Source organism: Labrus mixtus, chromosome 20 (genome assembly GCF_963584025.1).
Source record: "Labrus mixtus chromosome 20, fLabMix1.1, whole genome shotgun sequence".
NCBI classification, from domain to species: Eukaryota; Metazoa; Chordata; class Actinopteri; order Labriformes; family Labridae; genus Labrus; species Labrus mixtus.
The window spans coordinates 3,889,525-3,946,833 of record NC_083631.1 but is presented as its reverse complement, the minus strand read 5'-3'; the positions used below and the strand labels follow the sequence as shown (position 1 = coordinate 3,946,833).

Here is a 57,309-nt window from a genome sequence, read left to right as displayed (position 1 = left end):
ATGGGCTCGAAAGTGTAGCTTTGCTTAAGAATTTAAATTATGAACAAAGTCACAAACTTTTGGCAGGGATTGCATATATTTATTAGTCCAAGAGTCTAAGAGCCTAAATAAAAATTGAGAACAGAATATAATATGCTGGCCCTGAAGGTCAACTGCAAAAAACATTTCATTAAATGCTAAAACATCTTTTGAAACGTAAAAATATTTAATAAACGTAAATGTGGCTAAAACATAAACTGTCATGACTGTTGCTAAGGACTTTGTCCAATCAGAGACAACAAGTGTTGTACCCTTTTCGTTCTCTGAAATTGTTTTTGCACTCAGTGAAAAACATTTTCTTCAACAAAATGTATTTGTATTCTAGACAAAAGAATTCTCAAAATATTTCTGGGTTTCATGAAATATTTTTGTCTCTCAAAAATGAGTTTTCATTTTGCATAAAAGGTTTGCTCTCATGAAATGTTTTATGAAATGTTTTTGTGTTTCATGAAATGTTCTATGTTTCCTGTATTGTTTGAACGTTTTGTAAAATGTGCATAGCATTTAATCAAACATTTTTGTGTTTAATATTTTTGCATTTAGTGAAATGTTTTATTTTGCATTTAGTGATGTCTTTTGCAGTACTTTATACTTAGCGTACTTTAATCATAAACAACGTGATAGTTTACCTCACAGTTGTTTTGTGTGGGCAGTGTTCAGCAAAGTTGTTAGTGAAAGTTAGATCGTGACGTCACACCTAGGGTGGGCGGGGCCAACATGTGCACCGGTTTCTCTGGAGTCATATTATCAGCAGGCAGCCAACATCCTCTCACGCACACACATTTCAAACGGCAACTTGGTACAAACAAATTAACAACAAGCTGAAAAGTATTAACGCGACTGTCTGCCATAGACCCGAAACCTGGGAGTCGAGGAGCTACAGCAGAGCTAGCGAGGAAGAGACCGGGAAGGACAGACGACGGTATCCGGAGTTCTGCGGGCGCTGGGCGAACAGACATCCTCGAGCAGAGACGCCTGCAGCAGCATCAGGACCACCGGGATGGAGGGGGAGAATTACGGTTAGTCTCCATCCTTGTCTCTCACGTAGATATTTAGCTTAGCCCCTATGGCGGCACCGTGAGGTTTATATACGGTATTTATAAAACCATGGGTGTCTGCAGTGTTCAAGTTGCTGCTGTGCAGTGTGCCAGGAGAACAGAAATGACAGGCAGTCTTGTGGGCATTCATGTTCACACTGCTGCCAGTCTGAGTGATAGGTGGGACTTTTCAAAACACAGCATAACAGACTATAGGCCTACCATATATCAGACAGCCAGGGACCCCTCACTTATGTTTATTCATTGAAAATGGATTCAATTAAGTTCTTTTGGTTTGTACCAAGCAGCTTTAGAACAGGTGGCCTCTGAGGTATCCACAGCCAAAGGGATACAAAGATCTGTATGATGAATTATTAAGTGTCACACTGCAGCTATGACAGCGTACTGGATGCAATCCACATATTTACACTGAAGAATTAAACCAGTGAGCGGGAGGGGGGGCACAGAAAAGTTCCTCCCCTTGTGGGAAGATATAACTGATTTATTTATACCATATAGCTGTCATCTGGTCTGAGACGCACTTTTTTGATGACACACTTTCACCCCAAAGAATTCCCACTCATAAATCCGTACCCGCTGCCAAGAAAACCTATTCACCGTCCTGTCACCATGTACATGATGACCCAGTCTCTGATGATGTCAGGGCCGTGATGAGCTAAGAGATGGCTCAGCTTAGGCGATGATAGAAGCTTCGTCTCAATTATTTAGCAGTTTAGATTCTTCTGCGAGCTTAATGCATCTCAAAATAGAAAGCAGCAGCCATGGCCTCATTGCAAGATTTCAACTGATGCTCTGCTGAGAGAAGGGAGGGGATGGAAGACGCCCAACATTCCTTTTATGAGTCACACTTAAGTTTTTGAGTGGATCCAAGTAAAAAGAGTGGACATATCTGCACTCATTGTCCCTCTTTATTCTAGAGTTTTTTTTAAACTTCTGATGGGTTTTTAACACAAAATTAAACAGGATTTCCGGCAGTCGTGACATCTCATACACTTTGTTTGCAATTTGCATCCCAAGGATCATATTCATTATCTTGTCAGTACTCTCCCTTTTTGAATATCAGCTGAAGAATCGCCCAACGATTATGTAATTATCAGCCTTAGTGTGAGCACATCACACTTAAGCACACTGAAATCACACTCTCGCTGTCCCTGACACCTGCTTAGGCAAATTAGCTGCCTGTGATCTGAATAAGTAATTACAAGACATATTTCCTCTGTCCCTGAGCAGCGAGACATTTCAGCGTAACCAAATTCAAAGAAAAAAGAAAGAGATAGCTGCAGCTTTTCTCCTTATGTCATTATTTATGTAGGAAAGGAATCTGCAACAAAGAGTTGTATTTGTGTGGACTTGAAGTGTGTCTGAGGATCATTTTCACTTTTTTTTTTGGACACGTTGGGCCCCGTTTTGAGAAAATGCATGACAGGATTACCATACTGCCTTTTTACTCCCTCTTTTATTTGATGTTGCTCTGTGCTGCTGCCCTAAACCAGCTATCTTTGGATCCATTGGGCGCTGCTCTGTTTCAACACTCAACTTCAAAGGATTTGAGCTGCAGGTCGTCAAAATGTCTGTGTTGTATCTTCTGCTCTTTTGCCATCTACCTGCACCTGTCATTGCAGCTCAGTTTCCCTTTGCATAATGAAATATGTGCACACAAAGGAAGCACTGTGCAGCTTTATAGGTGTGGTGCACTACAGCAGCAGGTACGTGTGGTTGCTGTGGTTATGGGTGTGATCTGTCCCCTTATTTCAAAGCCCTTCTCTTCATCTGAGTGATAGACAGAGACATAGTCGGTTATACTGGCTTGTAGCATGTGTTCCTACTCTATTCTGTCACTTTTCACCCATGCAATAAGACAGTTTTACTCCAACACTAAGCTCCTCTCTCGTTCAAAGCACATCCAGAGAAGAACTGTCAAAGCAGCTGCAGAGAAATCTCAGTGGACTTGTGCCGACATATCGTATTCAGAAGATTGAAAGGGGAGGAAGTTAAACTCCATCACCTTAAGTTGTCGCTTTGTTCTTCTTACTCAATCATGTGGGATATAAGTCTAAAAATAAATTGTATTATTGCCAATCTGATAAACACATTATTTGTCTGTTTTACAGCATTAAAATGACACCAATCACAATCGAAATCCACATAAAGAGAAGCAGAAAAAAGGCAGGATATCAAAGCTTTTGAGGCAGCTGAAACAAAAAGTAGGCCAGGGTGATGCAACTTACGATTAGGAAAACTTGCTACTTAGTGCATCAAATCTATATTTAGCCATTTTTCAGCTTTATTCTGGGAGTTGTCTCCATTTATTAAGCACTCAGTTGAGTTTACTCAAGCAGAGTTGATGTTGTGCTCCCGCCCATGTCTGTTGTTAGTCACTGCAGGTGATGCTAACATTAGGCTGCTCTGTAGGAGTTCCACCAACACAGATCAGGAGGCTCGCTGGAAACTCTTATTACACAGAAGATTTGTCTGCCTCCACATGTTTCTGAAAGCAAACAATTTGACTATATTCATCAGGATCTCCTCGCACAGGGTACCGAGGCAGCTGCAGGTTTTCAGATTGTAATATTTGTAAATGATTGTTCCACAAAGTTCTTGAACCTGTGTTTATTTTACACAAATTATAGCTAAATCACGTGGTGTAATGTGTGCTTTCTTTTGAACCAAGAGTAAAGGTGTAGTTCCCTGCTATGTCCACTTGGTGGCATGTATGCACAAATGCTTCAGTAAAGTGTATACCATGGTCCCATTGTGGGCCATCATCACTACATATAGTTTGCATGAGAATAACACATGATCTTAGCTTCTTTCTCTGCTAAATTAAGAAGCTCTTTCTCATTATGCACATGCACAAGTTGTCACATACACATGCATGTTTTTTTTTGTAATATTAAAGTGTTTTTTGGGAAGTAGAGAATTTCTGAAGAAACTTTGAAAATATTAGCTCATTCAGGAGTAGTTTTCTCAAAGGATTGTGTTCATCTGTGGTTTTGAGTGGGGTTTTAGAGCAATTGTACTTGTACTGTGTGCAGACTTTGAGCTGTAAATAACTGTCCATGTCACTGTTTTTGAAAGGGTTTGAAAAGAGCAACAAAACCTCAAGCACTCGGTGTGATCCCATAGAACACCTAAAGGTCTGACGGCAAACCTACTGAATAATAGACCATTGCGTATTGGCTCTTGGGCACTTGTGGGACCCATCTTTGGTGATGTGTAGTCTATTCTTGTAAACAAAAACAAAATGATTTTGTTTATTTTTACTCACCAAAATGACATATCCTTGAATATGCTGACTGTATTTCCTTCCTCATGTATATTTGTAATGTATTGTTATTCCTGCATTGTCTACAGCCATATTAACCTGCAAGCAGACTTCTTCTCCCCTATCATAGCCGGTGCATTGCTGAACATCTTGGTGCATTACCTCCACCAGTAGATCGGAGGAATAGTTCAGAATTACCCATGTGCACATGCTCATGATTTAAAAGTCATATTCCCAACCTACCAACCTACCAACCAACCTACACACCAACCAACCTACCAAACTGCCAACCAACCAACCTACCAACCAACCTACACACCAACCCAATCATCCTACACACCAACCCAATCATCCTACCCACCAACCCAATCATCCTACCCACCAACCCAACCAACCAACCTACCAAACTGCCAACCAACCAACCTACCAACCAACCTACACACCAACCTACACACCAACCTACACACCAACCAACCAACCTACACACCAACCAATCATCCTACACACCAACCCAACCAACCTACACACCAACCCAACCAACCTACACACCAACCCAACCATCCTACACACCAACCTACACACCAACCAACCAACCTACACACCAACCAACCAACCTACACACCAACCAACCAACCTACACACCAACCCAACCAACCTACCCACCAACCCAACCAACCTACACACCAACCAACCAACTTACACACCAACCAACCAACTTACACACCAACCAACCAACCTACACACCAACCAACCAACTTACACACCAACCAACCAACCTACACACCAACCAACCAACCTACACACCAACCTACACACCAACCAACCAACCTACACACCAACCTACACACCAACCAACCAACCAACCTACACACCAAACAACCAACCTACACACCAACCAACCAACCTACACACCAACCTACACACCAACCAACCAACCTACACACCAACCTACACACCAACCAACCAACCTACACACCAACCAACCAACTTACACACCAACCAACCAACCTACACACCAACCAACCAACCTACACACCAACCTACACACCAACCAACCAACCTACACACCAACCTACACACCAACCAACCAACCTACACACCAACCTACACACCAACCAACCAACCAACCTACACACCAACCCAATCATCCTACACACCAACCCAACCAACCTACACACCAACCCAACCAACCTACACACCAACCCTATCCTATCCTACCTACCTTCCCTCTTACCTACGTACCTACCTAAACCACCCACCCACCCACCTAACTACCTACCTACCTACCCACCTACCTACCTACCTACCTAACCACCCACCCACCTACCTACCTACCTACCTTCCCACCCACCCACCCACCCACCTACCTACCTACCTACCTACCTACCTACCCACCTACCCACCTACCTACCCACCTACCTACCCACCTACCTACCTACCTACCTAACCACCCACCCACCTACCTACCTACCTACCTTCCCACCCACCCACCCACCCACCTACCTACCTACCTACCTACCCACCCACCCACCTACCCACCTACCTACCTACCTACCCACCTACCCACCTACCTACCCACCTACCTACCTACCTACCTACCTCCATCCATCTATCTATCATGAACCCACACATTGGCTTGTTTACTCTCCCTGCAGGTACTCAGGGAGTTACTGACATCACACTCTTGTTCAAAGAGGTAACTTGGAGTCGAGCAGAGCGGAGAAAATATGGCAATTTAAAAAAGACGAACATTAGTGCTGAGTTCACTGTGTGCCGTGCTTCTGTTCCTCCTGTGACAGGGCTGCTATGCATGATGTGCAGCTGCAGCATTTTGAAGTAGTCACACTGACTTTGCAGTTCATGCGAGGGTCACTCTGAAGGAGTCAACCCTCGGGCCAAAAAGTGGGCAGTGATGAATGGATTGGAGCCGATGTCATAGTCTTGCAAACTGCAATACACGACAGTTTGTATTAGATATGCATTTGGTCTGGGACCTAGCTGTTCTCCCGCACAGACAGAGTTATAAAGTGAAGGCGTGACTGACAGAATGAGAGAGGCGGTTGTTAAGGACACTTTGGGATGATTGACAGGCGGTTAATTCAGCGCGGCAGGAGGTGTAGAATCGGTTCAGGAGTGGAGATAAACATTTCTGCTCTGCTCTTTAAGAGGAAGTGAGAAATAAATCGATTGTCGTTCATTATCAGCACATCTGTGGCAGAATCAAAACAGTATTTTTTGTTTTTATTTTGGTGCGTGTGTGTGTGTGTGTGTGTGTGTGTGTGTGTGTGTGTGTGTGTGTGTGTGTGTGTGTGTGTGTGTGTGTGTGTGTGTGTGTGTGTGTGTGTGTGTGTGTGTGTGTGTGTGTGTGTTAGATCCATATCCCTATTTGTGCTTTATGGCTCCAGACCCCCAAATATGATTAAGTCGTGGTGAATAATCTCAACGGGTGTGAAAATAATCTCATCAAAACAAATGGCTCACAGTGTTTCGCCCAGGAGCAAATCATTTCTTCTACCCTGTTGCCAAGCAACAATGAAATCTTGATTTTTGATGCCAAAACTGACGAGTGACTGGAGGCAAAAACAAAACAGAGTGTGGCAAGAATGACAACTCTGATTTGAACACGCTGATTGACTTGTATCTTAATTGTTTCTTTGACTGACTTCTTCCTGTGTCATAGTTTTGATCTAACATTTTATGAGGGAAACTTTTGACCACTCCTGAAGCAACATTATCATATGCTTTAAACAAATACAACCTGACTTTTCCATTTGTGAATGTAGCGTTTAGGCTCTTAGAATATCTGTATGGAAAGTAGCAAGTGGGAGAGAAAGTAAGAGAGAGAGAGAGAGAGAGAGAGAGAGAGAGAGAACGAGCAGAGGAGGATGGAGGGAGGCTGAGCTCAAAAAGGGGAAGTGGGAGAAAAAAGCAGAAGTGATTTCAGCATCCAAGATGCACATTTAAAAAAAAATCGACTGGGGGAAGAGAAAGTAGGTGAGTGTGAGAGATTGGCTGGGAAAGCAGTGGAGAGATTTTATCCAACTCGGGGGATTAGGTGGAGCAGATTGACACAGAGCAGGACTTTACAGTTGGAGTCTCTGCTCGTCCAGGAGAGACGGAGTGACTCCCTGCAGCCACAGCAGTGGAGCTGGGCCCGCTGCTACTTCCCTTTTTTTCCTTCTCAGTTGCAATCACAAGGAAGGAGAAGCTCAAACAGCCACCAACGGAGACGTATTCCTTCACACACAGATAGAAATATTACACTGTGGAGATATGGGGACGGTGAGTGAGCTGTGCGTGTCCAGCCTGCAGACGTTTTTGTGTCCGGCTGTGAAGACACTCCAACAAGATCCAGGTAAAGACACAACTGTTGGTCTTACACTGTTTTTTTTAGCATTGCTGTCATGTTGTAACATTGATCTTTAAAGCTTAATATATCTCCTTCATCTGAAGTTTTGAATCAGTTTTTGAAGTTTTTAAGAAACCTGTTGATTTGCTGTGTCTGTGTGTGTGTGACCAGTTGCACAAACACATGGCTCCACCAGCGACGACAACAGTCTGACAGAAAAAGAGGGAGCTTCTTGTAGCTAAGGAAGGTCTCTTATTATGAAATCTCTTTGCGTTTTTGTGTCCGGCTGAAATGGTGCCCCAACAAAAAAAAAAAAACAGTTAAAGACGCAAATGTAGGCCTCACACTGTAGTTGGTTGTTTGCATGTGTTTTACCATTGCTTTGTTTGCTCTAACATTGAACTTTACGGCTAACACAGGTCAGCATAAGCCATGAGTATCAGTAGGTTTTAATCAGTTTTAGAACTGTGCAAGAAAACCTGTTTATTTGCTGTACAAACACACGGCTCCAGCAGCAATGACAGAAATAGAGGGAGCTTCTTGTGGCTAAGGAGGCTCTCTCTCTCTCTCTCTTTCATTAAGCACAACTTAAACCCCCACTGAGCGAGAGCTTATTACTTACTAATCTGTTGCTGCACAAACTAATTTGAGCTGACTCCATGTTCACAAGACTCTCACATCGTCACTCACAGACATCCATGACGCGGCTGAAGCTTTCAGGTGTAAACACAACCACTCACACCAACAAACTCTGTTCCCGCTCCTGCTCGGCTGTGCATGACAAATTTGCTTCCTTGTCCCTGTTACTGCTGCGTGTCCTTTGATAAACAGGGACAGCAGTGTTTGTGTTTACCTGAGATCACCTCGTAAACCTGGATAAACCACTCTCACTGCTTTCCCAGCCCTGATTAAAGATGGAGAAGTGGAGCTGGCTGTAAGACTTTCCCACCGCCTGTCCCCATGTTCCTACATTTGTCCTTTCACACTGTCGTAATGAGATCGGGATTGGGATGTTTGTGTATAGCGTGTTGTCTTGTTGGTTGTTTTTTTTTTTTTTTTTAGTGTTGCTACAGAATTACGTGACACTCGCAGGGCCGACGTTTTCAATGCTCCGTTGTCAGATTGCTTTGACATGACTGAAGCAGCTTCTCGGGGTTGTGGTGAATCAGCTGACGGAGTGGCTAACAAGAGGGAAGCGGTGCTGTCTCAGTGATTTCAAAACACCTGAATCAGCACCAGAGAAGTGCCTATGAGGTGGGGACTTTTTAAAGTTTGGGAAATGGGAAGTGATCTTGATTGCTCGGTTAAGAACATGGTGACAAAAGAGTTTGGCATGCAAAATAACTTATTTTGTTAGTTTCTATGAGCCAAAATGTCATTAGAATTGCCAGCCTCCGGTCCGATTCATGGACTGAAAACATCCCCAAAGGCTTAATTACAGCTGTCACCCACTTGTGCAAAACTGTCAGTTTTTTTTGCCTCAACTGCAAAAAAATAAAAAAGTTCATTTTCTGATGGCAGCAGTTGCAATCGTGAAGAGATTGGGCGGTGTTCTGTATGTGTTGGCGTTTCTGTTTTTAATCCTGAATCAAGCAAGTGATTCATATGTGACTCATCAAACGGCTGTCCAGCAAGTTTTATCAGTAGTGAGATCACCCGTAATGTATCGCCAAATGTCTTTTTTTTTACACTATCTGCTTAAGTGCAAACACAAGTGAGAGTTTTTCTCAGTTATTTTGGCTCCTTTTACTATCTGACATCATGTGGTGACGTCTTCATCCATCAATCTTCTCAGTCACTCTCAAACACTTCAATAAAGCACATTCCCGCTGTAAATGTTGCTGTGAGTGTGACTCAACATGCCCAATTAGTCCCGCAGGCTGGGGCTGATAGCAGGCAGTGTAATGCTTAGAGCAGACATGATAGTCATTTAGCTGATTAATAGAAGCTGAGAGGGGCCGTCTGCTCTGTGAGGCAGGTGTACCCTTTCCTCGCCGTTGTTTTCAGGCATGGAAATGACTCTGTGTAGGCTCCAGGGGCAGCTGAGGACAAACTGATCTCTTTGGGAGCACAAACATTCCTGCCAGGAGCAGAGAGTGTTCGAGGAAAATGTGCCACATCAGCAGAATGTAAAGGAGGGCACTGTGCAGATGTGACAGTGGATGATGAGGCTAACAGCAGTACAGAAGTGGCTCCCGGCCTTTTTTGCTTATGTCCCTTTAACCCTGATAGTCCCTTTAGTGTACTTGAAATCCTATGAATTTTTTGGGCTTTTCATGCCTTTATTGCAGATATAGGACAGTGGATAGAGTCAAAATCAGGGAGAGAGATTGGGGAATGACGTGCGGGAGAGGGGCCACAGGTCCGATCCGAGCCTGGGCTGCCCTCTTGGGGAACTGTGACCTCCATACATTTGCCTCTTTGACAGCACAAACAAAGACTTTGTCTATATTTATCAGCTGGATATTTAAGCTTGTTTTGTTAACGGATGGAGGAAATGTGAACTAAAGAAAATAGAAGTTTGAATCCAGCGCACAAATAAGCAAGAATTAATTGACAAACACAAGCCTCAGACCTTATTAGCAAAGTTTAGTTAGCAGTAAGATGATAAAAAATAAATAAATCACAAAAGAAAACTGTTGGATGATACTCCAAGGATTTGTCATTTAATGCTATAAGATCCAAATCTGTCACAATGGTAGACAATGAGTTGTGTCATTAAGGGTTTCAAGAGAAACAGGATCAAACAAAAGCTTGAATCTGTTTATCTGGTGTTATAAAACTGTTTCATAACCCATGTGCTGCACCAAATAATGAAAACACAAATCTCATTTCATGGGAAAATAAGGGATGATGTCACCTCTTATTAGAGGTTGCATGTGTAAAAACTTTGAGCTGTTAAACATGAGAGTAATTCCCCCTCCTTTAGATTATTCTCCTGAGTTTCTGTGCTTGAAGAGGTAAAATTATGCAATATTTGAATACTTTTTTCCAAAGTATTTTTATCTTTGGTAAAAGAGATATGTTCCTCTTCGAATCATTTGATCCCTCTGAATTTTAAATAAAACCCTTTGAAGGGTTCCAACCTCTAAGTTACTAGCTTCTTGGATGCAAACTTCTTACATTGTACACAGAACCCTCTGCACACTGATTACAAAGTCTCATTGATCAATAGTCTCTTTTGCATGCCAACATAAAAGAAGAAAGTAATGTTGACATCTTAGGTGAGATAGATCTGTTTTCCACTGAAAACACAGTTGGGCGTGTTCTGGATGCTGAGTGAGACTAACTGCCAGGGAGCTGCTTCAGAGGAGTGTGTGGGAAACCAAACAGAGAGAGGTGATACCACACAGCTCTGTTAGCCAAATGAGATATTTCTGTCGGCATGTTTTTTTTTTTCTTTCTCAAATGTCTTGGTTTTCATCTAGATAAAAAAAAAAAAAGCTTGAGAAGAACAGGCATGCTGGTGAACTGGAAAATCATGCTTTTGATTGTGTTCTAGGCTATGGCGTACATTTCTAACACACTGATGGACCCATTGTTGCTCTGTAAATGTGTCGACATGTGGCCTCATCAAGCTTTCATGCCTGCAGACACGATCCATCTCTGAACAGCAGGAGGGTTATTTAACCATTCCCAAAGACTGTTTATTATTAGTCAGAGTTATGCATAATTAATTACAGATGAACAAATGCTTTGTCAGCCTGTAGTCATGGCGCTTGTTTGGTTGAACACGGTAACAGCATTTATGTATGTAGGGCACAGAGCTGCAAGTTGAGCCTCTGCATTTCACATCCTCTCCCTAAAATGTGAGAGGACAGCAGTACTTCTGCAGGTGTATTTGTGAAAGCTGCAATAGATTCATTTTAGAAGCAAATAAATTGACCTCAAAATACGTGGGGGAATTGATTTAATGTTTAAAATACAGCTTTATGTTTGTAGTTGCAAAGCAAAGGCTGCCCACGGAGTACCATTTTTTTTTACCCATCTTACATCCACTTATGAAAAGTGGCACAGGAGCTAGATAAATTCCTGTATTTCTTATGACACCTCTGTAATTAATCACTCAGGTCTGTCCTCCCTTCTACACTCAAAATGATACCATGGCTCGATCCAAAGGTGCCATTAAATGTGACTTTACCTGTAGAAGGACAGCATCAAGTCTAACAGAACCAGATAGAAACATGGACCCAAAATGTAGACTCACACAAGGCAGAGGTCAGTAAAAGCAGAGTTTAGTACACATCCCACCCCCAGCCAGTACACAGGTAAGCTATCAGAGGATCAAACAATCTATTAAAGTCAGGCAAAACAGTAAAAACAAGAAGGCAGGCAAGCTATAAAAAAAAAACTCACTGGCAGAAAAAGTCTGGAACTAGGCAACACAAGGACCACACTATGAACTGGCAACAAGGGGGAGGACACACAGGGATTAAATATGCAGACAATCAGGGGGTAACGAGACACAGGTGAGCACAATCGGGGGGGGGGGGGGGGGGGCACAAGGCGGGAAAAACACAGGGTGCAGGATCTCGAGTTACTTTACGGGTTGTGTCAAACACAGCTTGTGCAATCAGTCAAGAAGAGATGGAGCAACAAGACCTCAGCGACGCATTATGCAAAAGAATGTGTGGAATGCATTAAGTAGTAATCTTTTCTAATATGCAATGCGAAGTGTTTACTCCTTTTAACCTGCTATTACTTAATCAGCAGTAAGTCGAGGAAGCAGACGTAACAAACAGGCATGTCGTCATGTGCAGTGACACAACGCGGAGCAGCAACCTTACCATTAAATGTTAAGACGTATACGCTTATAGTATAAGGGTCATTATGTCACAATGTCTGTCCCCTACGGATCCTCCATGTGTGAATATGTGTCAAGGTATTTTTGCAGTTTGAACTGCAGTTACTGCAGATGAGCAGCAGGGGTCACTATTGGCATCCCTGAAAGGATACTTTTCTGACTGAGTTCAAAGTCTATCTACAGTTGGTCTTTTTCAACCAGTGATTTAATCAAGTACACCTTTTGCTGCATTATCAGGAACTTTGGGTGCATTGTGACTGTTTCATGAAAATAGCTTTGTCTAATGCTATCAGGAAAATGCAGCTACATTTACAGTATTGGTGGATTTGGTTACTACAGGCTGACACAGTAGGAACAGATCATTCAAATCTCCAGACTAGACTCCCATTAAAGGAGAATTGCACTGATTTTACACATCAATATCACTAACCTTATACTTATTTTTTTTTCTGCCTTTAGGGTTGGGATTATTTCAAATTATGAGGGATAGACTTGATGAGGAAAATCAGCATTATGAACTTTGGGGTGGAGTTTGAAAAAACGTGGGCTACACATGTTGAAAGCATATCTTTGTTTAGCTTAGATAATGAAATCAATTAATTTCATTTAAATCTCTACTGCATCAATTTTTTATTGTTTTTTATGTACGTTCCTAAAGTTTTTTTCAGGAATATTTCAAGCTGTTTGAACTTTTTGTAAATAAAGAAACATGGTTTTATCATTGACCTGCATGGGGATGATGAATATAGCACTGTATTTCATGCTAATTTGCTGTTTTATCATTTACCTGCATGGGGAGGATAAATATAAAACTCTCTTCCGTGCTGATTTTCTGTTCAAAGTCAATTTAGTTCTGATTATTTGATCAGCCGGTTGACAGAAGAAAAGGACTATTGTTTGACTTATTTCACAGGGAGGCTCTTTTCACACGAGAACCAGGATCTTTCCTGTAATCCTTAGGGCTTAACCTAGTATGATAGGACCGAACAACAGCTTTTTGATAATATGATTTAGGCTTGCATGCAGCAACTGTCTCTGGGTGTGAGCTTGTGCAGATTTAGCTGCTTCAAATAAGTTCCTGTACTGCTGGACATATATCAGATAAAGTATAACCTGCCAATATTATTAAATCCAGTCAATAATGCATTTATGGAACTTCTTATTTAAATGGTGTCAGAGAGTTGTTTATGCTTTTTTTGTGATCTTAAGTTGTTGTGTTTTCTGGTTATTTTTATATGAAGCAATGTGAAAATAGAACAAACATTAACCTCTTGTTCTTTTGTGGAATTATCTGATCTCATTGAAACCAATAAATGAGCTGCAGCCTTTAACATGCATGCAAGAACAAAACCCTCTTGGCATTTCAAAATCTCATCCGACGTTTACAAAACACTCCATGAACGTCACACATTCACTTGAGGAACAGTTTTGCATGTCATTGTGAGATCAGGAAGTTGCAGACAACAGTGTGTTGGATTGATGTTTTTTTTTTTCTTCATGTAAAGGTCAAAGAGTTTCTCTGGTTACACTTGTTCTGGGTTTTTAGTAACGTTTTAGTGCAGCTCTCAGGGAAATGGATGAATGAAGACGTAACAATTGTAACTTTGTGTGATCAGGGTTCACTTCACACTCAGTACATTGTCGAGTTGTTGAGTTTGGGCAGTTCAACAGACGCATTCTCAGTGCACAGCTTGAGGACGAAACCCTTGAATGAAGTGGCCATGCACACTAGGGCCTTTCAAGGAGGGGGGACGGTCGAGGTGATTTTACTCTTTTGACTTTAACAAAGGAGTAAGACCCATTTTTCCCAAGTGGTGGTTGTGGGAAAAGGGGTAAAAATGCCACCACATCCAACATTTTGCACATATTTTCTCCTGTAGTGCATTCAATTTGAGCAGAGAGGTTTTCTCCATGGCTTCTTTCATTGGTTGTGATGCAGCATTCCTCTTTAGCTCCTGCAATCATCAACAGGCAGTGACAGGCTCAGCGCTTTCATATCTCACAGCAAAGCAGCACAGGTGTTATATAAACAACAGCCTGACTATTGACTTCAACAAAGGGGATGGAAAGCTGGGTGATCTGTAATCAAAGTTTTTCACTGAATTAGTTTTCAACTAATATCACCCTGTTAGTAAAAACAAACCTTCATCATCTGACCTTTAATGGACCATAAAATGTAACCCAAATATACTGAGAGTTTATGGTCCTGGATGAAACATGGGTGATATCTTTGTGCAGATAATGGTTATTTTATTCAAGATTACCAAGTTTGGCATCGAACTAGTCAACTTGAATGAAACATTCGGGCATGGTTGCAGTCTTGGGTGATTTTCCTGTTTGTTGTGTTAGGTGTGAAGACATGCAACTATTAAACAGAAGCACTATTTGATGTAAAACATATCAAACGTAAAGCTATAGGCCTACTAGATTTAAGGGGGACATATTTTACTGTAAATGTAGTTAGGATGAGTAGGCCTAACCTATAAAAAAAGTATTATTTCAGTCTGAAAATCAGACTGAAAGCTAAAGTGATTTTCTCTGTGAGAATATTCAACAGGTGTTTGACCATGTTCCTGAGTATTGGCCTCTTTTTGGGGTTATGTCTTTGCCACAAACAGGTGTTGTTGCTATTTTCTGAAGATCAGTTTATTTCACAGCGACTGCAAAGGCATTCACACACGTGTGCTTTCGGCGGATGTGGTGAATTAAAGCGCAGCAACAAGCGCAAGATCAGCAGAGGTGAACTATCTGTGTGTGTCAATCACCACACGGTCTCCCTCCCCCACTCAACCATGTCCCAACAACAGTTAACTGTGTGTGTGTGTGTGTGTGTGTGTGTGTGTGTGTGTGTGTGTGAGAGAGAGAGAGAGAGAGAGAGAGAGAGAGAGAGAGAGAGAGAGAGCTCAGTGCCCAAGGCAACAGGGTGGGAACGTACGCAGGCTGTAGACGCGTCATCAGACCCGTTTGCTGCACCTTCAGACTTCAGACTCTGAGATGTCAAGTCAGCAGAGTTAATAGACTCTTGGCGGATATGGTGCAGGCAGACTTTCTTGAACATAAGAGAGGAGTTCAAAATAAAACCTTACTGGCTAATAAAAATGAACCAGTTCTCTGTATCTTTCATTTTGATCACTCATTTCCACTTTTGTGAGGGAGTTAATTGCTACAATATGTTTTCTATAGGCTAGTGTTATGCAAATTCTTCGTAATTTTCAATGCATCCATTGCTACAGCTTTTTAAATCCATATTTTAATGGATCACACTATAGGATTAGGAATAGGCCTACATAAAAGTAAAGTTGCTGAACTCATGCCTGCGCAGAGACTCGTCCATATAACAATGTTCAATTTTCCACTCACTTTGCACGAGTTATTCTTGCAAGTGTCTGCTTTAAGACAATTCACCTCAGTGCAAGTCTATTGTTCACTATCTGCAAGGGGTAAGCTATATTTAGGTTCATTGTACTCAGTTAGTCCTTTTTTCTTCTTCAATGAAAATAATCTTAAAATACCTCAGACGATCTACTTTCTGAAAGGTGCAAAAAAGTGTGCTTCCCAAATTACGTTGCAAATGAATCAACGGTATTGTGATCAAACTTGTCAAAAATGTGCACAAACAATAAAATTAAGGCATTGGACACAATTATAAATGATAAATTGTTCAGAGCTGGCCTATTTTCAGGGATTATATGGGGTTACACGTTTTGAAGCGTCGTATTTTGATGTTTTATTTTGAAAGTCAAAACCGGAAAGTCAGGTTTTACTCAGTTTATTTTGACAGAAGCTGGCGCGCAGGAATCACTGGTTGGTTAAAGTCCTCCGTCTCTTCAAACCACTCCCTCGGGCTGTCGATACGAGACACTCTTCACTTACCGAGGAAACTATTCCCAAGTGGGTTTGTTAACTCGACAACGAAAAGCTGAAAAAGAAAAAGTCTGTATTTTAGAAGTATTTGGAGGAAGTTACGACTCTTGGAAACAACTTTAAATATTTAGAACTAACTCGGACTTACCAGGCAGCATGGTGTTGAAATCGGAAGACGGTGTAGGTGAGTGTAACTATCAAGGAAATACTTATAAAGTTTTATAAATGTCTATACGAGACTGTGTTTCGTTGAAAGAATGTTTACGAAAAGTTTACCCGGTAAGTGTGAAGCTATTTGACTGTTTTGCGAGGCTGAATTTATTCCAAGTAAATCTCAGGAACCAAACGTGTAGTGAACCGTGGACCGTGTGGCCTTGTTTACAGTGTTTACTCTGCCATTTGTGTCCTCACGCTGTAATAACTCAGTCAACTATGTGCATTATTTACTCAAACCGCTCCCTAGAAAGACTGAAATCCACACACTAACCTAAAACACACCCAAGAAAACTTACATTTAAAAATGCAAAAAGTTATTAAAGGTGTCAGTTTGCAAAAGGAGATTCTGAAATTACGAATAAATAAATCACACGTAGCGTATAAAATACTATTAAATGTTGACTGTACTATGTACTGCTATTTTGTTGTTATAAACATGTTCCCTCTGTAAAATGAAATATAAGTCCGCACTGTGAAACACAAGGTCTATTTCTAGATCTAAATTTACCACTGTGGCTATGACTTTCTAATTACATGTAAGAATACTTTAATGACACATTCGTCTCTTGTCTCTTGCTGTAGTGAATAGTTTACTGACTTTTGAAGAAGAGATCCCACATGTGAACTATGAGGAGCAACAGGTGTGAGAGCAGACAGTTTACTCCTCCAGTGTCAGCTTGGAAAAACTCCCACTATTATTATTAATGTTACATGTTTGCTGTCTTTGAAAATATTAGCAAAGTTAAAATCCATATATCAGTGTCATAGAAGCCAAGGCTGAGCTATGATATTGTTATAAACTGTATCAAAGGGTGGTTGTAATTCTTTTCCAGTGGGGGCGAGGCTTTTATCATCACCACAGACTTTATTACTATATAACAATAAATGAGTGTCGGGGCTTGGGAATGACACAGAAAGCCTTTGTTGACAGACAGCTTCCATCTCGTTGGCTGGGTTAGCCTGGCAGCATTAATCAGCACCCTTGCCTTGCGTCACTATTAATCGTGTTAAGAACAGTGAATGTCTGACTGCCTGATCCTGTTATATGCTGCTGCTCTTTTGTTCTGCTCATGGAGAGGGGAAAACTTCAACACTCTTTGTGGCCGTGGCTCAGCCTGCCTCGCACACTGCTGCATTGTTTTGACCGAGATGAGAGAGGGGAACAGTCGATTCTCTCAGAGTCCATTTGTCTCTGCCACTTAGAGGTGGGTGGTCTGGGAAGTTAAAGTAGTTGTCACTAATGGTTCCCTAATGAGAGGCGCTGAGAGCTCTAATGGGCCCTGCCTGGCACTATGATGCCCGCTGTTAGATAACTGTCATCATTTCCCCATAATTATATTTTAGCCTTCTTTCTGCAGTGGTTGCTGCTCTTTTCCTGTTCTGCACTTTCAGCTGGTGTTCATTCTAAGTAGTTACTGCCCAATTCAATTGGGTAAATGCATATTTATTTTACAGGGGTGTTGTTGTAGGTCTTATGTTTGGTAGCTCAGCAACAGCCAGGCTGCATTGCTGACATTTTTAAGGGAAGATTCACCAGCAAAACAATGGGATCCAGTATTTCAACCACTGCTACCTGTCATAATAATGTCCAGAAAGACATAAATGTGTGAACAACATGGTCATTATTGTATTTTTAAAAAATTCAATAATGGTTTGAACAACAATCTTGTCTAGAGAGCCAACATTTGTGTCTGCTGATGGCCTTAGTTTTACCGCTCCGAACTATAAATAATTCTATATAAAAAGAGGGAATGTTTATCTTAATGTTTGTTCTCTGTTGGAGTATTGTAGCCTACTTATACGTATAGTTTAAGTAGCTAAAACATTCAAAAATTATTGATCATTGTTATAATCAAAATAACCTGTTTTGTCATGATCCAAGTCACAATTTCTTTGTGTTGTCAGTTTATTGAAACGGCATTGTCAGCAAATTTAACTTATTGACAGTTATGGCTGATTTGCATCAAAGCTGTTGCCACTCTTATAAACTTCTCATCTACGTTCCTCAGATTGATCAGATACTCCTGAACTGTAAAAGAGTTTGCGAGATGCTGTAGATCGTAGAATTGTTGCCAAAGTTTTCGACAACATTTTTCACTCAATCACTTGACTTTCTTTGAGTCTTGGACAGCTCTCAGCCTGCAGTTCATTTTTCTTTCCTCTCTCCATGTGCTGACTTATGTGAGTTTCAGGTTTGTCTACAGCAGGTACAGACACGCCTGGAGTTATTTTCATGCAGGACAAAACTGTGATAATTTCTGTTGATAGGGCCAACAAACTCAAAATGGGACCTCACAGAAACTCCAGCGAGAATGCACTTTGAAGGAGTTTGCTGATTTGGTAACAGGACACATGTTTGGGTGCATGTCAGGGTTTGGTTAAAGCATTATGTGTGCATTATTTGTTTGTGCTGCAGGAAAATAATTTAAAACTGCAACCATCAGTTCAGGCCATAAAATGATGGGCTCAATTTTTTATTATTTTGTTTTGTTATTGTGCAAATAATTTTGGGCCATTATTGTTAGAAGGTTATGCACTCAACAAAGAGCTGGCACCATAGCAACTTTGTCAAAGGGGTAAACAATGCTGAGCAGGCACGCTGAGTTGTATAGCTGCATTGTCTGAGTCGTTATCTGACCCCCGTTTTTTGAGCAACGTTCAGATCACAGTGCATGCCATCAGTGTTGTGATAGAGTAGAAGCATTTACGTCTTGAGAAGAAGGAACAGCTATTTTGAACCCTGTCCCACAGGATGGGTGGGTGCCACCACACAGCTTTCACTCCTCCCCCTGAACTACGAAGAACTGCTCACAAACAGGAAGCTGACAATATGCTTGACGGAAAGTGACATTTAGAATTTGAGTGTGGGCTGAAATTTTCTTACTGCTTTTCTAAAGAAAAACAAATCCACATTGAGACAGAGATATAAATGCTTGGAGAGGAAAAAAAAGAGTAGTTTCTAATTCAGCTTTCCTGTCATGTATTTTCTAGATGCATGTGTGTGTTTTACTGGCAAGAGAGGATGTTGATAGTAGGGCTGCCACGATAAGAATCAAGGCCGACAGGATCAGAGCACAAAGGCATGCATTGTGGGTTTAAATAGCACTTCCGCTTTTGAGAGAAAACATTGAGAAGCCTCCTCACTGGCCTATAAAAACAACTAATGTTGATAAATGCCAATAAAATGGACCGGGGATTATTTGAGAAAGCCGATCTTTTGTGCTCATAATGATAGGGTTTTATGTGTGCAGCTGCAGGATGTTTATGCTGTAGCGTCGAATGTATGTTTGCTTTTACACCAAAGCTGTGTGTATGGTGTCAGGCCTCGCTATATGTTCTCCTGCTTCAGTTCCCACCCAGTCACATCCTCTGGTCCCAGCATTCCTTCACACACAGTGAGCAGACTGGGGATGCTCATATTGTGATGGGGGAGCAACAGGGACACATCTTTTAGTGTGATCTGTATGCCAGGACTTTTTGTTTGCCCTGCACCTGACCTGACCTGACCCGTGTTAAAGTAGCAGGACAAAGGCAGTAGCCAATATTTTAATATTTAGGATGTTTTTATGAACCAGTCTGAAAGTGTGATGATTTGCAGTGCAGTGGTGGTGACAGAAGTGGGTGTCAAGAGAAAAGAAAATAATGTCCAGATATTTTCAGGATCATAGGATAATAAGAGGGAGGAAAAATGTCTGATCTTGTTTTCGTAACCTTTTTTTGTTGTGTTTTGGACATTTCTGTGTGTCAGTCGGGTAATGGTGTGTTGCCTCCAGCCAACACTCTTCAAGTCAGGACTCAAAGAAATAGTAGCCAGTGCCACCAGGTCGCTGTCTCTCTTCTCTGCCCTCCGTCGGTATGCCACAATGCTTGTTTGTCTGAAAGAGACTCCAAATGGTCATCATGAAATCTCAGAATTTTTTTGACCTGTGTAAGAATTGAACTGCTGTGTCACAGTTGTGTAAGAGCTGCAGTTGTGTTCAAGCGCAGAGCAGAGAGGACACACAGCAGGCTTCAGCTACATTCAGACAAATCCTGGTATATTTCCTGCAAGGTTTGCCAAGAATGTTGTTTATTTTCTAATTGTGTTACTGCTGTATTAATTATTTTTTTATTTCAACGTTTCAACAGAGTCCTCTGTGATTTTCTACATTTCTGAGAAAAATTGAGGGAGAAAGTATCTGATCTTGATCTTTTAGCATTTTTTTAAATGGTAAAGCGTTATTGATTGAAAAACCACATCACCGAGGAAATCTGTCTGTTGAGAAAAGAGGGCTCGACCTCTTAAGAATTGCCTTCTAAATGATTATTTAATGTTGGCCCTATAGATTTATTCTAATGCTGATTTCAGATTATTTTATGCAACTCCATTTGAAGCAAAGTTTTTTGTTTGTACATATAAAACTTACACAGGACATGTATCATCACTTGTCAGCTCCCTGTCAGAACTGGCTGTAACCCTGCTATCACATGGATCCCACATTGTGTGTAGTCAGAGGAAGCTCCGTCACTCTGGGACTGCAGAGTGCAGACAGCACGGTAGAGGGCTCCAGGTTGACTCATCAAAGACTCGCAGACATGAGGCAAGCACTCACATCTGCTCTGTGTTGCAGACAAACCAGGGGCAAGTTTACACTCGTGTTGTAAAAAAAAAACGCTGCTCTGAGCCAAGCAGAAGAATGCAGGGAATTCTGTGCAATTTTTGGCATGCATCACTGGGGTGCTGCTCATGAACTAATCTTTTAAAAAAATACCCGATTGTCTTCAGCACAGACTCAGTTGTTGACGTGGGAGGAGATAATGATAGCATGACTGGTCGCATGACTGATCGGGAGAGAGGAGACCTGTGTGAAACTAACTCATAACAACAGCTCATAAAAGATGGGATGTGACCGAATGTGTCTACGTATCAATTCATCATCAAGTTGTCTTTATAAGTTATCTTGGGAGTAACTGAACAGTTTAATTTTTCCCAAAGGGACAGGTGGCATATAATAAATAATAAATAATAATAAAACAAACAATAATAAATTATTATTTGTATGACCCAGTTTAGACATAAGTCTCTTTATGTTTTCTGGCTGCTGGCTTTGGGTCGTATGATATAGCAGCTTACCCTTTAAAACGCTGTTTTTGTTTGTTTTATGAAGTCGAAGAATCGATTAGTTGTCAACTTCAAATCTGCAACTATTTACAAAGTGATGATTTTGTCTAAGTAACTTTTAAAGGACAATAAGGAAACATTCACTGATTCCAGTTTCTTTTGTCTGGTTTCTCCCTGCCTTTATGAAAATAGACTTGATTTTTCTAGAATGGGGAGGAAATAAGACATTTTAAGTTTGTCAGCCCATGTTTTGAGAAACAATACAAAAGTTTTCACTACTGCCTGACTTTTGTGGACCAAACTACCAGTTAAAAGTTGAGAAAATAAAGGATATTATAATTAATAATGACAATACATTGTGAGCTGAAGCCCTGAAGTGCTGCTGGTCAGTGTTAGTCAAGCATTACAAGCTTATTCTGAAGCCGGGTGTAAAACTTACATGTATATAATTGCCATAAATTCATGAATTATGATATACATTTTTTTTTCTAATTTCTCCCAACATAAGTTTGCAATACTTGAGAATACAGCATATTAAACCAAAATGTCACAGTTTTAGGAGAAGACCTTGCTATGTGATTTATGTATATTTTGTGTGTGGAGGAGGCAGGGAAAGGAATGACCACTGGGTGGAGCCTTCATGTTAATGGTAGTGACATCTAAACAGAGAGAGAGAGAGAGTAGAGAGAAAGGGAGGGAGAGGAGCGGGTGAGGTAGTAAGGAAGTCTCCTTCCCCAAATGGACTGTGTCAGTGTGCTGTGAGCATGCTGGCAGCTGATAGCTGTACAGCTGAGGAAAACCGGCAGCATCTCTCTGCCTGGTTGGAGGAGCCGGCTCCTTCTCTCTTCTGCTTGTCATGTGGACATCCGGTACAACTGAGTTAAGATACAGAAGCTTACAGAAAAAAAGGAAGAACTGGGACTTTTTATATTAAGAAGGAGAGATAAGCTGGAGTAGAAACAGAAGAGGAGCTCTTTGGAAAGTCAGCAAAGGATTTCTCCAAAAGGTTTGCACTTCATTTGTTGAATTAATCTTTTTATATTGTCCAAAAGTCTGTTTGTTTGTGTAGATTGTCCTCTAAGGTGCTTGCTGTCATTTGGGATTTTGGCAAGTTTTGATTGACTTTGCATCCACTTCAGCCTGACTTTGATAGTATTAAATATAAAATCAGTGAAGCAAGACATAATTTAGAACAAAAATAGCCTATACATTACTTGTAGTTTGTTTCTGCTTGCTTGTCCTGTCATCCCCCTGGCTGTATGTGTTATGTTGTGATATAATCAAATGAAAGGAACTCAACTGAATGATGCTTGATGGAGTACTGTTGCAGAAGGCCAATGACTTGGCTGTACATTGCTGTCAGTGGTCGATGTGTGTGAGCACCATGGGCAATTAAAGTGCATCCAGAAGCAAAGGCTTAATGACCAAGGCTTTTAGCATCTCAGTGGCACAGAAGATGGTTTCCGAAGGAAGGGAGGGAGAAAATGTTGAAGCTAGACAGAAAATGAAAGCCAAGGATGCTTAAGCCATCAGTCCCCCTGCCTGGGCCTTGCTGAGGAATGTCCTGAGAAGCCACATGCAGACACAATGGGAGAGCTGTGATCGTCCCACTGCTCGTCCCACTGTCTCTGTGTTCTCCTGCCATTCACTGTCCCACGCCTCCCCGGCCAAACACAGGGCTCCTTCTCCTGTTATCTCCCCTCTTTCTGTCTCCCTTCACCTCCTCCTACCCCTCAGGCCAGGTCTAGTATGGATGCTTTGTAGGATTCTTTTCTTTATCCGTATCTGGTGGTCCATTTCAGCATGAGTCCGGTTCTTTTTTAATGTGTGGTAACTCTGAATCTGGAGGTCAAAGATGAACAAGTTCTGTTGGACCGATGGCATTCCTTCACAGCCCCTGCTCTGCTTTGTTCCCGGCTGTCTGGTTCAGAAGCTGAAACTGGGGTTATGTGTGTGCCTGTGTGTGCCTGTGTGTGCCTGTGTGTGCCTGTGTGTGCCTGTGTGTGTGTGTGTGTGTGTGTGTGTCTAATGTCTGTGTGTTTTCAAATATATATGAGGGAGAGTCCCCTTGGGATTTACTGTAGTAATGAGATTCAGTCTCAGATCAGAGATTAGTGGATGAGACATTCCAGTTTTAAATCACCTTTTGTTGTTCAAGCAGCAAACAGCAGAAAAGATCAGACGGCTTAGCGCCAGTTTAATAAACCTTGATGTACTTCTGTGTGTGTTTTTTCCATCCCAGCCCCCAAAATCGATTGTTTATCTGCGTGTGTCGTGCGCCGACTGCATTAAACCTCATCATGAAGTAGACTGCTTCTTGTTACAGCTGCTGCTCTTATTGGTTTAGGCTATGGGTCAATTGATTGGAGCCTATAGGGTCCTTGGGGGCTGCAGGGTGCATTTAACCAAGTTTGGAGGGAACTGTCAATGTAACTGTAAGGACAAAGGCCGCACAGCAGAAACAACAGGCTGAAGGAACAGGGGGAGGGGGTGGAGAGCTGGAGAAAATTGATGGTTGGATTTTTGAGATTAGATTGGCTAAAATCTGAAAAAGCTGTGGGTTTCACAGAAGATGTGACAGTGGAAGAAGATGAAGGGCAATCAAGGGTAACGGAAAGTGTGTGAGGAGTAAATGGATGCTGTTTGTTCTGACAGCGACATGGAGGAAAAGAGCTGTAGACATAGAACAGATGAAAGACCTCATGTAGGGAGCAATTTCTGCTACTAGTGTCATTCATTTGCCTTGATCAGTATGTGCACTTCATCAAAGTGTAATCATGTGGAGGCACATGGCGGCAGAAATTGATGTGTATCTTTTTGCATATTTCCACAGTCAGCAGATCGTAGGCCGCCTCGTGGAGTAATTATATTCATTGATGTCTTCGTCCACCCCTGAGAAGGACCAAGACTCCACATTTTAAAGGAAAAAAGCCTCTACTAAACTTCCTTTAAAAACATCAAGATATACTGTAGATGCAGACTGAATTGATCCTATGAATGGTGAAATCTCTCTAACTTCACAGTTATGTGTACCTTGTGAACCTGTCCAGGCTCCATATCTGTAGGTGCAGCCTAGGGGAGTAGCTTATTTAGTTAATATGATATTTTGAGTCCTTGTGCACTGAGTATAGACCTCACTAAATTGGGTCACATCTGCAGGGAGGGAGGGAATTCTAATTTCCTTTTTTTTTTTCCAAAGAGAGTTCTTCAGTGATCTGGGTGGAAATGAGACGTCTGCCTCTTCAGCCAGGATGGCAATCAGGATGTGTAATAGTGGGCTCTGCCGCTGTGGGAGAGGGAGCTATAATTGGTATCTCCCTTGATGTAACCTCTCGGTTTCTCTCCGCTGACCCAGCCCTGTCTTAAAACTGCTTCGCCCATCGAGAAACTCTGTAGACAATATATTGAAATATCTATGGCCTTAAAATGATGCATTGTGTTAGGTTGAAAATAGTGAAGGAACTTTAGTTTTTCAGTTGTTGAGGAGGACAGGGTTACATCAGTTCAGGAGTGGGCACTATGATTATACTCAAGGGAAACAAAATGAGTGTTTTGAGTAATACATTTGGGTTAAACAGCACTCAATAGTAATGAGGGTCAAGGCAGGACAAAGCTCAGATTATACTGTCCCAGATCTGGCAAAAGGTCGCTTGTCTCTGTGCCTTAACAGGGAAATTGTCATAATCTGCCTTCAACCAGCTTGCATCCAGATTTGTTCGGCCCAACCTTCGTTTTAGCTTTACACTTTCAATTGAGCTTATTGGAAGGGTCAAGCTAAGTTTCAAGTAAGCTTTGTACGTTAGACATTTTTTATAGATGGCTATAAGTTTCCTGTCTTTTTCTTGTGATACTGACTTTGGTTTTACTTGTCTAACAAAATGAACAGACTAAGTTACTTGGGGATAACATTGCTGTGATGTAATTAAGTCACTCTGATTATCATTCTGTGCAGTTCCAATCAGATGTTGTTAGTGTTGAAATCTGAAACAAAAAGCAAAGCAGTGGGACTCTCAGTATGTGTTGGCAATCGGGCGTCAGCATGTGGGTGTCAGGGGTGTGTGTACAGTCTGTGTGCCTGACTGCACGCCTTTATGTGCATAATATTCCCCTGAATGACCTGTTTTCTAAGCAGCATGAGTCCCTAAAAGAATGATGATGTTGGCGGACCATGTTTCTCTTTCAGTCTGTGGAAATCACTGTAGGAACACCCAAATCAGGCTGCTTTTTGGGTCCTAATCTTCTGAGATGCTCCTGAAGTCAGACATAGACAGAGCAGTTGAGGAATACTGTATGTCATGGAGTTTTGCATCAGCAATAGAAGACTATCAGTGAGTGGGTTTAAAAAGATAATGAGACTTCACTCGTTCACAATATCCTCCATCACGCCTTCTTTACCTCGTTTGCCCTTTCTGCCTTCTGTCTTTCTCATTTCCTGTCTGTTTCTGATGACAGTTCTGATGACAGTCTCTTTTCATTGGCCGTACCAGTGCAGGGGTTTTTCTGAAAGACAGCCAAGCAGCGCTGCCAAGTCGAAGGGAGGCAAGCAGCTCTCAGCATTTACTTAAGTGGATGGTTTCCCCTCTCATCTGCTGTATTCTGGGAAATGACACCCACTTGGTGCCCATCTTTTGCTCATGCATGGGTGGGGCCTTTCCCTTCCCTGGTGTGTTTTGATCACTATGGGTGGAGTCAGGAAGGCAGTGACGTGTGTACCTGATTGGCTCCGTGATGAGTCTGATCATCGGGGTGACGTCAGTTGAAGTGGCCTCTTCCCTGCCCTGTAATTGAAGGACCTGGTTGTCATCATGCATCTGCCCTGATGATGGGCTGAAATACTGATTTTCTATAAGTTCCTTTGGTGTACTCTTAAAGAAGACATTGGATGATTTCCAATCTGCAACAACGTTGTTGTTGTTGTGCTCTTTCTGCCTCCTCCTCCTCTGTGTGAAGGTATAGTCCTTCTCTGCAGCTCACCGTCACTTTGTATTCCTCCTCTAAGCCAGGAATTCTGTGGTTTTGTTGTTTCTTCTGCTCTCCTGTTATTGTGTGGGGCCTCTGGCGTCCACCAGCCACCCAACCTGACATCATATTACAGAAAGAATAATGGTCTTTCTGCTCCAAGCTCATTCTCCTTGTCTCCTCTTTTATTTTTCTCTTAAATGCAGCCTGCTCTGTGGTTTCTCAGTGTGACATGAACTCGTCCACTCCACTGGGGGACATTGCCATTAAATGCAAGAAGACACATCCATTATCTGACCTGTCAGCACTTTGTTTTCTGCTTGTGTTCATTCAGCTCTGACGTCTTGTGCATCTCTATTTTCAAAATCAAAATATCATTGCTTCCCTGATAGTAGCTGTTCTTGAGGGACTGTCCAACCATCCAACTACCCTCCCTTGGTGTACATATCTGACTTTGGTTTCATGCATACCCTGAACACTTTGGATGGATGTACAGTAGCTGCTTAACCAGGGATGCTGTAAGCTGTGAGGTATAATGTGTGAAAGGTCAACCTAGAGTGGACTGTGGTGTTCCCCCAGCCGTCAGAAAACAAGACCGAAGGACAACAGGGTTTTGTTTTGTAACTCTCTTGTTTTGGACTTCCTTTGTCTATTATAAACATTAACAGACATTCCAGTCAGTGTCATGGGTATTGCCTCAAGATGTTTAGGTTAGCGTACCCTCTGTTATTAAAATAAGCGCGCTCTCCAATAGCAGTATTAATTTCTATAAGTCATTATTTTAGGGTTCTACATTTGGATAAACTCTTACTAAAATGATACATCTACTGTGGAGATTTGCCTCTCTAATTTCTTGGATGGCTTGCCTTGTCCTTGCTTTATTGATTGCTGTTCCAGATTTATTGTTTTAACCTTCATTTCCCTGACCTCTTAATGCAGGTACACTGTGTCCACAGTTAAACACTCACACCTAATCGCCTTTCCTACATGCACTGCGCTCCAGAGCTTTGTTAGGAATTACTCCTAAGAAGCTACATGTTAGAATGAGTATTTCTGAATTAAAAAAGCCTTATCATAAACAGACTTTACCTTGCAAACTACCTTTAACAATACCTGCGTGATGTGCAATTGAGCAGATAATTGTCCAGAGCCTTCATAGACAAAGAGTGGGTGTGTTGATGACTTTAATGATGCTGCTTGGAGTTCAGTTTCTTTGTACTCTTTCTTCTCGACTGTATACTGCTTTAACTCTTTCGTTTATATTGCCAATGTGTCCAAATAAATGCTGTGTTCATCCTCGTTATGAATTTCCGCCTATGCAGTCTCTGGGAATCATGTGGAACCAAAATGAAATCAATGTTGTTACATAAGAGCGTTGACAAATATCAGAGAAAGAATGCTCGTTCAAGTCACTTGTGTACAGATGGAGAGTTGTGGAGTGGATAATTAACAACCTTGTGTCAAAGATTCCTCTGTCCTCATCTTCCACCACCCTTTAACCATTACCTTGTTAACCGTTTGCGGACACAAGCACAGCCTGATGAGGGGAGGTCACAGAAGGGGGCTTCTGCTTGGCCACTGGGCAAATCATTGAAAAGAGGCTAAATGATCTTAGAACCGATGTGACTTGCTCAGCTAATGACACTTTAAATGATGAGAGACTTCGATTGCCACTCTTTCTATCTGAATTAAATTTGCGTGAACTAATGATTTGTATCTTTCCTTATGACAATATCGCTTGGAATGTCATACTATATGAACTAGATTAGATCACACATGTTGCACGCTGGATCATGTATTTCTATACCGAGTAAAAAACAAGTTTTCGTAGGCATCATTGAAACATTGATGAAATCAATCCCCTACAGCATCATTAATGTTGAAATAGATGCACAGGAAGATGCATTTTGATCATATCCTTTGAAATTTCCCTGCTGAGCAAAGAGATTGGAATTTAGAAAGTGATTATTTGCCCTCTTTTAAAGTAAAGTTGGGCTTCAATCACAGGCTGACTCTGTATTGAGAAGAGAGTAAATGTCCTTTAAGGGCATTGCTTATGTGGATTTAACAGGGATTGTGCTTGGCCTGCTCTTAGAGTGCTGATACTCATTGTGTCCCTTTTTTATGCTTGGAGTGCAAGTAGCGTTTGCGCACACACAGACACGCAAACACATTGTCCATCTAGTAGGACTCATTGCCTTTCTTTCAGTCTCTGACACAAATGAAGCTAATTATAACAGCCTTTAGTGAGAGTGACAGGAGGACTGGTAGCGCTGTGAGACCTGTCACGTTTGTGCCTCTCTGGTACTGATGCTCAGTGCTGCTTGGCTGACTTAGGCTGTTTCATTTAAGCGGCTCGATTACACAAAAAATTTAACCCTCTTCAAAGGGCACCTGGTTGCTTTGGCCTTTGTTGGTGTGGATTTTTGTGAGATTTTTTGTTTACTGTCTGATCCGCCCCCAAGAAATATCCTTAATAACTTTCATTGAATGTTATATGGGGCATACTTTCCTTGTGCATTCAATAACCTTTTGAAATAAAGGCAAATATATGTCTGATATAGGGATGCCTTCAGGGACACGCCTCAGGGGAGAGATATGCATAGAAAAGGATAAAGCTGCATTATATTTTGGGCAACTATGTCCTAACCCTTCATCTTCTCTCTCTCATCTCTTTACAGTACCGGACGACCTCACCCCAGAGGAGCAGCAGGAGCTGGAGAATATCCGCCTGCGCAAGCAGGAGCTGCTCGAGGACATCCAGGTAATATTGAAATAGATTTTAGGGCTGTTGTTAGGTTAATTGTTTTACACGGAGAAAGTTGATACTCTTAAAAAAACAAGCCTGTAATTCTTGGAAATTACAGCAGTGAACATCCATCTCAAACTTATTCACTTTCATTTCAGTTTTACTCTTCTGTCGAAAAAAGTGAGACAATAACACAATTTCCAGATAATGTCTGAGTTGTTTGAAGTTTTCAATGAGAACATTTTTTAGTAAAAAACAGTATTTAATCAGGTGCTATTGCCTTTATAAAAATAAAATAAAATGCCTTAAATATGTCTGACTCTAAAAGTATATTTAATGTGAATTATGCATCTGGGTCACTATTAAACTCTATACCATAGTCGGCCAAATCAAAATAAAATTCCAGTGATCCACCTATTAAAATGACACTCAAGGAGCTATAGGGTCTTAATTCCTTGACCTCCATCATACAGACATTTGGCCCACTTACACAGCCTTCAGCAAAAACTGCTGCTCCTCTGCTTTTTGATCAAATATTTACCTTCTATCCAGTTTCTCTTTTGCGAGGAGTCTTTCAAACATTTGACCCTAGGTGGAATGTGAGGTATTTCCTGCCAAGAGCTCACTTCCTTAGCAAACCATTTATGTTGATGGTTAAGCTGTGATGTAGAAGTATGTCAACACAGACCTCTATTCATGGATACAAGTTATCTTTTTCTGTCATTTAACTAAATAGCATTCAAATAAATACAGCATGTGTATGAAAATAAATCTAGTGAATGATCCAGCAGCAGACAGACAAAGCAGGATTATGCTCTTATGAGGAATGTACTTATGAAATATCCCTGATGTACTATCTGTACGCTCTTTCCAAAGAGAGCCAGGATTCAAATCAGCTCGGCCGAATTTCCCTAAAGTGGTTTGTTTGATTCCTGTCCATGGCCTATGAAAATGTTTTCACCTTATAGCAGAGCCGATTATCAGTACGATCTGCTCAGGTCAGCCTGACACTCAATAACCAGCCCTGTAAGCAAATGACACACAGGGGTGAAAGATTGTCCTATGCTTGCAAGAGAGCTTGCCTCAAGACAAATATTGGAGGTGTGACCTGACACCCTTTCTTTTGAGTGTGGGCCACCATCACAGTCCCTCCCCCACCCTGCCCCCTGTCCTCTCCTCCTCTGTGGCCATCACACTGACCCCTCTTCTTGCCAACTCCCACACCCTCCTCTGCTGATCCCGCATGTCAAGGCCCACGACCACAACCACTCGCTTTCCTGTATGAGCACAGTCTTTGTTTGTGGATGCAAGCATCCGAGGAATGTGTTGTGATTGCGCAGGCCTTGAAAACACAGATGTTCCCTTTGTGGTTTGGCCTATAGTGAGTTGGTATAATGCATAAGGAATTATACACTAGATATGAATTGAGAGGATCCATGATTATAACCCTTTAAGTCTCTCATTGTCAAAAGTCTGTTCTGTCTGTGTACAAGCCTTCACATATTCAACAGTCCATTATTCCACACTGTCAACACACTGACGTCACTATCTCCACCCTCTACCTTCTGCAGTGCCCTAACTGCGCCAGTCTGGCACCAGCAGGCCTCGCTTGATCAACTAAATCTGCCTCTTAAGGCCATTAATCACTATAAAGCCACATGAAATATAATCCACTTTTATGCTTTCCTACTCCATTTGTATTGAGGTTATCCCTGAATATTCTCTGCCTAATCAAATTCAGCCTTAGAGGATTTTAAAGGAGAGCACAGACATGCAAACAACATTAACTGATGCAAGACATAGATGGTTCTAGTGATCTGTTTTTAGGCTGAGGGACTGAGAACTGGATGTGTATGAGTGTGGAAAGTTTTAGCTCATCAGCAGCCATAAGCGTCTCTCTTCTCTTTATGGAATGAATGGCTCTGATGTGCGTATTTACTGTACGTGACCTGGCTTACTGGCAAACAGAGTTAATACAGAGGTAATAGCCTCACCCTCTACCCTGTCAAGCAAATAAAGCTCTTGTGTGTTTTGGGTTAGGGTTAGTAATTTGCAAGTTGTTTGTGTCGGTCACACCCTCCTTTCACACCTCTGTATGTCTGCATAGTTTCTAGGTCAATGATGAACTAATTATCACATCATACTTCTGACATTTAAACACCAACATTTCTCTTTTCTGCAGCGGCTGAAGGATGAGATAGCAGAGGTGACGAGTGAGATTGAGAACCTGGGTTCCACTGAGGAGAGGTAAGAAAGAGGGACCAGACACTTTTCTCCTACGCATCAAATTCCCCGTCTGTTTTGCTTCAATTTGCCTGCTGTTTGCCTTCTATTAACTTAGCAAATTAAGCTGTCAGTTATTAATGTTTGATGGCTGATTCAGACCATCCCGTCACACACCCACAAACAAAAAAAATGCTCTCCAAATTGGGTATGCTTTTAAGGCAGTTTAAATGTTTCATCAGGCACACCCCCACGATGGGCGGCCTCATTGAATAATGCAGTGGGTGTACGGGCAGAAGCAGACAATGGATGGTCCCAGAGGACAAGTGCTTGGGTTTGGTCTACTCAAGTGGATAGGGATCCCATCAGCTACCAAATAATCCTAAAGCACTTTCTCCTGGATCTCAAACCCATTAAGGGTCGCAGCACCTTCTCGAGATCAAAGTTTACTGTGATCATGGAAGAAAGTATCTGATGGTGTGTTCTGAGCTCCTCAGAGAGTTGAGTGTCGGACTTTGGCAGACAAAGGCAGAAGGAATGCTGGTGTGTGTAAATCGGTGGGAAGAAGTGGTGACCTCTCACTGGTTGGGGATGCAGATGTTACCATGGTGATGGTGGACATTTGGATTGCACTTTGGCCCCTGAATAACTCAAGACCTGAGAAATTAGATGTTCCCATATGCATGATGTTAAGCTCTTTATCAATGCTTTGTCATGGCTGTAGAAGGGGAGGAAAGACCAGCCTCCGCTGAACAAATTGAAAATGTTAATGGGAAAGACGCTTTCAGGAAATTAAGTGCATACGTTTATTGAGCCTTGTCAAAAAGTATGCTGATGGTGCATCAATTTGCTGGAATGCAGTTTGAAGAAGAGATGCATTTTAAAGTCATTTATCCAAAATGCTAAAAACCACAACATCAGCTAGTTTAAGCCTCTCAAACATTGACATTTTCTGGTGTCCTGAGATTGTCTGATTTGATTTTTTTTATTTTGTGACATTTTATTGAACAAACGCTCAATCGATTAATCCAGAAAATGTTCTACTTATTAAAACAATACATACAAACTTTTGTTTTTGTAGTCCTTTTACATGTACTCCAGAAGTTGTTTCATGTACAACCCTATTTATTTACACATAAATCACAGCTAACCATGACCTACATTTTGATGTTTCAGGAAAAATATGCAGAGGAATAAACAGGTGGCCATGGGCCGAAAGAAATTTAATATGGACCCCAAAAAGGTAGGTAGAACAAAACCTGTGTTGATGCCTCAGAAATATGATTTGTCCCACATGTTCTCATAAGCAGTGCATAACTTGGGGATGTGTCATTTTCTCAGGGGATCCAGTTCCTGATCATGAATGACTTGCTGAAGAATACCAGCGACGACATTGCTCAATTCCTCTACAAGGGCGAAGGCCTCAACAAAACAGCCATTGGAGATTACCTCGGAGAGAGGTCAGTATTAAGATAGAGTAATTGGTATTTCCCTCTATCTCCCTCTCATTCTCTTTATTGTCTTTCACCAACACCCATTCTAGTGGTTGATAAAAGCATCGTAGAGTGTGTGCATATTTTCCGTATTGCTGTGTTTCCTCTAGGTCAGGCACACGCCCTTCCTTTCCCAAACACACTTTATTGGTCCCACATTTAGACCATCTTCTGAAGACGATGTCCCTTACTCAATAGCCTCCATCTGTCTTTGATTATCATACTCATTCATGAGTAACACGATCAAGACACTCACAACTCAAGTATGCACGTGTTTGGAAATGTACAAATTTCACTTGAGAACTAAGACCATCCTTATAAGACTCAACACAAAACACAGGACATGCTAATGGATCTGATGTATGGTATTCACTGCTCAGGGACTATAGGGCAGAGTTACGCTCAGGGTGTGGTCTGCGAGGTCAAACCAGGAAATGGAGCTCTGGCCATTGATGGATGCTTTCAGTGTGATTGTTATCATCTCTCCAAGTGTTTTTGATTCTGAAAGGAGGGGCCGGGGCAGCACTGGGATCTTGAGATCCGATTGGTCACTCGTCTACTGGGAAACGTGGTGACTAGATATGACTCAGTAAACGAGATCTCCTTAGAGCTGTCCCACAATCCCACAGGGCAGATCATTCACTCTGAAGGTCAGGAAGGTTGGGAATGATGTCATGATCAAGATCAGATGATAAACGAATGGGGGTGGGGGGTCTCTTCGGACCTTCTTAGACCTCTTTAGCCAATGTGAGCAAAATCTCACCATGAGCTGAGGCCTCAGATAAATGTCTGATTGGGCCTACTTCACGAAAATAGCATGTTGTTGAAAGTATTACTGAAAATATTTTGTGATTTTAAGGAGCTTAGCAATACTGGTGAATTGACACAAGTGATGTCACACAAGTCATGGTCTTTTAATAAAGCCCTTGTTTCAAAGCAACAGAGGACTGTCAGCAGTTGTGTTGCAGTGAAGAATACATTAAAAACAAATGGTATCTCTTGGTTCTTGACTTTGTGTGTACTCTTAAAACTGTTTGGAGTCATACAGTGTTGTATGATTACACTGAGACATTGGTACCAATACTCTTTCAATTTCATTTTAAAGAAAACAAACAGTACCTGCTTCCTGCTTCCTACTATGAATATTTGCCATTTTTTTTATCTTTATAATGAAAAATTGAAAAATGTTTTGGTTTTGGGCTCTGGTGGATGAATGAAACTACCTATGAATTTGTAATAAAAAGTATGATTGACAAGTATTCTTTTGGCATGTGAAAGACAAAAGCATTTGTTAATTATTCATGAAAATTGGTGGGATAATGAAATAATTAATTACTGCACTATATGTTTTAGATTTATTTGGACTTTTCTTAACCAACTTTTTCCTTTTTTCTCTCCTGTAGAGATGAATTAAATCTCCAAGTCCTCCACGCTTTTGTGGAGCTTCATGAGTTCACAGACCTCAACCTGGTTCAGGCCCTACGGTAAGACAGCATCTGAACCTCATAGCTTTGCTTCCCTTTATTAATTTAAATCATATATGAAGTCATCCTCTTAGTCTCCTCTTAGAGTCCTCTTAGTTGATATATTTACAGGTGCAGCTGTCAGTTTAATTCTGCAGCTTACTGAGTGATAATTTAGCTTTTTATTACAATAAAGCTGAGTCTGATAACTTAGCTGTGTCTCCTTTCAGACAGTTCCTGTGGAGTTTTCGGCTTCCAGGAGAAGCTCAGAAGATCGACCGCATGATGGAGGCCTTTGCTCAGCGCTACTGCACATGCAACCCTGGAGTTTTCCAGTCCACAGGTAGAACCTTCATGCGTAATAACAGCCCGACTTTTAGAGTATTCATCAAAAAAAATACCTAAAGATTTGTTCATGTGTGAGTGCGCCAGTGAAGAACAAGATATGAACTCATTGAAAGTTATAAAACTTCTGATTTGATTTGCATTATGACTCTATTGTTATTGGCAAAAAATTACAAATGAATTACAAATAAGGTCTAAATAATGAATGTTGTAGGTCAGATATAATTTCCCAATCAGAAAAATTAAAGTTTTGAAAACTTTGTCATTATTTAATCGACTTTTCTGGACTTCAGCTCCCAGTTTCGCCCACTTTTCAGTGTTGCACTGATATCTAATGGCATGTCAATGCAACTCATCTCTAAACGGCTTTATTTAGCAGACAAAAAGTCTGCTGAGGTGATGAGTGTCTGGCTTTTGGGAAATTATGCCCATAGCAGACAGATGACTACCGTTAACATGGATGCAGATGGATGTAAATTATTCATGGTGCTTCTCAACAGCCTAACAGGCCAGATAGAGTGCTGCTGTGTCAGCCGTGTGCTCGCCACGTCGTCTTTTAGCAAAGACACACGCAGTAGAGTGCGCGTTCACGAACACTCAGCTGCCCACGCGCAGCCATTCACTCCTACCCACTCTCCTTGCTAACGAATCTTCGCCTTCTCCTTTCTGCTTGACTGTGGTCCCCTAAGTGCAGGCCTTTCAGCTCAGCTAATTTACATTCATATTTAAACACTACATTAAAAACTGGCAGCAGATTTGTGGCAAACAGCAACCTTTTGTTGTCTCACAAAGCTCATCTCTCTCTTCCAGTGTGATCACCACTTGTTTTGTGTGTGTGTGTGTTTCAGACACCTGTTACATCTTGTCATTTGCCATCATAATGCTGAACACCAGCCTCCACAACCCTAATGTGAAAGACAAGCCTACTGTGGAGCGATTCATCTCCATGAACAGAGGAATCAATGATGGAGGAGACTTACCTGAAGACCTGCTCAGGGTTAATACAGCTTTAAAACTCACAGTGTTAGTCTTATTCCCCTCCTTGTTGGTGGTTTCTCATCTCAAACCTGCTCTGTGTACACTTATTTGTCATAGAATCTGTATGACAGCATCAAGAATGAGCCGTTTAAAATCCCAGAGGACGACGGCAATGATCTAACGCACACTTTCTTCAACCCGGACAGAGAGGGCTGGCTGCTGAAACTGGGTGAGTGACCCCGGACACACGTGCGACTCCTCGATGTGGCAAAGTGCCGATAGATGACTTATGTGTTGTGTCGTCAACTTCCACGAAGTGATAACCTATTTCTCCCCTAGGGTCAATAAACCTTTGGTGTGTATGTGCATTTGTGAGTGTGTTATAGTCTCAGGATAGGTGTGTGTGTGTGTACACACTCACACCAGGATATGTGAAGACATCTCTGTCTGCTTTAATGTATTTTTAATGAAGCCTGGAGATCAGACCGTCACATGTGGACGCCTTTGAATTATTTAAGACAGTTCATATTCATACACTCACAGCAACAAATACTGATCAAGCTGATACACCAGGATAGTGTTCATAAAGTTTAGAAGTAGTATTTATCGGAGCTGGCACTTTTTCCCTTTGAACTATGAAGTATTTTTGAAAATTTTGAGGTCCACCTTTTCACAGATAATTTTTTTCCCTAATTAAATTGAACCAGTGTTTTTTTTAAGTGTCTCTTTATTCTGACCAGTTGCTAATTTCTCACTTCAACGTGTGTGGACACAAACACCCTATACACACACATCTGTATCATGACAAACCTTTGCAGTAGGTCAGCCGGTAATTTCACTGACCCTTGTCACTCTAGCAGCAGAAAAGCAAAACACCGGACCCCTGAACTCTTTATTCTCTGTTTTCTCTGAGATCTCTCTCTCTGTTGTACTGATTCACAATGACTCAATACTTAAAGCCTGGACATTTAAGGTGAAATTGATTCCTCAAATCGCTGTGAATCTTTACAATGGACTACAGTGAGGTATTACAGAATTACTCTGTCTCCAATGACTTCACATTGGAGGATCTGAGTAAAAACAATCAAGGTGGAAGGTAAAGAAATGGATGTAACCGAAGTGGAGCTGATATTTAATGTAATGCTTTACAGTAGCTGTGTCTTGAGTAGAACTCCCTCTTGTGGAATGATAGAATAACAGCAGCTGGGTGAAACTGTTAACTGTCATTACATGAAGAGTTCTTTAAAATGGTTTAAAAAAAAAGCTGTAAAGCAGTGCATCAAATCCTCCCTGGAAGCAGATTAAAAGGACTGTGGTGTAATAATTCCTTATCATTTAATTTGATTTTTTTGTTGTTTTCTTTTCCTCTTCGTTTGTTTGTTTGTTCCCATGATTTTGGCTGTTGTCTTTCCTCAGGAGGTATGTACACCTGCTCTTCCCAAATGCTAGTCCATCTCTCAGCTCTCAGGTGCTTTTGGTGGTCCGCCATGCTTTTTGTTCTTTTCCTCATTTTATTTTTGTATTGGTTGTCAAAGGGGGTTTTTCTTTATTTGTTTTGTCTGTGGATTTTTTTTAAATCTCTCCATCGACTCATTTGAGCTTCAGATGTTTGTCTGTTCAGTCTGTCATCGAGCTAGTGGTTTGTCCACACTCTTTTATCTCTGTGGGTGGTTACCGAGTTCGTTTGCCACCCTAGTGGGCTCGGCTCGGGGAGCTGATGCTTTGTGACCACTCTACCGGGCAGTTTGACCCTCTACTCTTTGTATGCTGTGGTGGTCACTCTCTTTGATCTCTGATTGTTTTGGAAGCTGCATTATCCCTTTTTCCACACAGTGAGCACAACAAAGGACTTTCGCTCGCTCGACTCTCCAATTTGATCATGAACCCAGTTAGCCATTGGCTGATGTTTGTTTGTTCTCTGGTTACATGGAAAGGGAATAATGCACCTTTTCAACACTGTGGCTCTGCACTTTTTATCTTTTGCTGTTTATGGATCTAAAGGGTAACAGTGACTGCAGCCGGGTGTGGTGCTGAACTGGACTGGACCAAACTGTGGGAGAGAGGTGTGGGCAGACAAGTGTGCCAAAAGGAAATCAAGCATGTGAACATTTATTCAAAGTGCACATGGTTTTGACTGTGCGTTCTAGTCATTAATGCCTTTCCTATTAAAATTAAAAACCTTTTATAATGGTTCAAAAAGGCGTTAATTCCCAAGGAGTTATTCAGTATTAAAAATAAACCTCTACTCGCTCAGCCTCCCACAGTCCCTTCTTGCAAGGAGGCCTCCCTCCACTCAGCTCCACTCCGGCTGTAGCACGGCCCGCACACCTCTGCAACAATCTGCTGGGACGTCCTGCCTCGTCCCAGACATTCTTGCACAGGAGGAGGTCATCTCTATTTCTTGGAGAGACAGGAACTGACAAGACCACTAAAGCACAATCCTCCAACCAACCCAATCAACTGTCGGGCCAGCCCTCAGCCGTGTGATTCTGCCATTCCGTTTGTGTTTTCTGTTCGTCTGCTTTTTTGTCACTGCACACTGACGCGTGGATATGTGGAGAGGGTCTCTACATCTCTGCCTGTCGAGTGACATGGTTTGATGGCGTCTGTAGATTACAACAAGCAAAGAGTGAAGTGTTTGACCTATCATGATGTCTGTGATATGATGGGATATCATATACAGTGCTGGTGCTGTTATATGATAATGAAAGTGTGTTCTAAGTGTCTGTATCCTCAAAGCCTCCTCTGTCCTGGTAGATGGGTTTCAACATACAGCTTTTTACTAACATTGGTGGTGGTTAAGCCTAAAGTCTAGACGAGGCTTAGCTCTTTATGTCATTCCCGTACTCACTGGACGCTGCTCCCATATGACTGAGAAGTCTTTTAACAAAGCCAAAACAGGAAATTTAAGTCTGAGATGCCTGTAGAGAAGCTGAGCATAGCCCCAGGCCTCCCGGCCCCCCGTTTGTTGGCATCTCATCCTCCCAGAGCGAGGCTGCCATCTGTTCCTGTGATCAGGTTACCCCTCACAGGAAGTATGGGTGACAAAGGGGGTGAGAGGTCAGCTACAGATCAGTGAGCACAGAGTTAACCAGCGATCCCTTGAAAGACAGCTTAATCCTCAGCCACCCTCTCCTCTCCACCTCCAGCCCTATGATACTCATTGGAGTACTTTCTTTCCATATTTATAGCTGTATTCTAGTAACTTCATTTGGTAGTTCATTAAATTCAGTGAGTGCAAAGCACATAGATCTGTATCCTGTCTATCGATCCTGGCCTTCCAGGCTTATTACTCTGAGTCAGCGATTATAGAGTTTCCAGACACCGAGACATTTTAATGAGGCATGCAGCTTTATCGTATAGCATCTTCACATTGACTGCAATTAACTAAAAGTCCTTGAATTGACACATAAAACAGGAGATGCAATTAAGGGTTATACTGTAAAAAAAAACAACTACTAAGGGCTTTGCAGCGGTGGTGATGGTGAGCGCATGGTGCATTGGTGGTTAAAGGTGAATATCATTATGTTCTGGGTAACAGGAGCCCTCTGGAGCCGTCATCTGTCTGTCTGCCCGTACATCTGTCTGCCTGTCTGCTGCTCGACCCGAAGCTTCGGTCCTCGTTTCTCTGTCTTTCTCTTGCCAAGCTTCTCTAACACTGGCTCTTTGCTCCACAGGGGGACGAGTGAAAACCTGGAAGAGGAGGTGGTTCATCCTCACAGACAACTGTCTGTATTACTTTGAGTACACCACAGTGAGTACTGCTAAAAAAAACATAGATTACGGTGAAAAAGGAGCTCCATCTTCTCCTGTTATTTATGTTCTTTATACTTGTACAGGACAAAGAACCAAGAGGAATCATCCCACTGGAGAACCTGAGCATCAAAGAGGTGGAAGATAAGAAACCTGTAAGTTTAACTCCCCCTACTGGTTCATTGTGGTATTACAGCTAGTCAGAGGCGTACTGGTATTTAGGACTTAGCTTGACAGGTATTTATATTTATGAAGATTTTAACTCAGTTATGTAATAACATTTAATGATGTCAAATACATAGATTGACTTAAATGACATATCATATTATTGTTGAAATACTACAGTATATTTTTCATGAAGACATTAACTGTTTGTCATTTCTAATCTCCATCCTCTTTTCGCTTCACAGAATTGCTTTGAGCTTTTCATTCCTGACAACAAGGATCAGGTGATAAAGGCATGTAAGACTGAGGCTGACGGACGCGTTGTCGAGGGCAACCACACCTTCTACCGGATCTCCGCCCCCACTGCAGAGGAAAAAGATGAATGGATGAACAGCATCAAGTAAATTATTTTTTTAGGCGTTATATGGTACAGGGTTTGTTTGTCACCTTAAATGTTAGAATCCCTGTTGAATTAAAGCTAAAAGTCCTTCTATTATTACTCTTTGTCAAACCTTGGAGTGGGTGATGATCATGCTAAATTGTCAGAACTACAGCTCCCATAATTTAAGGGCAACTTGAACCTTTTTCATTTAATTTTATACTTGATGACATTTTGGCTTATTACTATCTTACACACCTACTGAACCCATGGAGGTAGAAATAACTGTTTCTGGAGCCTATGACTTGAAAGCAGACTAATGGACGTTTTTTCCATGGAATCGTATATCTCTACAGAGTTTGTATGGGTGTGTCTTGAGAATTATTCATGACAATTTTTTCCTGCTTTAGATGCCAATCCATTTAGTATACAACAGGTTTTAGATTTAGAAAATTGAGAAAAAAATGGCTGAATGTCGATCAGTTCTTAAGCAAAAAAATAAAGACAATATAAATAAATAAAGCTAAGGTTTATCATTGCAGATTGTTTTTATGCTCCAACTTAACACATGAATTCCAAGATTAGTTCTAAACAAACGATAGAGATAGCACTAATCCTGGTATGTGAGGCTGCTGCAGTTAGCACTTATATCATTATGCTACTCAATGGTCATGCTCATCACAATGCACCCTGGGTAATCTAATCACAAGTGGACCGCTCTTAGTTTAGGGATGAATGACCCCAAGAAGCAAGGTCCACACTGGAGGAGTACTGAGTCGTGGTTACCAGGGCGACTGACTGCCCACTTTCCTGTCATTCAAGGGGGTCACTCAGTAGATTCTCTCTTTAAAATAATTTGTTATTTCCTGTGACACTCATGTATTTCATATTATTGCTTAAAAACTCCAAGCATGTCAAAGTGTATTTTATGCATTAGAAAAGGTTGTTCAAGAAAATTCACATTTTAGACTGCTATGGTAAGAGAGGGAGCATTTTACCTTTCAATAAAATGTCAAACAGCAAACATGCATAAATACAATGCATAACAGTTGTAAGGAGTTGGGAAGGTGTGGGCAGTCGCCAACCCCAACTAGTTTTTTTTTTCAGGTATGAAAAGTAACATTGATGTCTATTGTGACATTATATTTACAAGGCATACAGAGAACAGCCATCTTTTTTCCATTGACTTAGAATAGACCTCAGAAAAACACATTTACAACAAACAACAGACACAGTAGTCAAAAACTCTCTCTCTCTTTCTGTGAAGATGCATGGTAATTTAAGGTGTTGTCTGAGGTACTTAGAAGTGCCACAGCCTTGTAACCAGTGCGACCAGTGCCCCCTGACATTTTCCTCTGCATCTGCCCACAGAGCTGCCATCAGCAGGGATCCCTTCTACGAGATGCTGGCAGCCAGGAAGAAGAGGGTGTCGTCCATGAAGAGGCACTAAAGCTGCTCGACTCTCCAGACGTTGCACTTGACAGAGCGAGGGGTTCCGGATATCTGCTCGCCCTGTCTGGGCCTGTGCAGAGGCCACGGTTGAGGTCTCTCCAGGGGATTTTCTCTAGGATACAAATTTGACCTGGCTTTTGGACTTTTACAGGCCAGAAAAACAGGAAGCATGCTGGGGTCTCTAGATAAGAGTCAGGGTGAAAACCCCCTCTAACCTCCTCTCTGAATGTGTCTCTGTTTCTCTCTCAGCTTTGTGTGTGCTCTCTGTCTCTCTCTCTACGAGGTCAAAAGAGATTCTTGCTGTGTAACTCGGCAAAATCCCTTCCGAAGACGCTTTAAAAACACACATACATGCATACACTCATGCTGTCCCCCATTGCACACATCGTTAAAACTCAGCAGGTCTGACCGAGTGTGGCACCCCAACCAAAATATTCCTCGCTTTCTGAAAGAACAGAAAAGACCATTTCTTATGTGCTTTAATATGTTAGGGTAGTACGTGTCTATTTTTACAGCTTTACTGTTTATTCCTCTGGAGATTTGTTTTCGTCTGTTTGCTTTTGTAAAAAAAAAAGAAATTCTTGCAACTAAATCTGTAGGGGGGGGCGGTTTGGGAGGGAGGGTCTGCTTTGCCAACTGTTAGCTATTTTATAGAAAAGTAGAAAAAACAAAAAAGGAACAAAAGGTTCTCTGTTGAAATCAAGTTGCCACTCAGGAGATTGTTACAAAGATCTAAAAGCTTTCAATGTCCACGTTGACTTGGATGTTGGTCACAACACGACAGCCATGTGAGGAATGAAAGCCTCTTCTGTGTCCCACACTGAACTTTGTTTTTGTAAATGTGAAGCTGCACCGTGGGGACGCACGGCTGCAGATGAAGGGGGTCTCTGCTTTGTCTGGAAAAAGTCTCAGTGATGGATCTGGCTCTCACTGCTCATTTCCTGATTGTCCTGGAGGTGCATCCTGGGGATCAGAGTCCTTTAAAGAGATGTGTGATTATCAAACCAGGCTTTTTTTTTAGTATGTCTAAAGAAGCAGCAACTTTTGGCCCCCTTTTCTACCCTTACATTTGTCTCTTGCTCTCGCCTCGTCTTAAACACAAGACCACTTTCTATGACTGCATCACGCAGAGAGCAACTGAATTGTTAGTTTCTGCTGCACAGTGCCTGGCGCTCTGGATGAAATGTGATGAGAAAGGCTGCTGGTTGGTGACAGTCATTTTCAGAGTTTCTTTTCCCTACATTCAATCTTTATTTCCTGCCTTTAACATATTTGTTCTTCTTTGTACAGTGTTACCTTTTTACTGGTAAAACAAATTATATTTCATTTTGGGCTCCAGTCAAACCTCATTGATCGTGTACAGTACTTCCTGTTTCAGGTTATGTATAAAGCGTTATATATGTCATGTTTCAGAAGCTTTAAAGCAGCACAATGAATAAGTTTTTCATTGAAGCGATGTGTGTAGCAGAATGGGCTGTCCCCTCCCCCCCGTCTCAGGATCCAAAGTGTGATGTGAAACAAACAGAACTACTGGGTGTATGAGGACTGTGTAGCACTGTATGGAGGGCAGAATGGCTACCAGGACTGGTCACGCTGATGCAGTAAAGTGTGAACTCGTCAAACGGCTAAAACAGTGTCGAGGTACAACTTTGAAAAATGCATTGGAGTCTGCATCAAGCAGTTGTCATTTCTACTTGTATCCTTTGTCGTCTCTTTTCTTCTGTGTGCCTCATGATCATTTTCGTCGCTCCCTGCCTCTCCTGCTTCCTGGTTCTTCTCCCCGCTGCTCCTCTCAGCGCACTGTTCCTAGAGAAATAGGCAAAAATGCAAAACAATCATAATTCTAGACAGTATTGCTTTATTTATCAAAGTTGTACATACTTAGATGTATAGTGGGTATTTTGTCTTCATTTTGTTTTCTTATTAGTTGTGCCATTTTCTTTTGTTATTCAGTTGATAATGTTTGATTTGAGGTTTCTACCATTACCATTTAATCAAGCTCAAATAAAGACGAATTTGCCACAAAACTGGATCTGAATGTCTGTTACTGAACTGCATGTGAACAATTTGTGAAATCGTGTGGAAGTAGCAGCTTTGCTCCAGCAGGTGGCAGTATATGATAAGGACTGAAAGGAAACCAGCAGTGCAGAGGAGGAGATTAAGCGTGCATTCTTATGTTGCTTATTAATTACAGCTGAATTACAGTCTTGCTAAATCAATCACTAATAAAATAATAGGTTAAGTCAAGCCAGTTGGCTTCATGTCCATAAATACTGAATACTACTTCCACTGGAGGGCGGCCTTGAAATTCAATTAGTCCCTCTTTGTTTCGACTGAGCACACAAACTCCAAAGTTTGCTTTACTCCAACCACATTTACATCCATAAAAAAAGAGCCCCGATTCTGTTTAAATCCAACCTTTATTTACAGCTTTAGAACGTTTCATAGCTTTTCACAAGCTCGCTTTTAAAGTATTCATGGCACAACAGTCGGGGCGGCGGGGAAAGGTCGATATATACAAGTGAATATCATATTAAATGATGCCTGGAAAAGCAATCAATAGAAATGGCTTTTTCTCAATGGACAAGGCAGGCTTCAAACACCAGGGCACATTTTCAGTTTTCAACACCCAAGACAGAAATACTGCGTGTATTTACATCCATCTTTAGATTTCTGATAATGACTCCTGATGTTGACACTTAAAATGGGCTGAGTGAAATCACTATATGATTACATATTGTCCTTTATTCAAGCTTGTGAGGATGTTGATAACATATTTCTACCTTCATCTTTTAGTTCAATATAGACATAAGTAGACACCACTTTGAGAAATATGAAACAAACACTGATTGTTGTCGTAAATGGATTGGTAAATGGTAAATAGATTTGAGCTTATAAAGCGCTTTTCTAGTCTTCCGACTACTCAAAGCGCTTTTACACCACATGTCACACCCACCCATGGTAGTGATTGCTATGTAGTATCATCCATCAGCAGTAACTAATGCCATTCATACACCACCACCAAAGCAGCAGGAGCAATTCGGGGTTAAGTGTCTTGCCCAAGGACACATTGGACATGTTGCCCAGCTGGGGATCGAACCCTTGACCTTCCGGTTGAGAGGCGACGACTCTACCAACTGAGCCTATAAAGGTCTATTTATAATAATAACACGAGGGACTGATTAGGTTGCAGCACTGGCTTACATTCTTGTTTCATTCAGCTTTACTTTTAAATTACAGCTCCTGTGAGGAACCTTTGGTTTGTGTCGATTGTGGCGCCACCCTATGTACAAGGGACATAGGGGGAGCGCCACAATCGACACAAACCAAAGGTACAGCTTATTTCTTTGCTAATCTTGTCCTGTACATGTACAGTATAGGTAATGTTTTCTGACAAAACAAAACTCATCCTGCTTTCTTCTAACAGTCAAGCGTATCAGTCATTGTGAACATTTGCTTTGGAGAATGAAACAAAGGCTGTTTCTTGCAACATGCTGTAAATCGGCTTGTCTGACACCTACCCCGCGGCAACACTTACAGCTTTTGAATATAGTCAGTCTTGTTGCTCTTGTTTGTATTTGTAGGTCCTACAGAGGAATTACTATTCATTTCAGTCTGTTTCAAACCTCCTCACATGAATTCTAATCTAAACAGAAACAGCAACACTCAACACAAATTTGCTAAAGTGCTCCTTTTTACGATTTAACTTGTAGAAAATGAGAAGTTCAGGTTCACATTTAATTTGCAGAAACACTTTTAGCCTGAACCTCAGTGCACACAAACTGCCACACAGCTCTGCCACATGTATGAGTGAGGTTCCAGCAGCCAAAGCAGGTAACAGTAAGTACAGTGATGCAGTAAAACCTACCGTTCTGTCCCAGGGCTTCTGAATACCTGACTTTATACAAGTTGAAACGTGTTTATTTGAGCAGCCAAATGCAAGAAGACCAACGAGATTTCAAAAGCCCTTTAATCTGGGAAAGATGAAAAATCAGTAAATTATGCCCAAAGTCATGGCGAAATGATAAGGTGCTTTCCTTTATTATATTCTTCTGAGCCACAACATGCATCATTTAGACGGGAATATGGGTGCAAATTATGAAAAATGTCTTCCAGATGTGAATTGAAAAAACATAAGGGCAAAATGTTAGCTAAACATGATTCCTGCCTTGCATTGTGCACTGTGATATTTGAGTTTTGTTGAGAAAACAAAGTAGATGAGAGATTGCACACAATCCTTTCTGCACAACTGGAGTCAAACAATATTTACACGGCAGGATGATAATGTCCTTTTTTTTAAGATTTACTGAGCAGGGCCAAGGAGGTGACCGTGAATGATGGGAAATGGAGAGGCGCGTTGCCACAGCGAGTGAAGAAAAAAAAAAAAAAGAGTTGAGAATGTGATGTGTGGTGGTTGAGGTGAAAACAGTAACAGTATGTGCTGCTCTTCACTTCTCATGTTTCTCAATACGTCTTTCTGGTGAAGTCAAGGTTTGTGTGTCAGAATGTGAACATGATATGCTGTACAGTGGAAGGGAACAAAGGGGGGGGGTTCATGTACTGTACAGAAAGTAGATCCTTGGAACAAACTGTACAGAGGAGGTTTATCAAGGTCAAATATTTTGTGGAACAGCTCAGTACTGACTACCTGACAACACAGCAGACCACAGTGCTCAGTCATTCTGTCAAGTCAGGCCAGCTTTGTGAATTCTCTCCTCTGTGGTTATGCTGATGAGGAGGGAAAGGCCTGGGTCTACAGCAGCTCTCATAGGCCAGGCGGCGGGATCCTCCGTCTCCTCCAGTAAGTGGAGACATGTGAGGCCAGTCAGGCTCCAATTAGGCCCAGACTGTTTCCCAGAAGCGCTGAAGGCCTCCCCCTGCCCCTCAGCCCACCGCGGTGAGAGAAGGGTCCACCCCACGGTGTCTGGACCTGACCTCAGATGGCATGAGGAGGGCCCTTTCTGGTAGGGAAGAATGTTACACACAAACACTGACACGCATATCTAAGATCAACGCAGCCGGGTGCAAACCAGTTCACCGCTGCACAGAATTTGCTTCGACAGGTTTTCTTGGTTTTCAGTTTTGCATACAAGTTTATGCAAAAATAAAAGGGTGGAGCTCAGAAGTTCATGTTCTGGGGATACATAGGCTGTCAATCATGTGAGTTGTCATAATTCTTAGGCAATGACAAGAGGTCGAGCTGTCAAAGGGGATCAGAAAAACGGCACTCCTGTCATTTTTCTGCACAAACAAAAGAACCACAGACAGACAGGAGCCAAGTTGAACTTCTCCTCCACAATCTTTTAAGATTCTGTGTATTGCTGTGATTTAAGGCTCACATTCACCTCAGGTGCTCTGTTGACAGATACATTGTTTTTTTTTCCTGGAAGAACAAATCTTGCTTGAATCGCTCAAGGAATCTGCTGCTCTGCTGAGGGACACTTGAACGTATCCTCGGGGCAGGATTTCTGAGAAGGGGAGTTTAAAAAAGAGCCACAACAAAGTCTTTCACTAATCCCCCCCCCCCCCCCCCCCCTCCATTCCGCTATCTCCCTCCTTCTTATATCTCTCTCTTTGCTCTCAGCCTGACACAAGCTCATATAACCATGCAAATACAAACTTTACAGTCTATCACACAGTATTGTGTGTAAACAAGATGGAGAGAGTGAGGTTGAGATAGTGGAAAGCAGTATAACTCAGGACACTTTACTATAGTGCAGGTTTGAAAATCGCTTCCATACAGATTCCTGCTAAAAAAAATCCACTTCAAAGAGCTTTACAAAAACATACTCTTATGCAACAGAATTTTTTGCCAGCTAATAAATATGGGAGAAAGTACATGTCTGCAGAATGCATGTTTACTTTTGTGTAAATTTGTAAATTTAAGGCTTATGATTTAATTTAAATAACTTCCCTGTCTGCTGCAGTAATATACAAATCGAAGGAACTCCTGCTACAGTTGACACAATAACCCCGATACGAGAAGTGTTGAGGAAATGGTGTGAAAACCAACAAGCTAATTACACCACCTGTTACGTTCTCTCTAAGTATAGCACCCTCTGTTTGATGACCCAGTTCCTTTTAATGATAAGAACTCATGTGAAGACGATAAAAGTTACTATAAATGTTTCAACGGTAAAAACAATTCCCGACATTCTTGGATTACGTCTGAGAAATGATGCAGCCGCTACAAGTTTAAAGTTAAGTATTTGTTCCTGAATGTAATCAGGCCAAGGAATTGAATTTGACTGAATGGAATTGAGTTGAGAGATAGACGCTGTCTGAGTGCCATATCAATTTGATTTACGGGAAAGAAGAGTCAACTTCATTTCTTCTTGTGTACATATTTTTTTCGGTTGTGAACTTGCTGATGCTGGGTAATCGGGAATGGTGTGTGAAACCAGACAGAAGGTTGTTTGTCCCAGTGGGAAAATGGCACTGTGGGATTTGTTTTCTGCACATTCATTGAACTGTGGGTGGCTCTCATTCTGGGAAACTCAAGTCTTGTTTTTTGAACGTGGTGTGAAAAGAAGCACATTTCTGTTTGTGGGATTTTTCTTTTTTTTTTACGATTAATCTCATATATCATCTCTTGTTGGTTGCAGCTTTACAGGCACGCTGTAGGAATCTCACGTGAGAACATTTTGCATGAGCTGATTAGCTGAAGGGATTTCTGGAACAGGCGGGGTTGTTTGTTTACATGCAGGTCGAAGGTGGGGACAGACTGTAGCCTCATTCCAAGGTTTTTTTTGACTAAAACCGGGAAAAAAGGAGGAAAAGGAGGCTGTGGTCTGGAGCAACTCCAGGAGAATTTCCTGTCTACAGGGAGTGCCCAGCTAGAAGGGGTCTAAAGGAAATGCCTTGAAAAGAAAGAGGCCTACAGTGCGCTTTTCTGATCTCTGCAGCACTCTTAATTTTTTGTTATTATTGAGAATAAAGCCCCCTTAGAAAACACGAAAAGCTGCGGCCTTTAAAACCCCTTTGAGCTTCTCTGTGTGAAGTTTGCAATCAGAATCCAGATCTGAAATATGGAGGAGAGGCTGTTGTGTTGAGACTGGAGCTGCCTCTGTTTGGTCCCTCGGAGACAATGAACGGCGTTTTGCAGATGCCATGACCCTAAAAAGTGTAGGAGTTTCAACACATGCACAATAGTTCTGTAAGGTTCATGAAAGGGGTGAGCTGAATGTTTGAATACAAATGGCAGAATCTTTTCACCCCGACTTTTTTTTTCTGCTAAAATGACTGCATGAAGTCTGGGGGAGCCGACGTGTGAATGCAGCTGGAAATATTCAGGAAAATGCACCGTGAGCGAGCGGGAGTGATGTTAATCAGTGGTTCCCAAAATGGGGGTCAGGACCCCCCTGAAGGGTCGTGAGACACTGAGAGTAATGATTCCTTCCATGATGTGAATGATGTGCATTCACATCATATTACTGCATGTCGCTATCTGTAAATCTTAGTCACTAACCACATCGTTTCCTGGGATGACTCTCATGTCATGGAGGTTCCTTGGGATCTTTGGTGGACTGAACGACCCGACCTGAAATGTTTGGGAAACCCTGGTTCATATCATACGACTGGTGTGGGACCGGTGTGACCGTCATGCATTTGAAAGTGCTTCAATATCTTTTCTGCTCGCCAGTCTTTTCTTTTTCACTTGTTTGTGGATACTGTGAATCTGTCTAACTTCACGTATCACTAATGAAAAGGCAAAAACTGATAATATAGTGTCCAACTCTGCTGCTCCGTCTGCAAACTTGGCTTTCCGAGAGTCTTTTTTAACATCATGTCATGCCTCATGAGACCCCCCCTCCCGCCCATTCATCAGGGAAAACTTCATGCTGTAATGTACATATGTGACATAAGAAACTCAGGAAGACATCAGTGGGCAGGATGTCCTGCAATTCTGTGTGTATGTTAAACAGCTAGACAGAGAGAATTTGACTTAATGCAGGAAAAAGAAACAAACTAAGGGAGCAGAGCTGTAAAGGATAAAAGGTAAATGTATGACTGATAATGCAGCTGCAGTTTTATTAGAGGCAATTTAAAAAGCAAACACAGATGATGGCTGAGAAGATGAAAGCTCTCTCCTGTACAAACTATATCTGAACATGAACGCACCTGCTCGGCAACAACAGGCCTCATTCAGCCCTCCCCATGGTTTATAGTCCCTTAATATGACTTCATTGTGTCTGCCATGAAGACATTTCGTGCAAGGTCACCTAAGGCCCCGTCATACACGCATATGGAATCATTTACTGAAAGAGGAGAAAAGCCAGCATCAAAGCTTTCCTCTGGGTGACTGATGCATCCTGGGTACTATCCTCAAACATCTGTGGCTGAGTCAGGCCTTTTAGACAATGGGGAGCATGCAGGAAAAGGGGATTTGCTATCAACTCTTCAAGCAAATGTTCCCATGTAAATTCACTCTGATCCAATGAAATGTCCCTGTCCTCTTCCTGGCACATATCACAGACCACTATCAGCTCTTTTATCTGGACAGTAACCACAAAACCCAATGTTTGAACAATGCACGTACGCACTGAATCTATCTGGAAATGTCAGACTTACTGGCACAGCTCAGGATCAAGTTACTACTAGTGTGTTGCAGGGGAAGTATGCATGTCTGCATTTGCATGTGTTCACGAGTAAAGGCACAGATAACTTGTGCATTATTCTTTTTGCATACATCCTGCATGCATCTGCATGTGTGTTTGCTCCTTGCAGAGACTGGTAAGGATTGAATGCAGGCACCTTCACTTCAGTGCATTTAAATAAGGTGTTCTCGGTTCACAGCATCTCTCAGCCAACCTGCTATTACAGTGCAGACAGATTTATTACCATCTGCCCAATGACATCAGCCAGCTATTCTGGGGGTTTGTGGGAAACAAAGTCCATTCTGAAGATCCCGATTATGTCATTGGCCGCCTTTGTCTCCAAACATTTGATACTGATAAACGGATGGTGGCGACAATGGCAGGCTGAGCCCGGATAGGCCGGCAGCTTCAGATCAATCATATTATATGCCATGATGCAATCTGAATGTTGGACGCAGCAGTTGATCATGATCTAGACATTTCAGGGAAGGTGGCAGATGTGCAGTCTCCAGATGTAGCCTGCACCGCCATGAAGTACAGTATGACCTCATGTGTTTATTTTAGTGGAAAAGTGCAGACATCAAAGAGGTGCAGAATTTAATCCTGCAAAATGAGGGTTTCCTTCAGGGTGTTATTCAGTTTTCCAACTTGTTTGCATATGACTCATATAGTGTAAAGCATACTAAAGAGCAGAGTTTGACATTGTGGGAAAGACATCAGGCAAAAAGTATTTTTTTGTCTCACCAAGTATTTTTTAGGTCGTCTAAGAGGTGCTTCTAGGTGAACTTGGTTACTTTTGTACAGAGCCAAGCTTGCTGTTTTCAGTGTATGCTAAGCTAACAAAGCCTAAAATAAGATCAATCTGCAATCTACAAATGTACAATCACTTAGCAGACGCTTTTGTCAAAAGCGACAAACATCAGAGAGTGAGTGCAACGCAAGCAAGGAACTAGAGAGGAGGAAACAAAGTCAGTGAATGCAAAACAAACAATATGGGGTACAAGGCCAAAGCCCAGTTAAATAAACAACCAAGATGGCTGCTGGTTCTGGGGAACTTTCTGAAGCTGCTATTTGTCAGTATTATACAGACTGGACTGAATTTTATGTAACGGACAAATGGTTGGCAACTAAATCACGTCCTCCCAAAACATCAAATACCATCAACAAAGGGCCTTGTTATTAAACATGTCTAACTTGCTATCTTGTCTACCAGACTATCACACATATTTTGTGTGTTTGATTAATCAAAGCATCAAGACACATTTTTGACTGTAACGGTTGATAACATCTTTGGAGATTAAAAATTAACTGAGATATTCTAGACTAATTCAAAAATGCTAATTGGTCTGCTGGAACTACAAACACGAAAGTGGTTTTGATGCTTTCATCTAGCCGAACCCCCAATTTCCACATACTCTGTGCGCTGTCCGTCAGCATCATGGTTTTGTTGCAGTGACTGTGGCAGTGAACGACAGACCGCAGATCGCACGGAGTATGTGGAAATTGAGGGTAACTCCTTACAAAACAAGCTTATTAGCTAATTTCCTTACATTTAAAATGACTAAATCAGTAAGTAAATAAGGCTTTTTATTTTTTAAATCTCCTATGAGGAACTTTCATTTGGCAACACCTGAGAACAGAGCAGTATCTCTTGGGGGGAAAAAATTACTATTTCTACAGCTTGATGTTAATCACTTCTTTTGACAAATCCCTGCGACATCAATTTCAGGCATTACTAATTACTTTACAGAAATGATCAATCTTTTTGCTGACGGCCGGGTTTGCTTTGGTAGCTCATAAAGAGGCATTAATATAGGCATTTTTTAAAACTCTTTTTATATTTTTACTTTATTTATTTCAATTAATTTCATTTGAATTATTTTTATTTGAACATATTTTCAGATTTAATAATTTCAGTGATTTTTTAATGTTCTATTTTAATGTTTCTTTTCTTTCCTCTGTCATGATGCTTTTGATGTCTTGTGTGAAGCACTTTGAATTGCCTTGTTGTTGACATATAGAAATAAACTTGCCTTGCCTTGCCTAATATGAATTTCAGTTTGTTTCATAACCAGCCCAAAAATTCTCACAGGACCTTTAAAGTCTTCTATCCCCAAGGGAAGAGTAAGACGTGTTGTGCCTTAGATCGTCTGTTTTACACACTGTAATCTGCAACACTTGATCTTTAACGTTCCAGTAAAAGTTGGAAGTGCCGTTTGCTTAGCAACCACATGTAGCGTAACTCTGCTTGCGGTGGAAAATAATGACACACTGGATGTCCTGATGACGCTTGTGACATTCTGCGTCTTTCTTTAACTTCTCCCTCAATGCCATGACTGTGCAATGAAACTGACCGAATCACACATTTTCCTGTTTGTGTTTGTTCCTGTATTGCTTTTCACAAGTTAATACTGAATGACAAAATAGTCACTGCCCCATTGTGTCAGCTAAATGTGATTTGGAAAGAAATGGTTTTGAAATTCCAGTGCAGGTCTCAGTCCTGTGATGTCTGTCTCAATAATAGCCTCAGCTCATTGTCACATGGCTAAAATGTTGCTAACCAACACACACACGCCCTTCCAGTTGCAGCTCATCAAAACATCACTATACATTTTTTAGTATTGTCTCATTAGCTTATGCCAGTAAAATCAAAGCGTAGGACAGCAAACAGCTTCTGGAAATTGATACATTTTATCTCACTTCTCCCAAAGCTCCCCCTCCTCCTCCTGTTAACCTTGAGAGGAGCAGAATTGGCATCGGATCGGCCCCGTCAATGGACCACAGTGTGGTGCTGTGTAAATATTGGAGCGGTGCCCAGAATTGAAAAGTTTGTTGGTCATTTGCTGGCAGGAGCAACGTTCAACAATGCCAGAAAGTGCGTCATAAAATCAGGAATCAAATAATGAATTCAGAAAGGCTTCTTGGCAATGTGACGGCATACTGTTAAAGTGTTAAGACTACAGCTGTTTTGAGAAGGATTGACACATTTTCGAGCTGATATGTATTGATTCAGAGGGAAGGAGAAACTAAGAATATTTACTCAGTGACTTACTGTAGCTACAAACTTGAGGTATGACTAGTTTATTTGAGCTTTAACGTTAGACATGTTGTACTTTTTTACTTGCAGCATTTGTGTGCAACAGTTCAGCTGAAGTTCGAGTGATTTCATAAAAGGAGCATTTGACAATCTTATGAAATGTAATGCATTATTGCGGAATAACCGACAAAATTCAAGTTTAAATTTGTTTCATGTTGACCAGCAACGACATTAATTAGTCAGTGTTTCCATGACATTGTTAAAATAAAATAGAACCTTTGTACATAATGGCTACTTGAAACCTTTATTTCCTGTAACTGCAGCTTTTTCTCTAACACTTTTACAACAGTAAATGTTTTAAATACACCTTCCTCCACTTATCATTACTTGGATAAATATAACAGGAACCTCAGACACAGGTGTATATTAGATCACCTGCATACATTGACTGAGTGTGATTCTCAAATATAGCTATGTTTGAATTGTGGGTGTGAAAGGCACAACTTAATAGCTGTGTGTTCTGCTTTTAGCTCTTCCCAGAAGGCAGCTGTCTGACAGTCATGATACGCTGGGCTATAAATAGACTCCATGTGATAAGTTTAAGTGCTGTATGCTTCCTAGCATGCCACACTAGGTTACAGTGCCAACTTTCATACCTTTCCAGGTCCTCATTAGTAATGACGACAACATTTGAAGTGACACACTAATTAAAATAAAAATAATAGAAACGTGCGTTGTGCGAAGGATAGAAACAATTATTATAAGCCGTACAGAAAATAAATAATCATGTTTAAATGAGTAACATGATCAGTATTGCTAGTAAAAGTTGGGTTGGTATTTTATGCATCAAAACACTGTTTGTTATATTCAGTAAAAGAGTTACAAATAAAGGCGACAGCAAGCCTATTTATCTTCTTTAGTCCAAACCTTCTGTTGTTGTTGAGAATAAAGCCCGGGCTGCCCTGTTGGTGTCTGCATCATGCTCTTATCTTGAGCGTCACTCAGGGTCCAGGGGTCTTTCACTACTAGCTCTGTATTAGTATGCTGCCTTTGCGGGAGCTTGGAAAGCTCACAGCATGTCGAGAGTTGTTTCTGGTAAAGTCAATATGCCAGGATGAGCACAGTGGCTAAAAACAATTACAAGACAACTCACATGAGAGTCCAACAGACAGCACACACACAATCTCACTATGAGTTTCACAAACAAAATCGACACATATGTAACAGTACAAAACACACAATATGCTGGTTAAATAAGCCAGACGCCACGGGAATGGGCCTCAGAAATTTTTTATTTTATTTTTATTAAACCAAATCTGTTTTTTTACATGTATTTTTGGGCCTTTATGCCTTTAATGGACAGTTGAAGAGAGTCAGCAAATGTTGGGAGGAGAGAGTGGGGGATGACATGCGGCAAAGGGCAGAGGTCAGATTCCAACCCACAGCTGCTGCGACAAGGACCAGAGCCTCTCACTATGGAGCGCACAACACAACCACTAGGCTATGCAGCGCCCACTGGAATGTTATTTTCATTTAAGTAGTTGTCAAATTCCATTACACTGGTAATTTGTTGCCGGTATGTGTGCCTTTAAATAAAGAGACACAATCCTTCCACTAATTGTAGTTGTACACCTTCCAATTAAAGCGCCTGACTATACCTGTCACGTCATGGTGTCTTCCCTCTAACAGGGATATTACTGTATAAATCAATGCATAAAGAAACAAAGGGTTCTTCCCTGTATATTTACCGTAATACTCCGTGCTGCAAATCAGTGAACAAATTGCTCTTCAGAGAATGTTTGGCATCACTCCACATACCATTGTAAAGTACTTTGAGTTGTTTTCCCGGGCAACAGAAAACACGTTTCTGCATTTTACCAAAAGGACTTACTTGGAGTATGTGACTGTGTTTTTCTGAAGAATTAGTTGTGAAAGACAGCGTTGCTTCTTTGGGATTTTTGTGGTTTCATTCTTTTCTGTTGTTGTCACTTTTTCACTGGTGACTCTCTCCTCTCACAAAGAGCGACATTGACAGCAACGAACAAAGAGAGAGAGAGAGAGAGAGAGAGAGAGAGAGAGAGAGAGAGCGAGAGAGAGAGAGAGAGAGAGAGAATTACCAGGAAATTAGTCCTAAATGATTGGCAATCGCACAGACCAGATCATGCGCAACCAATTTTACAGCTGTGAAAGGAAATACTCTGTAGTGGACTAACATTCAGTGGCATTAAAAACACAGACACATGCAGGTAGAGAGAGGAAGTGAAGCGAAAAGATAGTGATAGAGAGCTAACAGGAATCAGATAGACTGATATGCCAGGAACCTCTGAGCATATCGCTTATCATCAGCAGCGACAACACTGTGGCGATTTACTGGATTCAAATCAGTGTGTGTGAAATCTGACAGGAACAACAGGGTTTCCTCTTGATACACTTTCAATCATATTGTTTAAACTCTTTAAAGTTCCATCTTAGAAAACACCTTTTTCAGAAAACCTCTCCTAAAGAAGAGGGATACAACGATGTAAAACCCTCGCCCATGTTGTTGGTTTGACTAGAACCTAGGCCTCGCTGCATTCAGCTGTGCAAACAATAAGCGCCGCCTCTGTTTCTGCCAATGCCACGAATAATTCAAATAAAATTGGCAAAACACGTCCAGATCTCTCGTTTATGGGTGAAATCTCAGCTAAAAAAATATTTTGTTGAACAACCCCTCCCCCCCAAAGAGGTCGGCTCTTTCCCCCTAATGCCCAACGGGTTTACGGGAACTTTGAGCTCGAGTAGATCTCTGAGTCAGTGTGGGAAAACCTAAACAGCCGACTTTTCCACTAAACAGCGGTTTGGAGCAACAGGCTGTCATGCAAGGCCTAATCTCATCCACTGTAAATAAGGACAGACTCATTAACCTTCTTTCTGATTGAAGCCTTGGCTTATTGGAGGATTGAAAAAGTCAATGAGCCTGGATAAACACTTGGAAACAAGAAAAAAAGAAGAAGAAAAAAAAGAACATTTTTGGTTTTGTATTTAACTTGTGTAAATCTTCTGGAATAAAAGCAACAGAAATACACACGCACACACACATCGTTTTTCTGCCAAACCTTACACCAAGAGTTTCCAACAGTCTCACATGTTTGCCCGCTGACCCGCAGCGTGCTACAACAACAAATAGAAAGCTCCCTCAGCTGCAGGTCACTTGGTTCATTCGCCTCACAAACCACCTGTGGGTTGACCTCTGGTTAAGTGCAAACTGTCTTCAGTTTGTTTATTATTGTTTCACGGGACTTGACGTCTTTGAAGCACTCTGTTTTCAACCATCTTCCTCCTTGTTGCACTCAAAGGTCTGTCTTTTTCAGTGGTTCCCCCCCCCATCATCTGAGCCTCCCTCCTGGACCCATACACAAAAATTGGATCCACTGTGTCAAAAATAAACACAAGTTTTAAATGTGTCATTGATAAAACATTCACAGGATACACCTACACACTCTTACCAAAAGGCCTTTGTATAAACGATCCAGTAGGTTTATACAAAGGTCTTAACTGATGGTTTAAAAAACCTCAGAGCAAACAGAGCCTGGCGCCCCCTTTGGGTGTTTGGCGGCCACCTAGGGGGACCCAGACCCCAGGTTTGGAACCAATGTTCTATCGCACTCTTTTAGCCGTGTAACTGACTTTGGGAAATCCTAGTGCACATGGTTTAAAGTCAGCATGCTGCTATGATAACCTCCCTCCCAGCCCAGAGCCAGCTAACTGCTCCTTTTCCCTTCATTGACTTCCATGAAGGTCCCAGCGGGGGACTTTGGAGACTGAATACTTGCATCACGATGATGACACAATAGATTTTCTGGAAACAAGTGGACTGTTAAGAGACTGTCCTAATGTTTTCCCTTCCCCCCTCATCCTGCTGCTGGTGGTCTGAATCAGACAACACCTGACTCACCTCTGTGAACACAGCTGGCTTTTACCAAAAACCATCAGGCTCTGTGGCGTCAGTCCCGTTACCCACAAGCCCCTCCTTCTGCGAGG

General features: G+C 41.6%; 1 protein-coding gene across 4 annotated transcripts; it reads left to right on the top strand.

The window, feature by feature from the left end:
- The first annotated feature begins 812 nt into the window (after nt 1-812).
- cyth1a (cytohesin 1a) lies at nt 813-43,682 on the top strand. 4 transcript variants are annotated; one of them, XM_061027156.1, is made up of 13 exons: nt 813-1,058; nt 29,337-29,419; nt 31,587-31,651; nt 32,804-32,870; nt 32,969-33,087; nt 34,524-34,604; nt 34,814-34,926; nt 35,777-35,925; nt 36,024-36,136; nt 39,582-39,660; nt 39,746-39,814; nt 40,070-40,224; nt 41,575-43,682. In XM_061027156.1, exons 1-13 carry the CDS (start codon nt 1,040-1,042, stop codon nt 41,651-41,653), a joined length of 1,191 nt encoding a protein of 396 aa, XP_060883139.1. In that variant the 5' UTR covers nt 813-1,039; the 3' UTR covers nt 41,654-43,682. The 4 variants fall into 4 exon arrangements, with proteins under 4 accessions (XP_060883139.1, XP_060883137.1, XP_060883138.1 ...); XM_061027154.1 differs by lacking the exon at nt 813-1,058 and adding an exon at nt 7,392-7,717 and having other exon boundaries at nt 36,024-36,135; nt 39,584-39,660; XM_061027155.1 differs by lacking the exon at nt 813-1,058 and adding an exon at nt 16,336-16,563.
- Nucleotides 43,683-57,309: the final 13,627 nt, after the last annotated feature.

Coding starts and splice junctions, on each gene's coding strand:
- cyth1a (XM_061027154.1), top strand. CDS start 7,636: ATGGGGACGGTGAGTGAGCTGTGCGTGTCCAGCCTGCAGACGTTTTTG. Junction 35,926..36,023: donor TACCTGAAGACCTGCTCAGG/GTTAATACAGCT, acceptor TATTTGTCATAG/AATCTGTATGACAGCATCAA. Junction 39,815..40,069: donor AGGTGGAAGATAAGAAACCT/GTAAGTTTAACT, acceptor TTCGCTTCACAG/AATTGCTTTGAGCTTTTCAT.